General features: G+C 40.9%; 1 protein-coding gene across 7 annotated transcripts; it reads right to left on the bottom strand.

The window, feature by feature from the left end:
* Window positions 1–12,232: 12,232 nt before the first annotated feature.
* On the bottom strand, window positions 12,233–66,016 carry gmeb1 (glucocorticoid modulatory element binding protein 1). Of its 7 annotated transcripts, none has more exons than XM_060904786.1 (10): window positions 65,904–66,016; window positions 49,735–49,884; window positions 40,609–40,643; window positions 32,431–32,552; window positions 27,007–27,110; window positions 26,557–26,705; window positions 23,305–23,436; window positions 23,066–23,203; window positions 22,842–22,964; window positions 12,233–14,176 (listed from the first exon to the last, which is right to left on the bottom strand). In XM_060904786.1, the coding sequence occupies exons 2-10, from the start codon at window positions 49,863–49,865 to the stop codon at window positions 13,491–13,493; spliced, it is 1,620 nt and encodes a 539-aa protein (XP_060760769.1). In that variant the 5' UTR covers window positions 49,866–49,884; window positions 65,904–66,016; the 3' UTR covers window positions 12,233–13,490. The 7 variants fall into 7 exon arrangements, with proteins under 7 accessions (XP_060760769.1, XP_060760770.1, XP_060760772.1 ...); XM_060904787.1 differs by lacking the exon at window positions 65,904–66,016 and adding an exon at window positions 61,950–62,565; XM_060904789.1 differs by lacking the exon at window positions 65,904–66,016 and adding an exon at window positions 60,627–61,937.
* Window positions 66,017–72,089: the final 6,073 nt, after the last annotated feature.

Genomic DNA, 72,089 nt, shown 5'->3' with positions numbered 1-72,089 from the left:
TTTGTCACATGGACATGTTAACATATAGATAACATTCTTTGTGTTACATGTGATGATCCCCCTGATTCCAAAGGTTTTCCCAGTTCTAGGGTGCTTAAAAGTGTTTGTTTTCACTGAGTTGTGACAATGAGCACAATTTCCACAGGGATAATTCCCTTCTCTAATGGGAGTTAATAGAGTCTGTTTTGGAGGAGGTAAGATGGTAGCTCTGACCAATTTATTACGGAGGTTTGGTCCTCTTTTGTAGACAAAAAGAGGTGGATCCTGAAAAAATGCAAACAAGACTGGATCTGTGGTTAGAATATGCGTGTTTCATAATTGTTTTTTTGATAATGTGGGCCTGGGGAGTGTATGTAGTGATACAAGAGACTGAAGTGTCTTTCTTTTTTTACACTTTTTTTCAAAAGGTCAGCTCTGGACTTATGGCCCTTTTCCACTACCCTTTTTCGGCTCACTTCAGCTCACTTCAGCCCGACACGGCTCGCGTTTCGACTACCTCAGAGCAGCACGACTCAGCTCGCTTCAGCCCTACTCAGCACCCAAAACTCGCACGGTTTTGGAGTGGGGCTGAAGCGAGCCAAACCGAGCCGAGTGGGGCTAGGGGCGTGAGGAGACACTCCCCTGTGCACTGATTGGTGAGGAGGAATGTCCTCACACGCCCACACACGCCCCGCGAGCATGCTGGGATCTGTAAACACCGTAAACCCGGAAGAAGAAGAATTATGGATTACGAGAATTTCTGAAGCCTTATGCGCCTCGCCTCATCTATACGCTCTTGCCAGTATCTGTTGGCGTTGTCGGTGACAACAAGCCACAGCACCAAGACCAGCAACACTAACGACTCCATGTCCTCCATGTTTATTGTTTGCTATCCGGGTCATGAGACTACCGCTTAAAAGCTCACTGATGTCACTAACCCTAACCCACTTTCGCTAACTCCACCCAATGTGTCCATCCACTTCCAGCCAGCACGGTTCAGCGCGGTTATAGTCGAAATGCAACTCCAACAGCCCCGCTCAGCTCGACTCAGCCCAACTCAGCACGGCACGGCTCAGCCCAACTCAGCCGCGTTGGTAGTGGAAAAGCGGCATTAGAAAGAGCATTGTAATATGCTTCATCAACACACTTACCGTAGCAGTATAACCTCGTTCTAGAAACCGCTGTTTCATTTCTACTGCCTTCTCTATAAAATCTTTGTTAGAGTGTCAGAGTCTTCTTAATCTATAGAATTGGCTTTTAGGTAAGCCATTCTTTAAAGCTCTAGGATGAGTTTTTTTTCAGAGGAAACTAGGAAGAGGAGAAAAAAAGACGAGCGGTGATTAGCACCACAGAGCTCAGAGCACATCCTGCACTCTGGACAGGATAAAGCTCAACAGACAAAAGCGACAATCTGCCTTCCTCCTCTTCCCTCCAGTTCTCTCTACCTTTTTACAATCAGGGTACAAAGTTTGTGTCACAGGAGCCCAAAATTCAAATTGATTCAAACTGGTTCTTGTACCAGTTTTTAAGTGAAGGACGAGTTAAAGAACAGATTTCAGGTAATTTTTTGACTTGTGCATGGTAGTTTTGTCTTAATCTGCTTAAGATAAAGAAGATTAAGTGTAGCTTTAAGCAGGGCTGGGAGAAACAAATGAAGTGATTCTCAGAGAGGACTTTTTTTTTTTTTTGACAATTCAGAATCCACTACTTCCATAGTGCTTTTAAATATAAGGCTGTAAGCTTTGTGTTAGTTGTCTCTAATATTTATGTCCCAATATCTTGACCACATTTTAGGATGAAAATAATCATTTTAGATATGTTATTTTATATTGAAAAATTAGCTGTCTCGGAGAGGACATTTTTTTTGACACTAATTTGATCAAAATAGTCTGAAAACTTACTGGCATTCAACATTAAAACTTAACTATGTTTCCAATGATATGGAACCAAATATGTGTTTTATGGTATAAAGAATGATTTAAGTGCATCCCTTTTGGAGCTACCTGTGGTCAAAAAAGCACTTTTTCTAAATGACACGAGTAATTTTGCTAAATATGACATATATTGCCATACATTCACCAAAAATAACGTCATCACCAAAATTTTTTTTGCATGGTAAATAGAGCGATCACAGGGCTACAATAAACAACCAAGTTTATTTAGTCAAGCCTTTTGATATTGAAGATAATAAGTGTTAAATGTGATTTTTAGCTTGAGTATCCTAATTGTAAAACAACCCATAATCTAAAGCAGTCCCTTCCCATTTTCTCGGTCATAGAACATCCAAGGCAAAGTCAGACCAAACATTAAAACTTGACCATGGCTGCCATTACCGGGCAGAATGTCTCAATCACAGGGTCCTACTCCAGAAGGCCTGTCTAAAACTGCTGTCTTCAGCATGACCCGCTGACTTCAAAATAGTGCAACTGTGGTCTCCTTCAGGCAACATTCTCAAGCTATCTGTCCCTGCAACGAGGTGATACAAAAATAGATGTAGACAATACATAATCCATGACTTAGAAGGGTGCATCTAAACTGCCCCTTACAAGTAGAAGATACTGGATTGATTTCCCTGAAGCTGTCAACTGATCTTGGACTAAAATAATCTTGTGACTTTTCTGTGAAAAAAAAAAGATAGATAGATAGATAGATAGATGCGACACGGTGGTGTAGTGATTAGCACTGTCGCCTCACAGCAAGAAGGTCTGGGTTCGAGCCCCGTGGCCGGCGAGGGCCTTTCTGTGTGGAGTTTGCATGTTCTCCCCGTGTCCGCGTGGGTTTCCTCCGGGTGCTCCGGTTTCCCCCACAGTCCAAAGACATGCAGGTTAGGTTAACTGGTGACTCTAAATTGACCATAGGTGTGAATGTGAGTGTGAATGGTTGTCCGTGTCTATGTGTCAGCCCTGTGATGACCTGGCGACTTGTCCAGGGTGTACCCCGCCTTTTGCCCGTTGTCAGCTGGGATAGGCTCCAGCTTGCCTGCGACCCTGTAGAACAGGATAAAGCAGCTAGAGATGATGAGATGAGATAGATAGATAGATAGATAGATAGATAGATAGATAGATAGATAGATAGATAAAGGCATTTTGTACCATACAATATTTCTCCATTCGTTTCCACTGAGAATGGTACATTTTTTCTGTTAAAAACTTTGTTAATGTTCTCAGTCAGAAAGTGAATCAGGGCAGCCAAGGCCAATGCAAGTTAAAGACAAAAGTGAGAAGCACAGATCATGAGCAGTCATTAAAAATATCTGCATCCTAAACCCTGCAATCACTCTAGACTCCATAGTAAAGACATACAGTAGGTTAAGAATAGCATTCTCCCTCAAAATAAGTTAAAGGAAATGCTAACATATTCTGGGTTCTGGGTTCAAATCTGCCAGTCAACTGGGACCTTTCCCTGAGGAATCTGCATGTTCTCCCCGTGCCTCAGTGGGTTTCCTCCCACAGTCCAAAGACATCCCGATTAGGTAAACTGGCAACTCTAAATTGCCCACAAGTGTGAATGGGTGTTAGAGCCCTGTAATAGATTGGCAACCTGTCCAGGGTGTATCCCATCCTCTCGCCCCAAGTCAGCTAAGGCTACGTTTACATTATGTCGAATCAGCGGATCATCAGATTAATGTTCTTAAAACGATTCGCGTTTACACTAAAATCGTTAGCCGTGCACACAGCAATACCAATACACGGATACGCTCGGCTCCGCAGGCATCCTGCGCTCCAAATCACTCCGCCCTGAACAGCGAGTGCCCTCTGGAGGGTGCGCACTCCGGCCCTGCACAGCTCACAGAGCGCGCGAGTGAAGTGCACAAGCCACGATTCAGGACTGAGCCGCTGTGTGTGTGATCCCAGCGCATATCACTTACTACTTGCAAGTGGAAGGATGGCAAGCCTAAAGACAATCATAACTACACAATGGGCAGTATTTGCATCAGTATTTGCAGTATTTTCATACTTTTATACTCTTTAATGAAAGGTGATACAAGGCGGAAGTCCGCGCCGTTTTTCAACAGTCGCGTCACATGACCAACGCCAGCGAATCAGGAAGGTGGATGTCACAGTGACGTTGTCCAATGAGACGCCAGCTAGAGCTCAGCACAGCGTATTCGCATATTCTCAATGTTTACACAGCACCGGAGCTGACACGATCTGGATTGAATACGTGGACGCTGGCGGATTCCCGTTTCCTGGCTTTTCCAGGTGGTTTAATGTAAACGGACAGTGCATCCGCGAAGAAAACGAGACAGATACGGTCTAATGTAAACGTAGCCTAAGATTGGTTCCAGCTCACCCATGGGTCTCGAGTTACAGAATTATATTCCAACAGGGATTATTTACATACAAATGGGAGTGTAACTGCACCCAATAAACATCTAAAGATAACAAGCTTTCATTCCAATCACTTCGAAACACAGTCTTTCTCTCCATATTTGACTGAAACTCCTTCTAAAACGTGATGCACATGGTTGACAGTGGTGGAGCCAGGAATTAATGACAGGATGGGTGGATGCCAAACAGTAAAAGCATAACACAAATTAGAAGTAGAACAAGGCTGTGATGGTCAGGTGTTCACATATGTAGGTTTTGGCCATCTAGTGTGTCTATATGAAGAGCTGTGGTGGTATGCGTGTTATGAATACCATCCATGAGTAAACATTTGGAACTGGAAAATATTTAACTGGCATCCAAATCCAAAATCCATCCCCCAGCTATGCAACTGCTGGCTGAGTGGATATTATCATAAATCTGAATCTTCTGAAAAAAAAAATAAAAGTAGTCTGGTGGTCCTGGAATGCGCAGCTCTGAAGCTCATTAGAAGTTATTGCCAAAGGTGCTGTCTAATGACTAACTATTGAGCAACATTGCTAAGGAAACTAAGGAGTGCATGATTTGTTAAGAAAAATGGCAAACAGTGCACAGACTTGCTTATTCATTTGATAGACTTTTTTATCCAGTGTGAATTACAGTTTAGCTGAGCAGGTAGCTGAAAGGGCACAGTGGTGTAGTGGTTAGCACTGTCGCCTCACAGCAAGAAGGTTCTGGGTTCGAGCCCAGTGGCTGACGGGGGCCTTTCTGTGTGGAGTTTGCACGTTCTCCCCTTGTCTGCATGGGTTTCCTCTGGGTGCTCCGGTTTCATCCACAGTGCAAAGACATGCAGGTTAGGCTAACTGGTGGCTCTAAATTGACCAGAGGTGTGAATGTGAATGGTTGTTTATCTCTGTTACCCCTTTTCCACCAAATCAGTTCCAGGGCTGGTTCGGGGCCAGTGCTGGTGCTGGTTCACAACTCATTCAACTTGCGAGCCAGCTGAGAACCAGTTTGCTTTTCCATAGCTCATGGTGCTAAGGGGAGCCACATCATTATGTCGCTGTATACGTCAGTTATGTCGCTGTGTTTGCATAAACCTTGGCGCGAATATCAAAGCAACAACAACACGGAGAAGAAGAAGAAGCAACAACAACAATAATGGACGACTTCGCGTTTGTACAGCTGCTGCTTCTCGGCGCTTAAAAATGGCGACCTTTCGCGGTCTTGCGATTGTTGTTGGTCTTAACAACTCAGCGCCCCCCCGCTGATGTAAGCGGTTCTTTCTTCTGGCCCAGCAAAGAGTTGGTGCTAGCCTGGAACCAGTTTTTCTGGCCCCAGAGCCAGTTCTTTGTCAGTGGAAACAGAAAACCTGGTTCCAAACTAAACACTGGCCCTGAACCAGCCCTGGAACTGCTTTGGTGGAAAAGGGGCATATGTGTCAGCCCTGGGATGATCTGGCGACTTGTCCAGGGTGTACCATAGTCGGCTGGGATGGACTCTTAACTTGCCCGCAACCCCGTACAGGATAAGCAGTTGCAGATAATGGATGGAGGTAGATGAGGATTAAAGGTCTTGTTCAAGGACCCAACAGTAGCAGCTTGGCGGTACAGGGATTCAAACTTACAACCTTCCAGTCATTTGGGGGGAAAACCCTGCCAACTAAGCTATCACTGGTGGAGGTTAATGCAGGTCTACACAGCAAATTCCTCAGTGTTGAATTAACACCCAGAGTGTTTATGTTGGTCCAATTGGACCAATATAAGCACTCTGGGTGTTAATTCAACACTGGGGAAATTGCTGTGTACAATGGGAGCAAGGTGTTTAGGGATGAGCTACAGGGGTTATTGAGTAATCAGAATCAGAAGCACTTTATTGCCAGGTATGTTACACACACGAGGAATTTGACTCTGGTTCGACTTAGCTTTCATAGTACAGAAGTACGAGAGAGCAAAGTCCCGTGGCAGCCGTCTGCGGCGCCATCTTGGATGGAAATGCCCAATGTGGCATGCCCAAACCCTGTTGTACCCATGTAGAGCAAAGCAAAGCAAAGCAGTGAAGGTATTTCTTTGAGACAAAGTGTTACAATATTCATTGACTACCATGCCAAGCTCATGTGCTCTTTAACCCTGAGTGTACTGTGCTGCAAACATTGTTACACTAACATATGGTTAGTATGTACACTACCGTTCAAAAGTTTGGGGTCACTTTGAAATGTCCTTATTTTTGAAAGAAAAGCACTGTTCTTTTCAATGAAGATCACTTTAAACTAATCAGAAATACACTCTATACAGGCGGCACGGTGGTGTAGTGGTTAGCGCTGTCGCCTCACAGCAAGAAGGTCCGGGTTCGAGCCCTGTGGTCGGCGAGGGCCTTTCTGTGCGGAGTTTGCATGTTCTCCCCGTGTCCGCGTGGGTTTCCTCCGGGTGCTCCGGTTTCCCCCACAGTCCAAAGACATGCAGGTTAGGTTAACTGGTGACTCTAAATTGACTGTAGGTGTGAGTGTGAATGGTTGTCTGTGTCTATATGTCAGCCCTGTGATGACCTGGCGACTTGTCCAGGGTGTACCCCGCCTTTCGCCCATAGTCAGCTGGGATAGGCTCCAGCTTGCCTGTGACCCTGTAGAAGGATAAAGCGGCTAGAGATAATGAGATGAGATGAGACACTCTATACATTGCTAATGTGCTAAATGACTATTCTAGCTGCAAATGTCTGGTTTTTGGTGCAATATCTCCATAGGTGTATAGAGGCCCATTTCCAGCAACTATCACTCCAGTGTTCTAATGGTACAATGTGTTTGCTCATTGCCTCAGAAGGCTAATGGATGATTAGAAAACCCTTGTACAATCATGTTAGCACAGCTGAAAACAGTTTAGCTCTTTAGAGAAGCTATAAAACTGACCTTCCTTTGAGCAGATTGAGTTTCTGGAGCATCACGTTTGTGGGGTCGATTAAATGCTCAAAATGGCCAGAAAAATGTCTTGACTATATTTTCTATTCATTTTACAACTTATGGTGGTAAATAAAAGTGTGACTTTTCATGGAAAACACAAAATTGTCTGGGTGACCCCAAACTTTTGAACGGTAGTGTAGGTACAAAATTATTTACAGTAGCCCATCAATTACTATGCAGTAATCTTAATAGAAAGAGGCCACCACAAGACCACCCCAAACCAGATGTTATTTGTGTCCACGACTCTGAACATAGCTTTTACACTAACATGATAGTTGTCTGGCACTAGTACAAGTGTATTAGACACAGCAGCAATGCATAATAAGGTGGTTTAAAGAGGATTCATTCACGGGTGAAGAATAGATATGAAAAGCCCATGCAGCTTGCATCTGCTTTTTAACAAGCCATTTAAATTGCAGCAGTCTCATTTCACAGTCAATAAATCCATTCTTCTATCAAGAAAGTAAACTTTGTGTAATGGCGTTGTGTAATAGCATAAAATAGTATTTTTGTCCTGTTTTAAAACCTAACATAAAAGCCAATTTTAAGGGAAGAAAAAAGGCTAGAAGCATTTAAAACTTTTATCCTCAAGAGTATTCTTAACAAAACAATTCCCCTGTACTTTACAGACGACATTGCTCGTTCATTTGGTGATATTTTAAATCTCATCTCATCTCATTATCTCTAGCCGCTTTATCCTGTTCTACAGGGTCGCAGGCAAGCTGGAGCCTATCCCAGCTGACTACGGGCGAAAGGCGGGGTACACCCTGGACAAGTCGCCAGGTCATCACAGGGCTGACACATAGACACAGACAACCATTCACACTCACATTCACACCTACGGTCAATTTAGAGTCACCAGTTAACCTAACCTGCATGTCTTTGGACTGTGGGGGAAACCGGAGCACCTGGAGGAAACCCACGCGGACATGGGGAGAACATGCAAACTCCGCACAGAAAGGCCCTCGCCGGCCACGGGGCTCGAACCCGGACCTTCTTGCTGTGAGGCGACAGCGCTAACCACTACACCACCGTGCCGCCCCCAATAAAATATACCACCTATATATTATGTTCACCACATAATATATTAAAACTTATTATACATACGGGCCACTTTTTCCATGGAATAAAAACATCTATTCTATTCCCTTCTAGCAGGTTTATTGATAGCATGCAATATTGTTATCATATTGCTTATCCTTCATGTATTACACCACTCTCCCCAATGGAGAATGAGCATGCAATATTGTTATAGTATTGCACATTGTCAAGACAACATGATGTCACATGTCAGAGCTCATGCGAATATCCAATGACAAAACTTTTCTGCTGTGCATCGCACAATCATTTTTTTTGTCGGCTGGGAGAGAGAGAGAAGACAACGTTAATTCAGTGTTCACTTTAAGCACTAAATAAATAAACTGAAACTAAAGACGCACCGAACACCCAAAAGGCTACCAAAACTTCATTATATATTCTTCACGCATATTTACAAGAGAAAAACGTACCAACGGACATCAAAAAACTGGAAAAGAGACACGTCGGAGATGTAAAATTTCCACGCTAGTGAGTGACTGACAGTTTGTAAACAAACATGGCGGCGAGGTTTGCTTCATTAAAAGCCTTAGATTTAAAGAGACAGATGTGCTAACAACCGAAAGGCTACCAAAACTTCACTGGATATTCTTCACGCATATTTACAAGAGAAAAACAGACCAACGGACATCGAAAAACTGGAAAAGAGAGCAATAGAGAGAGAAATATTGTCAAAGTTCTGAGGAAAAGTGACAGAGACTTTTACAAGAGGACTTCACTCAGCAAAGCCCTTTTGTTTTGAACAACTGCAATGTAACAATTAACTACGACCAAAAGTAACTTTGAACTTGAACTGTCAACCTGGATATCGCCTGTATATAAGTTGGGTTGTTGTTCAGGCTTTTTGGACTTGTACCATTCTTATTGTTAGAACTTTGACTTTGTACAGTACATTGGATTGACAGAACATTGAATTGCATTCGATCAGAATCAGCATTTAATATTGGTAAGTTATAAAGTTTTACAAAAAGTTCTTAACTTTTTGTAAAATCTATAATTGTTCCATCGAATGTGTATGTATAATAATAATAATAATAATAATAATAATATTGGCTGGCTTTTTTCCGTGGTATATCAGATCTATTCCATTCAGCTAGTCATCTTCGACTTGTTCAATATCATGCTAGCTGAATGGAATATATCTGATATACCACTCAAAGCCAGCCAATATTATTTAGTTATTATACATATGGGCAACTTTTTCCATGGAATAAAAACATATATTCTATTCCCTTCTAACGGTTCTCATTCATTTGGTTTGATTGCATGCAATATTGTTAGCATATCGCTTATCTTACGTGTATTACGTCACTCTACCCAGTGGAGAAGTAGCGCTGAATATGGTTTACGATATTGCATGGTTGTCAAGACAACATGATGTCACACGTCAGAGATGTAAAACTTCCATGCTAGCAAGCGACTGACAATTTGTAAACAAACATGGCCGCCAGGTTTGCGTCGTTAAATACGGAAGATTTTGAGAGAGAAAGATGTGTTGTACACCCAAAAGGAATCTGTATGTATAATAATAATAATAATAATGGCTTTCTTTCATGGTCTATCAGATATATTCCATTCAGCTACTCGTCTTCGACTCGTTCATAATCATGCTAGCTGAATGGAATATATCCGATATACCACTCAATGCCAGCCAATTTTATTTAAACATGTTAGCTCTGTGATGGACAGGGTGTGTTCCTGCCTAGCGTTGGCTCTGGATCCATCGCAATCCTGCCCTGGATAATCCAGTTACTAAAGATAAATACATGAAGCATCTATTATGTGGTGCTAATCAGACCCTCTTCTGAAGACTGATGGCAGCAGTCTGCTAAATATGAGATTATTTTAGCCCAAAAACTCTTTGCCAAGAGGTTACTACTAAAAATAATGCAACAGAGACATTCAGGTACTGACTATTTATGGCATCACTTTTCTGAAGGCTAACAGGATCCTCCAGCAGTCATGCCGGTTGACAAAAAAAAAAAGTGGCATCAAAGCTTAAACACAGTGGGAGCTTAAAAAGGCAGGGTGCTGTTAATGGAGAATGGTGCAGGGACAGGAATATTAAGGTCTTTCTGCAATTTATGAATGTTTTCACAGACTAAGAACAGACTCAAGATGGGGTTCAAGCACTCCCTGCTGGCCAAAGTATGCATGTTGTTGTGCTTGTGCACGTTAAGACTAAATACAAACACTGCAAAAAATAAAAATCTTAGGAAGTTTATTTGTCTATTTTCAAGTCAAAACATCTAGCCACCCTTATTATAAGACATAATTGCCCAACAAGCAAAACCTCATTTAGCTAGAAAGGCTAGTTTTTAGACAGTCCATCTTGAAAATTTTGTATAGACAAAATGTCTTGAAAAAGTCTTATTTGGAGCACCTTTGAAAATAAAACAAGTTGTTTTTTTTAAAACAAGTAAGTACATTTTGGACATTTGTCAAATGCGGTTCATCTTGTTTCAAGAAAAAAAAAGTATGCTTGTTTTGGGAATAAATGAACTTTACTGAAATCTTTGAATCTTTCATTACAATTCAACTCCACCTTACAGATCCTAAGTTTACTGCGACTGTTTTCTCAGTCATTCAGAGTGAGCTCCTTCTAGATGCTGTACAGACTCTAGACCAGACAAGTGCCTTCAAAAAGGCTATGAGTGAGTGGAGGGCGTTTTAGTGAGGTGTTTTTGGAATGCTGTGAGTTAAGTTTGTGCCTGATCTTGTAAACCCCTCGTACACATGAATAGTCAGTGCCCCCAAAATGCTTTGGCGTTGTGTAAGCACTGTAAGTCAAAATGCGTAGACTTTTTTTTTTTTTGGTGCCTGAGGTCCTGGGGAAGTGGAATCTTAAGAGATGTTTTAATGTTTGAATGTTGAAATGGGAAAAAAAAAAATAAACTTGTTGCAATGCTACACGTGTCGTCAACTTGATTCAAGATAGTCTCTGGTCTCATATCTAGAGTATTTTACTAATTACAGGTCACAAAAGGAGAATCTTTTAAGCTAGCAATGCTTAGTTGTAGAATTTAACAATTCTAATATTAGTACATTTATCTTAAATTCAGTTTTTACTGCTAAGACTTTGTCATGAATTTAAGTGAAATACCCTTAAAATGAAATAAATAAAAATGACTTGAATGGCTAAATGTAAGAAGTACGATCTTGTTATAAGAACTATTTTGAGTTAATCAGATCTCGCATAATAAGTTCCCCAATCTTATTTTGGAATTATTTCGTCTAAAAACAGGTTAGATTTTTCATCTTACTTTAAGAAATCTTACCAAGTCAAATTTGACTCGTTCCATTGGCAGATTTTTTTCACCTGATTCAAGCAAATATGCTTTGTTTTAATCTTTTATTTCTTATTTTTGAAAGGCCATTTTTTGCAGTGAACCGAGTTGTTATTTTAACCAGGACGTCTTTATTGGTTTGTGTCCAAGGGTATAGAATTGTTACAAATTATATCTCTGTTAGCAGCGAAACGAATTTCCTGTGCGACAAGAAAACAATGCAGCTATAGTGAGAACAGGATCAGATGGTTCGGAGCAGGTCTAGGTCTTACCTTCCAGAAAAGTACCCCATTCCTCTTATTTGTACTGAGTAATGGTTTGAAGATGTTAGAAGGTTTCTACATGGGCTCTCTATATAACCACCATAGTAATCTTACTACTCTGGTTTTCACTCCTCTGAGAAATTACTTGTACATCAACATCCTAAATCAAAAAGTGGCAAGTTCATGCATAGCAAAAATAATTATATATATTTTTTTTAATTCATTCACGATGCTACAAAGATTATGACTAATGCTTCCCCTGTCGTTTTTTAATCTTTTAGACGAATCTTCAGGCATTAGTGTTTGCATAATATTTGGATCTGAAGAGATTATACATTAATGCAAGACTGACAAACAAGGACTGTTTATTCAAGAGACAAAAATCTGAGCAAACAGGAAGACTCTTGCGACCCTTTCCCCTTGACGATCAATTTAGTGAAACATTAGTTGCCTATTTCTGTGCCACCAGAAGGTTAAGATTACGGATTTAATCAGTGTAATCCATTTATTAATTCGGCTTTCATCCAAAACCAGGGATTCAGTGATGAACTACTAAGCCCATTTCACACCATCGAGCCTTCCATATTATCACCATGGAAAATATACAAGGTATTTTGTTTCCAGCAAAGGATTCACTCCATCACATCTAAAAATATATCTATTTTAACACATTTCTTCATATTGCACTATTGCTGATATAAACAGTCACATTCTCAAATAAAAACACTTTCTTAAATAGTGCACACAGTCAATTAAAATAGTCTTGCAAGGCAGGAAAAAAAAAAAAAGTATCGAGCATACACAACTTACCACATACTAAAAATATAATTGATCAGCCAAGTCACGTCTGGTGTCTGAAATGCTTTACTGTTTCAGGGCTAAAACTAATGATCTGTCTCACCAAAAATAAAGTCCATATCCCAAATCTTCCTATACTTGCTTCAAACAACAGTGCGTAATGTTATACAAAAGCATTTGTAAAATAGCAGAGATATTCAAGCATAATTTTTTTTCACATTTAATTGTAAAGTAGAATTATATTATCCATCATTCATATAACTTCTATAATTTAGGTACATATCTACATTTAATTAATTTTAGGTGAACAGGAACAGTTTTATTATTATTATTATTATTATTATTATTATTCAATTGATTTTTTGCCAAACCATCACTTGAAGACTTGCGGTTGCAAGTTTGCATCAATGTCAGTTGTTGTTCCAGTCCAAGATACCAGTACACCAAGGTATCCAGAGCACAGTCTTGTTTCTTAATTACAGTCATCTCTCTTGGTTTTGGGTAACATAGTTGAACACCGGTGATGTAAATGCTGAACATTTTGGCACCGTACTAAAGAAAGTGTCCGATATAATATTGATCCATACAATACAATAAAATAAAATAAAATAAAGTACTCATTTCTACAAAGGCATATCAAAATGCACATGCATTCTCTAAAGTTCATAAAGGAATACTGAATTTGCTCATACAAAAAGCAGTGACACACCTTTCAACTTGGCCATGCTGACCTCTTTTAGGAAAGTAGTACAAAAAAAAAAAGGAAGAATAAGTGCAAATGTCTCAGGGTTCCTTGTGTGTCCATGGATCATTCAGATTTGCCTTCAACCTGCATTTGCTCCTCATCTTCTACCACTAAAATCTGTAGGTTGTGAATCTGCCCATTGGTTTCCAAATGCAGCTCTTCCATTTCAACTTTCATCTCTTTCTCTCCCACCACTATTCCACTCCCATCCTCCCCTCCTCCGTCCATCCTTCTCCGCTCTTCCTCGTCCTTGGCGGCTCCCTCGGTTTCTGCTCCCATCTGCAAGTTGATTTCAATCGCCTGACTCTCGTCATCCTGCACCAACACCGTGTTTGCCATTTCCACTGTGCCTGCTGCTCCCAGTTCCATCGTGCTCACTGTTCCCACCGCACCAAGCTCCATAGTGCCCAGCTGTGCAGGCTCCTGTGCAGCCATTGTGCCCACCAAAGTTAGGGTCTCTGCCTTGCCATCATGCTGTGGCACGTGAGTCAAGAGAGTCACCGCGCCGGGCGGTTGTGCCAGGCCAGGCAAGGTAATGGGTTGGCATACAGAGGACAGGGTGATGGGGGAGATGAGTGTATACTGGGGTGAGTGGAGTGTCAGTGGCTGGAGCACTGTGGCGGAGGCTGGCCGATGTAGGCGAGGCCGTTTAGGAGCGCGCTTTGGTGGAGGAGGGGTGGATGAAGACGACGAGACCAACCAGCTCTGAGCTTGCTGCTTCTTCTGCTCTTCCAGCTGCTGTTCCAGACCTAACACACAAAACACAGACAGCTGTAATATTCAGCTTCAGGAAACATTTTACTCTGGTCAGAATCATGGTGGATCTGGAGCTTATCACAAGGGCATAAGGCAGGAACATACACCTCGGATGGGATGCCTAAATTGTGAAATCCATCTTACATCCATGTCTACAATTGGTTCCCAGAGCTAATTTCTCAAAGCCCCGGGCCCACTATGGAACCAATGCTTTACGCAGAAGTCCACACCATTTAGAAATTCCCTTCATAGTTTGTGCTGTAGGCAATGCTGCCACATACACCCTTGGAGTAGATCCAAACAGAGGTGTTACTAGCAGCTTCTGTAAAAGCTCTAAAAAGCTCCTTGTTAGTGCAAAATAAGGAGTTGATGCCCAGTGAGAAACCGTTCCACTTGCTTGTATATAACTGGCACACAGACAAGGCAGGCATGTGTCTAATTCCTTGCAAACATGCCAATGTGCTGGAGTCACTCTCAGGGATCAGACCTATAATTTCAGAGTGTGAGGTACAGTGGTGCTTGAAAGTTTGTGAACCCTTTAGAATTTTCTATATTTCTGCATAAATATGACCTAAAACGTCATCACATTTTCACACAAGTCCTAAAAGTAGATAAAGAGAACCCAGTTAAACAAATGAGACAAAAATATTATACTTGGTCATTTATTTATTGAGGAAAATGATCCAATATTACATATCTGTGAGTGGCAAAAGTATGTGAACCTCTAGGATTAGCAGTTAATTTGAAAGTGAAATCAGAGTCAGGTGTCTTCAATCAATGGGATGACAATCAGGTGTGAGTGAGCACCCTGTTTTATTTAAAGAACAGGGATCTATCAAAGTCTGATCTTCACAACACGTGTTTGTGGAAGTGCATCATGGCACAAACAAAGGAGATTTCTGAGGACCTCAGAAAAAGTGTTGTTGATGCTCATCAGGCTGAAAAAGGTTACAAAACCATCTCTAAAGAGTTTGGACTCCACCAATCCACAGTCAGACAGATTGTGTACAAATGGAGGAAATTCAAGACCATTGTTACCCTCCCCAGGAGTGGTCGACCAATAAAGATCACTCCAAGAGCAAGGCGTGTAATAGTCGGCGAGGTCACAAAGGACCCCAGGGTAACTTCTAAGCAACTGAAGGCCTCTCTCACATTGGCTAATGTTAAATGTTCATGAGTCCACCATCAGGAGAACACTGAACAACAATGGTGTGCATGGCAGGGTTGCAAGGAGAAAGCCACTGCTCTCCAAAAAGAACATTGCTGCTCGTCTGCAGTTTGCTAAAGATCATGTGGACAAGCCAGAAGGCTATTGGAAAAATGTTTTGTGGATGGATGAGACCAAAATAGAACTTTTTGGTTTAAATGAGAAGCGTTATGTTTGGAGAAAGGAAAACACTGCATTCCAGCATAAGAACCTTATCCCATCTGTGAAACATGGTGGTGGTAGTATCATGGTTTGGGCCTGTTTTGGTGCATCTGGGCCAGGACGGCTTGCCATCATTGATGGAACAATGAATTCTGAATTATACCAGTGAATTCTAAAGGAAAATGTCAGGACATCTGTCCATGAACTGAATCTCAAGAGAAGGTGGGTCATGCAGCAAGACAACGACCCTAAGCACACAAGTCGTTCTACCAAAGAATGGTTAAAGAAGAATAAAGTGAATGTTTTGGAATGGCCAAGTCAAAGTCCTGACCTTAATCCAATCGAAATGTTGTGGAAGGACCTGAAGCGAGCAGTTCATGTGAGGAAACCCACCAACATCCCAGAGTTGAAGCTGTTCTGTACGGAGGAAGGGGCTTAAATTCCTCCAAGCCGGTGTGCAGGACTGATCAACAGTTACCACAAACACTTAGTTGCAGTTATTGCTGCACAAGAGGGTCACACCAGATACTGAAAGCAAAGGTTCACATATTTTTGCCACTCACAGATATGTAATATTGGATTATTTTCCTCAAAAAATAAATGACCAAGTATAATATTTTTGTCTCATTTGTTTAACTGGGTTCTCTTTATCTACTTTTAGGACTTGTGTGAAAATGTGATGTTTTAGGTCATATTTATGCAGAAATATAGAAAATTCCAAAGGGTTCACAAACTTTCAAGCACCACCGTATGCTGTCTCTGCGACACCAGATTCTGGTCTGATGCACAATAAGCATCAAGGGCCCATCAATGGCCTCAATAACAGTTTGGCCGATAATTTGTTCTGCTAAAATGGGGCTACTAACAATACCCCTTATTTTAGATTTGTCCAGTCATGTGTAAACTCCTCCTGGCCAAGAGCCCTTTAGTGGGCCTGTTAAGCATAACAATTGTGCACAAAATGAAAAAAGCATGAAACTTTCAGGGTTTGTTCTTGAAGGCATAAGCTTTAATTTGAGACGTGGAGGCATTCTCAGTTTGACCTCTGGGGTCAGCTAGAGGTCACTGACCTCCATGATATCACATTTCTATGCATGAAATTAGAAAAGGCTGTATCTTAACATCTAAATGTGATGTAAATGTAAAATAAATGTGTTTTTCCATGTGCCTGGACATGAAAAAAATCACATATAATACTGATATTCCTCTTAGGTGTAACTTCAGGGGTCAGGTAGAGGTCATTGACCTTTGAAATTTGAAGTTTCTATGCATGAAATTCTAGACGGGTGTATCTTAGGATCTAAATGTGATAGAAATGTGAAGTTAATGTGTATTTCCTTGTTTCTGACCATGAGAAACCCATTTTTGATACTGATATTACTCTTACAGGTCATCTCTGGGGTCAGCTAGAGGTCACTGACCTCCAGCATAATGCATTTCTATGCATAAAATTAGAAACGGGTGTACCTCAGGTTCTAAATGTGATAGAAATGTAAACTAAATTTGTATTTCTACGATTCTGTACATGAGAAACCCATTTTCGGCACGGTGGTGTAGTGGTTAGCGCTGTCGCCTCACAGCAAGAAGGTCCTGGGTTCGAGCCCCGGGGCCGGCGAGGGCCTTTCTGTGTGGAGTTTGCATGTTCTCCCCGTGTCCGCGTGGGTTTCCTCCGGGTGCTCCGGTTTCCCCCACAGTCCAAAGACATGCAGGTTAGGTTAACTGGTGACTCTAAATTGACCGTAGGTGTGAATGTGAGTGTGAATGGTTGTCTGTGTCTATGTGTCAGCCCTGTGATGACCTGGCGACTTGTCCAGGGTGTACCCCGCCTTTCGCCCGTAGTCAGCTGGGATAGGCTCCAGCTTGCCTGCAACCCTGTAGAAGGATAAAGCGGCTAGAGATAATGAGAGAGAGAATTCCATATGAATATGAACATGACAGAAATATACTTCAACTTGTCAGAAATTATAAACTTTAACTAATCAAAAACTTGAACTACAATCAAAACTCTAAATGCAGTGTAAACAGTTGAACAGGTTCCATAAAGAACATTTTAAAATCACTATAGTATCTACATTTATTCTAAGGGCCTTGACCTTTGGGGATTACAATGTTGGCCTACAAATTGTAACTACAGAACACTGGAAAACAGAACACTGAAAACAGAAACACTGAAAACAGAACACTGGAAAACCACACCCCTTGCCCCACTCTGAACCGCGGGAAAATAATGGGCTACACACAAAACATGAACATGAAAATTCCGTTGAATCTCTGCCTCTGCTAGACTGACATATAGTTATTCCTGTGAATTTAGAATTGCCCTATCAATGTCCAACATTAAAATGACTGAAAATTAAACTACAATATACTGTATTCTTCAACTCTAGTGCAAATGAGAGCAAATGCTCCAAAACATTACTCACTTTGAAATTATCAATGGAAATGGGGCAACTGTGTTCAGCTTCTGACATAGTTTGTGACCACTGGAGATGTTTTACTTATCAGAAATGAGTTGTGTCATGTCCAGAAACATGGAATCATATATTTACTTTACATTTACAGTATTTCACATTTTAATCCAAAGATAGATTGTTTTTAATTTCATGCTTAGAAATGCATTATCGTGGAGGTCAGTGACCTCTAGCTGACCTCAGAGGTGACTTATAAAAATGATATCAGTATTAGAAATTAGTTTATCATGGCCAGAAACATGGAAATACACATTTAGTTTACATTTCTATCACATTTAGAACCTAAGATACACCCGTTTCTAATTTCGTGCATAGATGTGCATTATGCTGGAGGTCAGTGACCTCTAGCTGACCCCAGAGATGACCTGTAAGAGTAATACCAGTATTAAAAATGGGTTTCTCATGGTCAGAAACAAGGAAATACACATTAATTTCACATTTCAATCACATTTAGATCCTAAGATACACCCGTCTAGAATGTCATGCATAGAAACTTCAAATTTCAAAGGTCAATGACCTCTACCTGACCCCTGAAGTTACCCCTAAGAGGAATATCAGTATTATATATGATTTTTTCATGCCCAGTAACATGGAAAAACACATTTATTTTATATTTACATCACATTTAGGTGTTAAAATACAGCCTTTTTTAATTTCATGCATAGAAATGTGCCATCATGGAGGTCAATGACCTCTAGCTGACCCCAGAGGTCAAACTGAGAATGCCTCCACGTCTCAAATTAAAGCTTATGCCTTCAAGAACAAACTCTGAAAGTTTCATGCTTTTTTCATTTTGTGCACAATTCTTCTGATAATAAGAGCTTAACAGCCCCACTACTTGTCTTTTTACAATGGACTCAATTTTGATATTATTGGCCTCCAATGTTTTACTCACAAAGAGGTAAACCAGCCCATTCTCAACTGCAACTATTTTCTTATCCGGTGCAGACATTCACCAGTACTTCTGGTTAAAAGTCTAAAAGTATGACCAAATAATATCCAAGTCATACTAAATGTTTTTCGAAAATGGTTTTTAGTTATACCATCGAACACTCACCTTGTGGCTCCATCCAATTTGTTGTGTTCTTAGTAAAGGGTAACTCCATAGAGCTCCATTCAGAGATATACCAGAAGACCTCCGGTTATATTTTTATGTGGACTGTCATGTCATTTTTTTATATTTATTGAGGATGCCAACGTCACAGAGTGATTTACAGAAGGGTCCTCGAAATAATAAATAAAGAAATTAAATATAAACTATAAAAGTAATACAAAATAAAATATGAAAAACACAATTTAATAAAGTGGCTTACATCAACCCATGAATAATGAGTGGGGGGGGATCTATGACTAAAGCACAATAGACTAAGAAGAACAGATTAAATTTCAAGAGTTAATGAATATCACACTACTAATTTTACTAGAAAACTATTCCTAAGACCTTTTTTAAATTTACTTAGTGATGTCTCTTCCCTTCTTCTCTTCTAATTTGTTCCAGTCATTTACAGCAAAATTTGTAGATGTCCACATGCCCCACTTTGCATTAACTGCTGTTTTTCGAATATTACTGTTGAATCCAGTGTGATAGTTGTGATAATCCTGATTAAAATTAATATTACACTTGTGAGCGAACAGCTGATTTAGGCATTTGTAAATGAAAATAACTCGATGGTTGGCATGTCTTCGGCTAAGCGGTACCCACTTAACATTTTTAAGGCCTCCGTTCCTGACGAAGGAAAAGGTAAATATAAGATTATACGTGCTGCTTTATTGTAGAGAACCTGAAGTCGTGCCATAAGAGTACAATTCCCCCAATCACTCCATATGTCGTCAGCGTAGTCGAAAATAGATAAAATATAGCTGTTGAAAAACAATATCCGGGCCTCGAAAGACAAACAGGCTTTAATTCGCCTGAGAAGACCCAACTTCTTATTTATCTTGGAACTTATATAATCGATATGATCTTCCCAGCTTAAGTTAGTATTAATAACCACACCTAAATAGCGAAATGAGGTTACAGCTTCTAGAACATTATTGCCAACGGAGATAGAAACAGAACCCGCTTTACTTAAGCGCTGGCTGCTACCTATTAGAATGAACTTAGATTTCTTAATGCTAAGAGTAAGGTGATTCGACTCAAGCCAAGAACAAACTCTAGAAAGATGAGAATTTAACATAGATTCAATGTTGTGCAGAGACTTAGAAGATATATATAAAACTGTGTCATCTGCATAAAGAGTTACATTGCAATGTTCCAGAACGTCAGGCAAGTCATTGATGTAGATGATGAATAACAGTGGACCCAATATAAAACCTTGGGGAACTCTAGTAGGTATGTTAGTAAGGTCAGAATGGACATTGCCACAGACAGTAGTTTGACTTCGACTAGAAAGGTATGACTGCAACCAGGAATAGGCAGTCAACCACGCCCAACTGCTTAAGCTTCGACGGCAAGATCGAATGATTAACAGTATCGAAGGCTTTTGTAAGATCCAGAAATACAACACCAGTGAGCTTGCCATCATCCACAGAAGTAAGAATATCATCTGTAAATTTAGTGAAGGCTGAAACTGTTGACGAATTAAATCTAAATCCAAACTGGTTAGGAGAAAGCAGATTATTGCCAGAAAGATAGTTATATAGTTGAGAATGTACTGCTTTTTCAAAGACTTTACTAATGGTTGATAGGATAGATATTGGCCTGTAGTTAGACGGATCTTGCTTGGCACCTTTCTTGAAAAAAGTTGTAACTCTTGCTTGCTTCCATACTGATGGGAACCTTCCAGTCCTGACAGAGATATTGAAAATGGAGGCCAGAGAAGGCGTGATGATGTCCACAGCATCTTTCAGCATGCGTGCACTTATCTTGTCTAATCCCACTGCCTTATTGGGTTTAAGCTGTTTAATCAACTTTTCAATACAGTCGCATGAAATTTGTTGAAAAGAAAAGGAAGTGCTGGGAGTTTTCACGTTGTCCAAGTTCAGCTTTCCAGAAGATATTTTCTCGGCCAGCTTTGAGCCAATATTGACAAAAAAAATTATTAAAAGCCGATGCAGTCGATGAAAGACTTGAACGAACGATACCATCAACAGTTATACTGGTTACGCTGCTAGATGATTTTCCAGATGGAATAGTCTCTCTAATTGGTTTCCACAGATCTCGGGAGTTACCATTACAAGTCACGAATCAAATTGCAATAGTACTCAGATTTAGCCTTCTTAATAGCACAATGCACTTTGTTCCTAAGCAAACGGTAACGCCTCCAGTGGTGATTAGATTTATTCCCTTTCACCTTCCCAAGATGAAAGTCACGGTCCTTCATCAGAGTAGCAATTTCAGAAGTCATCCATAGCGTGGAAGTGCCTTTAATACGACGGGTTTTAATTGGTGCATGCTTGTTAGCAACATCCAAGAATAACTTGTTCCAGATCAAGATGCAATCGTCGATATTTGCTAAATTATGAAATGCAACATCCCATGGAACATCTTCAAGGTCTTTCCTGAACGACTTTATATCATATGATTTAAAGCAGCGGTATTCAATGGTCTTAGGAGGTACTTTTTTCAGACCACTCTTAATTACACAGTATACCGTGGCGTGATTACTCAAACCTAAATCCTCAGTCCCACAATCAACGATTTTATGCTTGATGTTAGTAAAAATCAAATCAATCAATGATTCAGAGTTTTCAGTAGTACGTGTTGGAGAGGTGATGACTTGGTCGAGGTCAAAGGCATTGGTTCCCTTGAACTTGCGTTTAATTCCAGAACTTGTATTTCCCTTCGGTTTAGAGAAATCAACATTAAAATCTCCGAGCACAACTTTATCAAAATTGGGGTCAATTCCAGATAACGATTTTTGAAAGTTCTCAATGAAGCCATTAATGGGTTGATTCGGTGGTCGACAGATACAGCCAATGATGAGCGGTTTACAGTTTGTTCTGTTTATTTGAATCCATAAGGACTCCGTGTCATTTTGGAGGTTTTCCATTTGAACGAAGTTCAGTCCATCACGGCAGTAAATGCAAACTCTGCCACCATTTTTATCCATTCGGTCTTGTCTGATCCAGCAGTAATCAGGCAAATTTACCTCGCTATCTTGAACATCACTTTTTAACCAAGTCTCAGAAAAAGTTATGACATCAAAGACTTTGGGGGTTCTAGTAAGCAGTCTTAGTTCATCCATTTTACTGAGTAAACTATGGACATTCAAGTGAGCAATTGAAAGTCCTCTTGCCTTACATTTGAAAATAGGAGCCTTGTTGCCTCCATTTCCCTTAAATCCTTAAGTAGAGAGTGCAGGGCCAGGGTTAGATTCTACAACCCCGATTCCCAAAAAGTTGGGACAAAGTACAAATTGTAAATAAAAACGGAATGCAATAATTTACAAATCTCAAAAACTGATATTGTATTCACAATAGAACATAGACAACATATCAAATGTCGAAAGTGAGACATTTTGAAATTTCATGCCAAATATTGGCTCATTTGAAATTTCATGACAGCAACACAGCTCAAAAAAGTTGGGACAGGGGCAATAAGAGGCTGGAAAAGTTAAAGGTACAAAAAAAGGAACAGCTGGAGGACCAAATTGCAACTCATTAGGTCAATTGGCAATAGGTCATTAACATGACTGGGTATAAAAAGAGCATCTTGGAGTGGCAGCGGCTCTCAGAAGTAAAGATGGGAAGAGGATCACCAATCCCCCTAATTCTGCGCCGACAAATAGTGGAGCAATATCAGAAAGGAGTTCGACAGTGTAAAATTGCAAAGAGTTTGAACATATCGGTCGAAAGAACATTTCGGTCGTTACTCACTGGTTAGTGTTTTGAGGACCTGTTTCTGTCCCAGGTCAGTCATTTGCCGCCGAACAGCCAGGATTCGTTTGATGGAGCCCAGCAGGCCAAACACTTGAGTGAGGTTACTCAGAACTGCCACTTCTGCACAAGAGAAACACCACACCGCCCTTATACACAGGATCAAACAATCGATGAGACAGCTTGATACAGAGTGCTGAGAATGATTAGTCCAACTGGCTCACCGACATCTTGTAGGTTGGCCTGATCAGAGCGAAGCTGTACCCCTCTCAACATCTCCAGCAGCTCTGTACGGATGTTACTGACCACTTCACCCATGAGACCGACGTCCGCTATGCCTTTCCAGAAGCTCAGTGTCTCCTCTGATCGATCAAGAATGCACCCACGCAATCATAATACTTTATCATTCGATGCTTTAGAAATGTTTCGTAAAAAAGCAATAAAATTGTAGCCTGGATCTCACCTGATATCTCGACCACTTCCTTTTTCTTTGGAACATCTACATTAGCAGTACACCAATCCAAAGAGCTTGTCGCTTCCACTGACTTCTCTTCTATCATGACAACTTCTGCTCCATTACCCACAGCAATCTGCCCTGGAAAGCAGACACAGGAAAAAATAATGTATATTTTTCCAAAAATTTGGGTTTAGATTAAAGAATCTGTTACTTGCAACTTTCTAGAGCAGGGCTTTTCAAAGTGTGGGGCGCGCCTCCCCTAGGGGGCGCCAGAGTCCTTCAGGGGGTGCGCAACATGAGGAAAAATAAACCAGAATAAGTTACTATTGCGGACATTTAGCGAACTTCAGCTAGCCTTTGCCAGAGACAAAATGGATCGATTTTTAGTACCTAAAGCTACAGTGAGTGAAGAGACAGAGTCTGAGCCAAGAAAAAAAAAAAAAAAAGAAGTATGACCACGATTATTTAAAGTTTGGATTTTCATGGACTGGATCTGAAGATGCTCCACTGCCACAGTGTGTTGTCTGCCAAGAGGTGCTAGCTAACGATGCTATGAGATGTTTAAAATGAGTAAAACAAGATGTTTTAAAAAAGCACAGATGTTTAAAATGTGCAAAAAGAGGTTTTAAAAAAGCACAGATGTTTAAAATGTGTAAAAAAGATGTTTTAAAAAGCACAGATGTTTAAAATGTGTAAAAAAGATGTTTTAAAAAGCACAGATGTTTAAAATGTGTAAAAAAGAGGTTTTAAAAAAGCACAGATGTTTAAAATGTGTAAAAAAAGATGTTTTAAAAAAGTACAGATGTTTAAAATGTGTAAAAATATGTTTTAAAAAGCACAGATGTTTAAAATGTGTAAAAAAAGGTTTTAAAAAAGCACAGATGTTTAAAATGTGTAAAAAAGATGTTTTAAAAAGCACAGATGTTTAAAATGTGTAAAAAAAGAGGTTTTAAAAAAGCACAGATGTTTAAAATGTGTAAAAAAGATGTTTTAAAAAGCACAGATGTTTAAAATGTGTAAAAAAGAGGTTTTAAAAAAGCACAGATGTTTAAAATGTGTAAAAAAAGATGTTTTAAAAAAGTACAGATGTTTAAAATGTGTAAAAATATGTTTTAAAAAGCACAGATGTTTAAAATGTGTAAAAAAAGGTTTTAAAAAAGCACAGATGTTTAAAATGTGTAAAAAAGATGTTTTAAAAAGCACAGATGTTTAAAATGTGTAAAAAAAGGTTTTAAAAAAGCACAGATGTTTGAAATGTGTAAAAAAGATGTTTTAAAAAAGCACAGATGTTTAAAATGTGTAAAAAAAAGATGTTTTAAAAAGCACAGATGTTTAAAATGTGTAAAAAAGAGGTTTTAAAAAGCACACGTTTAAAATGTGTAAAAAAAGATGTCTTAAAAAAGCACAGATGTTTAAAATGTGTAAAAAAGAGGTTTTAAAAAAGCACAGATGTTTAAAATGTGTAAAAAAAGATGTTTTAAAAAGCACAGATGTTTAAAATGTGTAAAAAATGCGTTTTAAAAAAGCACAGATGTTTAAAATGTGTAAAAAAGAGGTTTTAAAAAGCACAGATGTTTAAAATGTGTAAAAAAAGATGTTTTAAAAAAGCACAGATGTTTAAAATGTGTAAAAAAAAGATGTTTTAAAAAGCACAGATGTTTAAAATGTGTAAAAAAGATGTTTTTAAAAAGCACAGATGTTTAAAATGTGTAAAAAAGATGTTTTTAAAAAAGCACAGATGTTTAAAATGTGTAAAAAAAATAGGTTTTAAAAAAGCACAGATGTTTAAAATGTGTAAAAAAGATGTTTTTAAAAAGCACAGATGTTTAAAATGTGTAAAAAAGATGTTTTAAAAAAGCACAGATGTTTAAAATGTGTAAAAAAAAAGATGTTTTAAAAAGCACAGATGTTTAAAATGTGTAAAAAAGATGTTTTTAAAAAAGCACAGATGTTTAAAATGTGTAAAAAAAGATGTTTTAAAAAGCACAGATGTTTAAAATGTGTAAAAAAAATAGGTTTTAAAAAAGCACAGATGTTTAAAATGTGTAAAAAAGATGTTTTAAAAAGCACAGATGTTTAAAATGTGTAAAAAAGAGGTTTTAAAAAAGCACAGATGTTTAAAATGTGTAAAAAAGATGTTTTAAAAAGCACAGATGTTTAAAATGTGTAAAAAAGATGTTTTAAAAAGTACAGATGTTTAAAATGTGTAAAAAAGAGGTTTTAAAAAAGCACAGATGTTTAAAATGTGTAAAAAAGATGTTTTAAAAAGCACAGATGTTTAAAATGTGTAAAAAAGAGGTTTTAAAAAAGCACAGGTGTTTAAAATGCGTAAAAAAAGATGTTTTAAAAAAGTACAGATGTTTAGAATGTGTAAAAATATGTTTTAAAAAGCACAGATGTTTAAAATGTGTAAAAAAAAGTTTTAAAAAAGCACAGATGTTTAAAATGTGTAAAAAAGATGTTTTAAAAAGCACAGATGTTTGAAATGTGTAAAAAAGATGTTTTAAAAAGCACAGATGTTTAAAATGTGTAAAAAAAGATGTTTTAAAAAGCACAGATGTTTAAAATGTGTAAAAAAGAGGTTTTAAAAAAGCACATGTTTAAAATGTGTAAAAAATGATGTTTTAAAAAGCACAGATATTTAAAATGTGTAAAAAAAGAGGTTTTAAAAAAGCACAGATGTTTAAAATGTGTAAAAAAAAAGGTGCTTTAAAAAGCACAGATGTTTAAAATGTGTAAAAAAAAAAGGTGCTTTAAAAAGCACAGATGTTTAAAATGTGTAAAAAAAGGTGTTAAAAGCACAGATGTTTAAAATGTGTAAAAAAAGAGGTTTTAAAAAAGCACAGATGTTTAAAATGTGTAAAAAAAAAGGTGCTTTAAAAAGCACAGATGTTTAAAATGTGTAAAAAAAGGTGTTAAAAGCACAGATGTTTAAAATGTGTAAAAAAGAGGTTTTAAAAAAGCACAGATGTTTAAAATGTGTAAGATGTTTTAAAAAGCACAGATGTTTAAAATGTGTAAAAAAGAGGTTTTAAATAAGCACAGATGTTTAAAATGTGTAAAAGAAAAAATTTAAATATGTACAACAACGATTTTTTTTTAAAATACGAACGGAACATTAAGTATAGCAACAACAAAAATTGTAAGTGGGGGGCTGACTCTCCCACACTTTGAAAACCCCTGTTCTAGAACATCTGGAAAGTTTAACAGTCTGTCCTCCTAGAGATTATGATGTGTAACTGCATGCAAATGTCTCACCCTGAGATGATGAAGGAGTACTGAGTACACTGCTGTCAGGAGGGAAGCGCGTGTTGTTGATCAGGAGGTCGAATTTGGTACTGCGGCAAGTGTTGGTACACAGTGTGCTATGCTGATAGAAATCTAACTGACCCGAGTCCATCATTTTCCTAGAGAAAGGGAGAGGGAGCATAAAAATCCCCAAGAGCTCCGGCACCAGCAACCATATTTTCCCTGTTCTGATGTTTGAGGTGAACTTTAATTCAAGTTCTTGGCTGTATTTGCATGACTGTTTGCATTGTGCTGCTGCAACATGATTGGTTGATTGGATAACTGCATGAATGAGCAGGTACAGGTGTTCCCATTAATGTATAATGGTGCATTTTAATTAAATATTTGAAAGGTACTTTATGGACATCTCATTAGATCAGAATTATTTCTTTTTTAAAAAAAAACCTTTTTCTTCTGTACCTGAGCATGACACCCCCCATTCTGATGGCCCGTTTCCAGTCCTTGAGAGTAGCTTTGCCAGACATATGAACAAACTGCTTAGGGCTGATTAACTCGTCCTCATACTGGGAAGAGAGAGAGAGAGAATGACCCTAACCCATAACTACATCATCGCTTGTTTACCGCAATGCATTATGGGCGATACCCGGGGTCAGCTCCACCGACTTTCACCTTTGTTAAATACGGGTTGTTTTACAATCAGGGTACAAAGTTTGTGTCACAGGGGTCCAAAATTCAAATTTAAAAAAAACTATCAAATCTGCACTTTTGGAAATTAATACACATATTATTATTATTATTATTATTATTATGGGGTTTTTTTTAGTTTAGGTATTAGTTTTCACATTTTTGCTGTGCTTCCCCATGATATTCAGTTATACAGTATTGTCAAATTATTTTTATTTTGTTATTTTTTAATTGTGTGTAGCTATTTTTTGTCTGTGATAAGGGACCACAATGGAAACAAGTTTTTATGCTTTTTTTGTGTCATCCCTGCCACATCTGTACCGTTTTTATTGTACGTTTATGGCCAAATAAACAAAACAAAAACAAAAAAACATATGAACATAGGCATGTGTAATAGTTTGTATTATAACAAGATTAAGTGTAGCTTTAAGCAGGGCTGGGAGAACCAAATGAAGTGATTCTCGGAGAGGACATTTTTTTTTTGACAATTCAGAATCCACTACTTCCATAGTGCTTTTAAGTATAAGGCTGTAAGCTTTGTGTTAGTCGTCTCTAATATTTATGTCCCAATATCTTGACCACATTTTAGGATGAAAATAATCTCATCTCATCTCATTATCTCTAGCCGCTTTATCCTTCTACAGGGTCGCAGGCAAGCTGGAGCCTATCCCAGCTGACTACGGGCGAAAGGCGGGGTACACCCTGGACAAGTCGCCAGGTCATCACAGGGCTGACACATAGGCCCACTTTACACGGGGACGGTCTGAAACAAAAACGCAGAAGTCCGTTTTCGTTCTCACTTTTTTCCGCGTCTACACGACCGTTTTCAAGGAGGAAATCTGCGTCTATACAGTGACGCATAAATGTGTGGAATTCAACTGGATGTTGTAATAGAGTGTGCCGAGCGGATGGAGTAGTCAGTCAGAATGATGAGCAAAACAAGGAAAATTCTTGTACAAAAATAGTTTTTTTTTTATTCTTAAGCCGGCAGTTAACACAAACAGGACAAACCAAAAAAAAAAAAAAACACTGATGACAAAACAAAACAAAAATTCTGGGACAAAATGCCCACGCAAGCTAGGCTACTCTGGCATTACTCACACAGAGCTCAAGTCATACGTCCTCTCCCTGCCGAGGCCATCTCCCGAATGAACAGTGCAGCGCATATTTAAAAGACTACGTCACAGTCTTAACACAATTAAAATCAATCAACACATCTAGACAGATTTTAACAGTTCTAAACATTTTCACTGCCTGCATTACACTCCTACAACAATGTGCACACCTTAAATATTACAACAAACACGTAAGATTTTTAGACCATTTCTCTCCGCTCTAATGAGCTGCTTTCCCGCGCATCGCGGAAGAAACCTTGAAAAGCGCTTTCAGACCTGCATTCTGGTTTGGTCCCGCACCCGGAAGACTACAGCAGGTAAATGGCTACAAACATTTCTGGCTGATGTTAGATAAACTCTAGCAGAAAAGGATTCAGATGTTAAACGTGCGCACTTAATGAATCTTTACACGCTATTGTTTATAGTGAAAACTAATAAATGCTTGCGCTGTTTAAACCTGTCGCGTCTTTTACTATGAACACATGTACCAAACATTTCAGGTTTACATATCTAAAAGTTGTAACAAATGTACCCGTAACAAAACATACTTGTAAAGCCCCCATTACCAAACCCACAACAGACATACAACACAGATTGTATTTGGAATGTCTTTGCAACTGTGGTTTAGTCCACCATTGAAACATGACCAGCGGGAGGAACCGCTGTTTAGTGACAGACGCATTGCGCTCTGTCACAGATGTGCATGCCAGGCGGCTAGGTGGTGCTGTGAAAGATCTCCGCTATGTCTGCACGCATGCGCAACGTCTTCCGTCTTGTCTGATCTGCACCGCGAATGACTACTCTGGCTATGGTAAGTAAGAAAGTAAGTAAAAAAGTAAGAGCATACTATACCTGCCTCTGTTCATTAACGGTATATGTGCAGATTCGGTATAGATGTTCGAAGGACTCCTGGACGTTTATTAAAGCTGCCAGAGCAGCTTGAAGGTCCGTTGGATCGATGTAATCAGACGTGCTCTTACTTTTTTACTTACTTTCTTACTTCCCGGGCTGGCATGTACAGTATGACATATGTATGACGTAAACGCGTACCCGACGTGAGCAGATCCGAGCAGGGTTTCGCGTATTGGGTAGTTTAGACGGATATGCAACGGGGGCTGTTTTTAACTTATCCACTCTGGAAGGCGTTTTCAATTTTTTCCGTTTTTCAGCCTCGGAAACGCCGTCCCCGTGTAGACGAAAGGCACTTCCGATAAAATATTTAGTCGTTTTTACCCGACAGCGTCCTCGTGTAAACGGGCCCATAGACACAGACAACCATTCACACTCACATTCACACCTACGGTCAATTTAGAGTCACCAGTTAACCTAACCTGCATGTCTTTGGACTGTGGGGGAAACCGGAGCACCCGGAGGAAACCCACACGGACACGGGGAGAACATGCAAACTCCGCACAGAAAGGCCCTCGCCGGCCACGGGGCTCGAACCCAGACCTTCTTGCTGTGAGGCAACAGCGCTAACCACTACACCACCGTGCCGCCTGATGAAAATAATCATTTTAGATATGTTATTTTATATTGAAAAATTAGCTGTCTCGGAGAGGACATTTTTTTTGACACAATTCCATACTAATTTGATCAAAATAGTCTGAAAACTTACTGGCATTCAACATTAAAACTTAACTATACTTCCAATGATATGGAACCAAATATGTGTTTTATGGTATAAAGAATGATTTAAATGCATCCCTTTTGGAGCTACCTGTGGTCAAAAAAGCACTTTTTCTAAATGACACGAGTACTTTTGCTAAATATGACATATATTGCCATACATTCACCAAAAATAACGTCATCACCAAATTTTTTTTTTGCATGGTAAATCGAGCGATCACAGGGCTACAATAAACAACCAAGTTTATTTAGTCAAGCCTTTTGATATTGAAGATAATAAGTTTTAAATGTGATTTTTAGCTTGCGTACCCTGATTGTAAAACAACCCATACTGAATTGTTCTAACTGGCTTTAACCATGCGGCCTAAAGTGAATTGCTGTGTCCCTTACTGTGTCTCCACAACAAAGAGAACACCTAATTTGAGCTTTTATCAGCTGCCAGTCGAGAAGAAGAGAAGAAAGAAATGGATAAGTTTAATCCACAACGAAAGCCTATGAACTGAATCGAAATGGACGAGTGTTTGTAGCTTACATTTCTCTGGTGGGAAAAAGACGTACTTAAACTGTGACCCAGCAATATTTCCACTGTCTGCGGAACGGCCTTCGGTTATCGAAGATAACAACAATCGACACTGTTCATCGTCTGAAACTAGCGATATTCCAAAGCCTGTAAAACACCAAAGCGTTCTTCGGCCTTTGCCTCTCGACGTACCGAAGCTCTCGGCAGCCTGTCGGACCGATAAAACTCCCAAACCACCAAGGGTTCTCTTTCAGGTATGTATAACGTTCAGTGTACCTCACTAGCGGCGTTTATTGAAGTAAATGCATTTATACTGAACATGACACGGCAGATCAGCGGGTTTCCAAAGGTTTTTTTTTTTTTTGGTAATTTTTCCTGATATCAAGTTTTATTTCACTAATCAGTCACTCATTTATTTATAAATGTTTTGATGCTGTTCATCTGGGCTCGTGATCATGAAGCAATCTTAGACTTAAGTCAAAAGTTGATTTTTCATAATAGTTTCCTTGATTGGGTCTGTCACTTTCATTGTGCTGGATCAAGATTAAGTACAAGGCGAAGATTTCATTAGAACAAAGCTTCTTAGAAAATGGTAAGGAATAACTGAAGATTAAAAGAAACAAATTTAGACTTAAGTCTAAGATTGCTTCATGATCCCAGGGCATGTAGTCCAGGGGTGTGTTATAAAATAAAAAAAAACGCTTCTTACCTTCTCACCAAGCTTGATTTGGATTCAGATTTTCTTGCTGTAAACCCTCGACATGTTATCCACCTCTTTAAATCACCAATCTCATTGTCTTCCATGACAGAGCACAGCAAAATCGCTCCTCTCACATCGCTCTCGCGTAAAATTAATCTGATATCCGCTATATCGCTCAACTACCGACCCCGGCTAGCCCCCATAATGCATTGCGGTAAACAAGTGATGACGTAGTTATGCTTGGGGGCTATTGTAAAGTCATAGCACAATATACCGGTAGTTTCCAATTGCTTTCTCTTTAAGAGATTACACTTGAAAAAATGGCATTATTTTTCTCATAACAGAGCTGACAGGAGAATGAGTCACAGTGTTGTTTAAAGTGCATATCACGGGTAAATTCAGGAGCAAGATGAATGTAATTCTCCTATTTTATATTAAACTTTGGTCGAATATCGGTCACATTTTGTGCAATTTTTTTACCTTGCGCATTACCAGAAAAATTCAGTTGAAATCAAGCCGTTTGAGGCGAATTGGTCCGCCTCTGAAAAAACTTGGCATTTGGATTTCCTGGGAAACATCGATTTTCGTGACGTCGCGTGCGGGACGCCTCCTTCTGAATCCTACGTCAGCGCTGGTTTGTTTATGAGAAAACGACCTGGTGGTTTTCTGCAAATTTCTTCAACATTATCACGTAATTATTAAAATGGTTAACAGATGTATTGTAGGAGGGTGTAGCAACACCAATCTTGATGGGATTAGTACTCATCGTTTCCCAAAAGACCGGACAATGAGAGAGAAATGGGAGCGCTTGGTCTACACAGGCTGTGCACTGAAACCGTGCAAAGCTCTCGCAGCCTGCTGGCGCTTCCGCAGGTGACGTCACGAATCTGGCTCCAGACTCCCTTGGGATTTTTCCAGACGCGTTTTGTTATTTTATTTTTTTCTGCTGTAGACAGATGGCCTTGTGCAAAATTACCCTTCTGGATGAGTGTGTAAAGGGACATACTTTCATATAAAAAAAAAAAAAAAAACGAATTTGGTCCAGGATATGCACTTTAAGGAAAATGGATTTGGTTTCTGAATGTAGGTGGGAATGTAACTCATCATTTCATAAGACTCTCAAGCAAGGTCACTTCTTATTAATTCCTAATGAAGCATTCTACAAATATATGCACGTTATAAATGGCTGATAACGAGCATGTCACAATGTCTAAAAGTCAATTAAGGTCACTCACCTTGACACATTTGACATTAATTCCTGGGCAAACAAATTTCTTGAACAGAAGAACAGCTTTGCTCTCGCCACAGGTGATGGGGTATCCCAGCTCGACATCCTCTCCTGCTGCCAAAACTTCATCTCACAAAGCAAACAGAAACACCATTACTGCTGTGTTGAAAAACCTCAGCCAAAACTAAAATTAAAATGAACACACTTTTTTGTTTCAATTGTTGCGTAAATTGGAAAGACAAGCTTTAAATTACCATATAGTGTGAAAGATCAGCATCGCTTTAGCTACGACTAGAGCAGCGGCTACAATTATCGACACCTTTTCAGATTTACCAATAAACAATTTTACAAAGCTGAGTTTCAGTTACAACAGTTATTATTGGTTAATTAAAATCAACCGGAAGACCCGCCTCGCCCTTTGATCTTGTCGTCTGATGACGCAGCTCGTTACCCGAGATGGAATTTTTTTAGCGCGATCAGCAATTTGAGGAAAACCCGGACGTCATCTTCGCAGGTAAGCATGGTGGAAAGATCATGGACATGGTTTTACTGATCAAATTCACCGATAGTTCATGATCTCCTCATTGAAACCTACTTTGTTTCTTACTCTTTCATTTGACAGTCGCCATTTTGTATCTAAACGCGTGTTTGAGAGTCACGTGAGGTGTCGATAATAGTGATCACTTTCACCGGTGTCCACCATTCAGGGCTCGACATTAACAGTAGCCCGATTGCCCGGGGCAACCATTCAATAGATTCGGGCAACCAGACTCTCACAAATGCTTGCCCGATCGGGCAACTACCCAAATATGTGACCCCTCACCGAATCCAGGGACACATGTCGGCTGAAACGAATCCGAGATAATCGCAAAAGAAGCATTTTTTTTCGAAATTTGTGATTTTTGTTTTTTTCCATCATGTGCAAGTTGAGATCTTGAAGAATGCAATCAGTATTTCAGATAATAGATTGTTTTGTTGGAAAAGCATACATTTTTTGTTGCAAATTGTCTCGTTTTTGTCAGGACTGTAGCCTGCTGGGGGGTGTGGGTAAATTACCATATGGGCCATTCACATGATGATTTAAGTCTTTTGTTTTTTTTTCTTCCGCGAATCAGCTGTATGATACGGGCTGAGCGCATGGCTACTTAACTGCATACAGGTGTGTGATTTCACTATGGAATGAGTTACTAAACAGAGCACAGAGGATCTGACATACAGTACATCGGAGATAACCATTTCTAGCAAAAAAAAACGCAACCTCGTTTTCCAGATTGAATGGAATACTTGAATGATCGGATGATACACGGACCGTTCTAGGATTACATTCCATCGGAGGCATTGGTGTGTGCAAGGCGCTGTTTCTCTTTCTGATGGGGTAAGTTTATTAATCTAAGGCTGTGTGGTTATTTTTGCATGTAACGGAGAGTGTTATGGTTTGGTTAAGCCTAGGTCACAACCGGACAAACGATTTTTTGGCCGTGTGATTTTTGACGTTTCCCAAATCGCTGGGGTTTTTTTTGTTCACGGAGAAAGACGCGCGTTGGCCGTAAGTTTGTCTTGCAACCTGAAAAAAACGTAAGCGCCCGTAGAGTTTGTTTGACATGACAAAGAACCTCTGCGGCTGGTCTGCAGCTCGAAAATCAGTACATCACATGCGCGCTCTCGTGCTTTTCACACGCGCGCTCTCGTGCGTTTCATGTGCACTCTCCGTGTGTTTCTTGCGTTTTTTGCGTGTAGACCGGCTGTAGGAGCACGTACGGCCGTTTGTGACCGAGGCTTTACATGAAACTAGTTTTGTGTTAGTTGTGTCATCATCGTGCTATCTTTCTTTCTTACGGTGTGAGTAATTTTTCAACCACAAAACGTTAAAGTATACTTTAGGACTTATTTTTGTACTTCATAATTGTGTTGGGCATACTTTGCATGGAAGGAAAATTGACGTGGTGAACTTTGTTTACATGAAAGTAGTATCGTGCTAGCTAGTAGGGGGTTGGGCTTTCCTTAATGTCATGCAAATGAGCACCATTATGTGCCCGCCCTACACCCAGAGTAGCTGAGATGGAAAACTTTGAGGGCGATTTTCTCCCTTTTCTGTTTTAAGAAGTATACACTTTCAAAAGGCCACACATTCTTCAAATATTGTCAGATCTCCACATGGAAGGCATCATTGGAAAGCTTAGAAACTGTACTTTCTGAATCTGTCAATAACTCAAAATGCCCCCGGGCCGACATGTGTCCCTGGATTCTGTGATCTGCCACATATGCCAATTTACGTGAAAAACGATGTTTATTCATTCATATTATGATGAAATTCCATCACGATTTGCGATTGTTTGACTTGGAAACACCGCGTCCATGTTATCGTTACGGGATGTTCAACAACTAGTGGAATTCACATTTGCACATCGCGGGCTCACAATGCAGTTTCCCACTGCTAATAATTATCACGTAGTGCATATTCAGTGTTCTATTCAGACCCTCCAGGATTTCGCGATGTCACGATTTGCAACTTCAACGCAAATTCAACCAATCCCCGCGAATTCAGGGCGGTGTTGCAATTATATCCAATCACTGCAACTTTCCCGCAAATTTGACCAATTGTTGGCATCGTCTTGAGGTGACGTCGACAAACTACCTTCCGCCTTACTTCCGTGTATACGTTCGAGAGAAGCAGCATGTGCGCAGTGTTGCCAGATTGGGCGGTTTTTGAACATATTTTGGGCTGGAAAACGTCAGCAGTATCTGGCAACATTGCATGATGCGCGAGTCAGTGTTTCTGTAGGCTTAAATTCTGTTACTGAAAGTGTGTTATGTTTACAGTGAAGGACTGTGTGCACTTTACATTATTTTTTTACTTAATACAAGAAATTAATGGATGCCAACATTTTTGCCAAAATGGTATTTTATTTTCCATTGTTTAGGCAGCTTCAGCATCATACTGTGAGATTCTGTTCAAATTGTTTTTTTCTTCTTCTATGAAGCCTGAGCCATTTATTTTATTAGTTTATAATTATTGTTTAATTTAGTCTTCAGGAGAGACTGCCTGCACACAGTACTAGTATTAATAGTTTTTTTTCTTACATGAAAGCTGAGGCATTTATATTATATTTGAAGGTAACTTCATGTTGTGCTGTGAGGTTCTCTGCACTTTAACTTTTGAACCAACAGGTGCATTTGGATAAGTAAAGCCTATTTTTCTGCATTTTTGTAGTCCTGCTAATCTTTTATATTGGTAAAGTTGTTTATAGGACCATTTCTCAGTGTCTTTGTTTTTTTTAATCAATAGTTTTTCAGTAATAACTTAATATTTAACATATCACTCAATTTTAATCACAAAAAGAGAAAATCGCAACCATTTCTCGCAACTTTCACTTCCTCCCGCAATGTAGTCACAACAAAAACCTAAAAAACACCGCAACTTTCATCACAATTTTTTGGAAAACCCCCCCGCAACATCAGACATTTTAGCCCGCAACAATCACAAAAAAGGCCCGCGGAATCCTGGGGGGACTGAATATTGGTATGTCCTTCACTACATGACTAATTACCACATTACTCGCACGGGCCGCTAGTGTCAATGCTTGTTGATACAGACAGCGTCTGAGAAGGTTGAATAATAAATTAAAAAAAAAATAATATGTAATATTTGGGCAACCATGTTCTGAGTTCGGGCAACCAGATTTCTACAAATGGTTGCCCGAATGGGCAACCATGTCTCAAAGTTAACGTAGAGCCCTGCCATTATCGACACCCTGTGGAATTAAGGGACATTTACAACTGTTATGGATCGAGCTTTGTGTAACATTGTTGAAGTAGATGAAGTACTTTAAAAAAATAAAAGCGCCGTGATTTAAAATGATTTTTTTCTAATTCATAACAAAATGGAATGTTTATAGAGTATTTGGAATCCGATTGCAATAAACAGAATTAGACCAGAATTAAAGGTCATAGGCAAGGGTCGGAGGTGGAACATAGAATATCAACTTTATTTTCTAGAAGAACGACCCAAAAAGCGAATTCAATCTTCCTGGTGTCTAATTTGCACCCTAAAATTTAATAAAACAGTTAAAACATACTGGTTTGCGCAAGTTCCGAAGGTTTGTTTACATCTCGCTTACGCGCACTTTTACCGCCAGGGGGCAGTCGTCGTGACGTCATTCAAGGCAAAAAGACTAGCAGCAGTTCTGTTTACACTTGCAAACCGAGCACACGTGTACGGACTTTGGTCGTGAGAGGTTGTGTAAAACTTCTTCCTGAACCGGTCCCGTTGCTACAGTTCACTGAACAACAATAAGGCATGGTTTTTCTTTGGAAATTCCCGAACGCACGTCTGCGCGCAAGCCGAACGGCAATGCAAATAAACTGAAGTGGACTCAACTCAAGCGATTTGTTTGCCTTGAATGATGTCACGCGCTGAGTGGTCACGAAAATCGCTGAGCAGAAATTTGCCGCGATCCGCGCTAACTTATTTTAATTCTTACTTATTAACAATGCTTCTTGGGACCAGAAGAAAATTACAGAGGGTTTTTTTAACATATAAAGCTTCAAATATGCATAAAATTGAAAACCTTTAAAATTCCTAGCATATAAAAAAATTACATGCTTGAAATATTCAGATTTTTCTATTTCATTCAGAAAAATATATACTTTTTGCAGTTTGTTGTCAATATCGACAACATATTAGAATATCAGTAGACATTTTAGATTTTGGTTTGAGGAATGACATGCGACCTTTGACCAGGATTTTCATGTGGTGTCAATTGCCTGTTGACATTTATTGGTAAACTACAAAACTAGAAATTAATACAAACAACAATTAACAAAATGTGATCTACGAAAATATTTAGAAAGTGGAACAAAAGCACAGACATTTATATAAATATATCAAAGATATTTTGTACGAAATATAAAAGTCTATGTAAAACAAATTTTAAATAAAAACTACATTTTGTTAACTTAATACCACATACCAATTTTTTTTTTTTTATAATCAATCCCCTGGATGTCGATAATTGTGGAACAGTGTCACATGGTCTGATACGCTAGGTAATCAGGAATCAACTCATTTTTCCAGTGGAAGTTTGAGTAATTATTCATGCACACTTTACGCATTCAAGGTCTTTTCTACAACCCCGATTCCAAAAAAGTTGGGATAAAGTACAAATTGTAAATAAAAACGGAATGCAATAATTTACAAATCTCAAAAACTGATATTGTATTCACAATAGAACATAGACAACATATCAAATATCGAAAGTGAGACATTTTGAAATTTCATGCCAAATATTGGCTCATTTGAAATTTCATGACAGCAACACATCTCAAAAAAGTTGGGACAGGGGCAATAAGAGGCTGGAAAAGTTAAAGGTTCAAAAAAGGAACAGCTGGAGGACCAAATTGCAACTCATTAGGTCAGTTGGCAATAGGTCATTAACATGACTGGGTATAAAAAGAGCATCTTGGAGCGGCAGCGGCTCTCAGAAGTAAAGATGGGAAGAGGATCACCAATCCCCCTAATTCTGCGCCAACAAATAGTGGAGCAATATCAGAAAGGAGTTCGACAGTGTAAAACTGCAAAGAGTTTGAACATATCATCATCTACAGTGCATAATATCATCAAAAGATTCAGAGAATTTGGAAGAATCTCTGTGCGTAAGGGTCAAGGCCGGAAAACCATACTGGGTGCCCGTGATCTTCGGGCCCTTAGACGGCACTGCATCACATACAGGCATGCTTCTGTATTGGAAATCACAAAATGGGCTCAGGAATATTTCCAGAGAACATTATCTGTGAACACAATTCACCGTGCCATCCGCCGTTGCCAGCTAAAACTCTATAGTCCAAAAAAGAAGCCGTATCTAAACATGATCCAGAAGCGCAGACGTCTTCTCTGGGCCAAGGCTCATTTAAAATGGACTGTGGCAAAGTGGAAAACTGTTCTGTGGTCAGACGAATCAAAATGTGAAGTTCTTTATGGAAATCAGGGACGCCGTGTCATTCGGACTAAAGAGGAGAAGGACGACCCAAGTTGTTATCAGCGCTCAGTTCAGAAGCCTGCATCTCTGATGGTATGGGGTTGCATTAGTGCGTGTGGCATGGGCAGCTTACACATCTGGAAAGACACCATCAGTGCTGAAAGGTATATCCAGGTTCTAGAGCAACATATGCTCCCATCCAGACGACGTCTCTTTCAGGGTAGACCTTGCATTTTCCAACATGACAATGCCAAACCACATACGGCATCAATTACAGCATCATGGCTGCGTAGAAGAAGGGTCCGGGTACTGAACTGGCCAGCCTGCAGTCCAGATCTTTCACCCATAGAAAACATTTGGCGCATCATAAAACGGAAGATACGACAAAAAAGACCTAAGACAGTTGAGCAACTAGAATCCTACATTAGACAAGAATGGGTTAACATTCCTATCCCTAAACTTGAGCAACTTGCCTCCTCAGTCCCCAGACGTTTACAGACTGTTGTAAAGAGAAAAGGGGATGTCTCACAGTGGTAAACATGGCCTTGTCCCAACTTTTTTGAGATGTGTTGTTGTCATGAAATTTAAAATCACCTAATTTTTCTCTTTAAATGATACATTTTCTCAGTTTAAACATTTGATATGTCATCTATGTTCTATTCTGAATAAAATATGGAATTTTGAAACTTCCACATCATTGCATTCCGTTTTTATTTACAATTTGTACTTTGTCCCAACTTTTTTGGAATCGGGGTTGTACTTTTGCAACAGCCAAAAGATCATTAAAGTGTCGATAATTGTAGCTGCCGCTCTGCTAGTAACTCTCTGTATGACAGAAATTATTTGTAAACTGTTGAACTTTGATATTTCATGTACTCTCCTTTTCGGACAAATTTACACTTTAGGTGAGAAAGAAGAAAGTGCCCGTTTCTGGTCATTTTCAGCTGAAGATTTTTAGTGTCCAAAACTTGAAAGTGAGCACGTGAATTCTGAAATCATTACAAAACTAGAAAAGCACTCGGAGAGCACAGACCTCCGCCAAGAATCCTTTTAAAAATTCCGGGATCCAGACGGTGATCCGGATCACCGCCATCATTGGTGTCTCTCTCCCTTCTCTAATGGATATTTAGAACTCCCGCCTCACCCGCAAAGCCATCAGGATTGCAGGTGACCCCACCCACCCATCTCACAGCCTCTTCAGCCTGCTGCTGTCGGGGAGGAGACTGCGGAGTCTCCGGGCCAAAACCAGCAGGCTCAAGAACAGTTTCTTTCACCAGGCGGTCAGGAGGCTCAACTCCCTCCCTGTTCTGCCCCTCCTTCCCCCTCTGCCCCCTGCCACAGATCCTGCCCTTACACCCCCCCTTCAGCATCTGACATGCCATCCTCACAGTTTCCCCCCCCAAACACACACACACACACACATATACATATATATATATATATATATATATATATATATATATACACACACACACATACATCTCATCGTTCATTAACACACTGAACTCAGGTTCCGCACATCTCACTTTACCTCGCTCATTTGCACTATTCCGCACTACTTCATCTTACAGCTGCTAGTTTGTTTATTCTGCTTATTTCATGTTTACCTGCTATACCTCAAGTGCCCTTGACTGTTTGGTTATTTGTACCAATTTATGTGTGTGTGTGTGTGTGTGTGTGTGTGTGTGTGTGTGTGTGTGTGTGAGTGTTTAGTCTAGTTAATATCTAGAGTGTTTATACTGTTTATATTGTCTGAGTGTTTAGTCTGTCTTGTTCTTATCTAGTGTTTATACTGTTTATTTATACTGTTTATATTGTTTGAGTGTTTAGTCTATGTCTAGTTCCTATCTAGAGTGTTTATACTGTTTATATTGTTTGTTTTTTCAATTATTCTATTTTTATTTATTGCATTGCCTGTTTGCACCGTGGGTCAGAGAGGACTGATATTTCATCTGTGCTGTATGTCGAGCATGTATAGCATATTTGACAATAAAGTTGACTTGACTTGTGCCCAGTCACACCTCTGGAAAAAATTTCAGAGCAATCCGTTCATAACTTTTTCCGTAACGTTGCTAACAGACAAACCAACAAACAAACAAACCAACGCTACCGAAAACATAACCTCCTTGGCAGAGGTAACTAGTTCAGGTGTTACTATATCATTTAGCTGTAAGTTTATTATGTGGGAAAGCACAGTGTATATGAACTACCTGTTGTAACTGTCTCTTCTGCATTATCTTCATTCCTGTAGACAGACACACACACACACACACAACTGAATCAAGGCCTTAATTGATGTGTGAAAGACTTCCCTGACTTGTCAGCTACATTTACGAATAACCATGTAACTCTAGCACAAAACTAAAGCAGCAAATGTCAGGCACTAGCCATGCATTTGATTGTTCCTCTATACAGTACATCCAAAATATTACTGATGTATACGTCTGTCAACATCTGCCAACTGGCATACATGTAAAATAAATGTGTGGACTAAAGAGCAGTTTAAAGTGCATATTCTGGACCAATTTCATTTTTTTTTATATGAAAGTATGTCCCTTTACACACTCATCCAGAAGGGTAATTTTGCACAAGGCCATCTGTCTACAGCAGAAAAAAATAAAATAACAAAACGCGTCTGGAAAAATCCCAAGGGAGTCTGGAGTCAGATTCGTGACGTCACCTGCGGAAGCGCCAGCAGGCTGCGTGAGCTTTGCACGGTTTCAGTGCACAGCCTGTGTAGACCAAGCGCTCCCATTTCTCTCTCATTGTCCGGTCTTTTGGGAAACGATGAGTACTAATCCCATCAAGATTGGTGTTGCTACACCCTCCTACGCTACATCTGTTAACCATTTTAATAATTACGCGATAACGTTGAAGAAATTTGCAGAAAACCACCAGGTCGTTTTCTCATAAACAAACCAGCGCTGACGTAGGATTCAGAGGGAGGCGTCCCGCACGCGACGTCATGAAAAACAGTGTTTGCCGGGAAATTCAAATGCCGAGTTTTTTCAGAGGCGGACCAATATGGAATCAATTTTGTGCCAAAATGTTCATACAATACTTTTGAAATATCAAACAAAAATGACAAATCAAAATACAAAAAAAAAAAAAATTTTAAAAAGTACATTTTTTTTTAGACTGGCAAACAAATTATTCATGTAATCGTGCAAAATATCAGTCTATTACTCTTCAGAAACCTTTTATTTTTGTTCCGCGTTTTTCTCAGTTTTATTTGGCGTAATTTATTTTGGTTGCGATTCCAGCTTTCTCGTTTGCGCTCCCTAGACTTTTTGCTTGCATTTTTGGCACAAACTTCACGTGTGGGCGGGCTGTCCAGGAATGCATTCCCATTGGCTAACTTGTGTTTGACTGACAGCTACGCTCAGCCATTCCCTACTCGGATTCTGGCGGACTGTTTGACGAGTGACCGATCCATTGACGGTAAACAAGGATCGAGTGGACTTCAGTGGCATTATACTGGGTAGTGGAGTTAAGTCTAACATTTGACTTGCCACGAAACACCTGCATAATGTGCACTACTGCAACACATAACACATTTGTCCCGCACTTACACTTTGTTGAATTAATTCAATATCATAGTCGCCACTGAAGTCCACTCGATCCTTGTTTACCGTCAATGGATCGGTCACTCGTCAAACAGTCCGCCAGAATCCGAGTAGGGAATGGCTGAGCGTAGCTGTCAGTCAAACACAAGTTAGCCAATGGGAAGCATTCCTGGACAGCCCACCCACACGTGAAGTTTGGGCCAAAACTGCAAGCAAAAAGTCAGAGAGCGCAAACGAGAAAGCTGGAATCGCAACCAAAATAAATTACGCCAAACAAAACCGAGAAAGACGCGGAACAAAAATAAAAGGTTTCTGAAGAGTAATAGACTGATATTTTGCACGATTACACGAATAATTTGTTTGCCAGTCTAAAAAAATTGACTTTTTTTTTAATTTTGATTTATCGTTTTTGTTTGATATTTCAAAAAGTATTGTATGAACATTTTGGCACAAAATTGATTCCATAGACCAATTCACCTCAAATGGCTTGATTTCAATTGAATTTTTCTGGTATTGCGCAAGGTAAAAAAAAAATTGCAGAGAATGCAGAATGTTACAGATATTTGACCAAAGTTTAATATAAAATAAGAGAATTACATTGATCTTGCTCCTGAATTTACCCGTGATATGCACTTTAAAACCAGAATGGACAGAAAATAAAAGACAAAATCACTAGCCATTTGTCTGGCCGTGTCTCAATGTCAAGGTTGCATTTATTGGATATTACGTCATGTAAACCTGAAGGATTCTGTAAATGCAGCTCATGTTTTGGACCATATAAACCAGTGTATTCTTCCAACCATACAGCCCATGATTGTTTGGCTTTTGAGAAACATGGTGAAATTGCTGGGTTTCAGTCACGTGACTTTCCTTAGCGGTTTTACCTGAAGTGAAATAGCTGGTGGTCTAAACGGCTGCCGTAGGGCAAACAACTAGCGATAACTTAGAGTACGCTCGTAATCTAGAAGCCACTGCTGGCTTTAGATATATTCAGAAGATTGCTATGAGCAGTGGAATCGACCCGTACAGTCTGGGAAAGAAGGATTCGTCATATGATCTCGAAAACGACCCTTCAGCCGAGTTCCCCGACATCTCGAACTATCTGGTGTTGCAGACGTCCTTCTACACCGCAAAACAGATGAAAGCGTGGAAGAGTATGCAGGCTGACAACTTTTTTGTATGTGGCTGGGTAAAGGACCTCGGGATCAAGTCGCTGCTGAATGAATCCTGGATTGTTTTTGCCCGTACAAGTGTTTAAGCATTTCGTTCACGTCTTTACAACGAAGCGCTGCAAGTTGAAGTGTAAACAAACAGTTGGCTTGATTCTCACTTGTGTTAACTCTTATCTCTCAGCTAAATCAAAGATCATCAGAAACCCCTTTAAAGACCTGGATTTTAGTTAAAAAAGACGGAGAAGAAGTGATCGCGGCGCATTGTAACTGTACGGCTGGGGAAGAATTTTGTCGCGACCTTCATGCATATGGACTTTGTGAGGAGGAAACAAAGAAACAGCTGGAGAATCAGCTTTAGCGCTTCGTGACTAAAAAAAGGACCGTAAAATAATGACACATAGCAAGAAAAGTCCTTGGAAAACACTAAGGCCAGAGCTGAGTGGGAGATACAAACTTTTCACCAAGTGATCGCTGCAAACTCGAGCATGCTTCGACTCGGCTCCCTTCGATTTCACCGAGAGGTTCACTGAAAAGCCACCTTTCTCGACATCTTTTTGTGAAATCCTGTGTTTGTTCACCCTTTTTTATTAGTTCACGGGGAACCCTGAAGAAACTTGGCAGTTTCACAGTTTGCTCAATTCAAACAACTTAAAACAACGCAAGCGTAAGGCATTTTTCACACAAGCAATGAACCTTCTCCATATAAACGCTTTGTCAACTGAGCTTTGGTAAACCACCAGCTAAAGTTTTGAATAACTAATGAGGCGGATGTGACGTCACGTGAAACCCAGCAATGCTGGTGTAGGTACCTGGCCTATCATCTGCTGTGTATGCACTAACATGTAAATAGTGCACGTTATCATCATAAAATTGATTATATTTAGGCTCTGACAAGCGACTAAAATAAATGCCAATGTCAACATGCAAGATATACTAGTGCATCTCAAAAAATTAGAATATTGTGAAAAAGTTCAATATTTTCCATCAGTTATTTAAGAAAGTGAAAATGTTATATATTATAGACTCATTACACAAACTAAAATGTTTCAAGCATTTTTCTATTTTAATCAGTATGGCATACAGTACAAAAACATAAAAAAAAAACCCATCTCAAAATATTAGAATATTTCATTTCGAGTTTGAGTAAAACAGTATGAACACAGTGTATCTCTCGGTCTAGTTCAGTACACACAACCACAATCATGGGGAAGACTGCTGACTTGACTGTTGTCCAGAAGATGATCACTGACGCCCTCCACAAGGAGGGTAAGCCACAAAAGGTCATTGCTGAAAAGGGTGGCTGGAAAAGGTGCACAAGCAACAGGGATGGCCGCAGTCTTGAGAGGATTGTCAAGAAAAGTTGATTCAAGAACTTGGGAGAGCTTCACAAGGAGTGGACTGAGGCTGGTGTCAGTGTATCAAGACCCATCACGAACAGACATCTTCAAGAAAGGGGATACAACTTTCGCATTCCTAATATCAAGCTACTCCTGAGCCAGAGACAATGTCAGAAGTGTCTTATCTGGGCTAAGGAGAGAAAGAAATGGACTGTTGCTCAGTGGTCCAAAGTCCTCTTTTCAGATGAAAGTACATTTTGCATTTAATTTGGAAATCACGGTTCTAGAGTCGGGAGGAAGCGCGGAGAGGCACAGAATCCAAGGTGTTTGAAGCCCAGTGTGAAGTTTCCACAGTCTGTGATGATTTGGGGTGCCATGTCATCTGCTGGTGTTGGTCCACTGTATTTTATCAAGTCCAAAGTCAACACAGCCATCTACCAGGAGATTTTAGAGCACTTCATGCTTCCATCTGCTGACGAGCTTTTTGGAGATGCTGATTTCCTTTTCCAGCAGAACTTAACACCTACCCACAGTGCCAAAACTACTACCAAATGGTTTGCTGACCATGATATTACTGTGTTTGATTGGCCAGCCAACTTGCCTGACCTGAACCCCATAGAGAATCTATGGGGTATTGTCAAGAGGAAGATGAGAAACACCCGACCCAAAAATACAGATACGCTGAAGGCCACTATATCAAAGCAACCTGGGCTTCAATAACACCTCAGCAGTGCCACAGACTGATCACCTCCATGCCACACCGCATTGATACAGTAATTCATGGTAAAGGAGCCCCAACCAAGTATTGAGTGTATAAATGAATATATGGTACTTTTCAGAAGTTGGACATTTCTGCATTGTAAGTCCTTTTTTGATTGATCTTAGGGAATATTCTAATAATTTGAGATACTGGATTTCTGATTTTCATGAGCTATAAGCCATAATTATCAAAATTAAAACAAAAAAGGCTTTAAATATTTCACTTTACATGTAATGAATATAGAATATATGAAAGTTTACCTTTTTGAATTAAATTATGAAAAAAAGGAACTTTTTCATGGTATTCTAATTTTTTGAGATGCACTAGTATAATATATCTCCATCACTACGCCATGTACACTAGAGGTGGGCATCTGGACTGGGACCCACTGGGAGCAGGCAGGACTCGCCAAGGTTTCTGTGGGAGCCAACCGGATTGGTCAGAATTCCTTCAGGACTGGGTGGGAGGGGGATGTTGAGGAAAAAAAAAAGGCCCCTGCACAGCTCTAGTCTACGTTAATGAAAAGTACAGCAGAAAAAGGCACAATGTAGGGCTGCACGATATCAGAAAAATATGCGATATTCGATAACATGACTGAATATCTCGATATCGATATGTATCACGATAATTAAATATATACTGTTTTTCTTACCTCTACTCGCCGTTCTGCCCTGTATCTAGCATTTAAAAAAAAAACACCCAATGCATTGCTTCCATTCCAACATTATTTTTTATTGGAAGAACATGGCTACACCTGCAATGGTGTCCATCAGTCATCTTTAAATCTCTTAATTTTTGTGAGCACAGCAGAAAATGTCTTAAGTTGAAGTAAACAAAAAACTGAAAACTACATTACATTAACATAAAGCATTCAAAATGGCAATTTCAGCGGCTCCCGGGAGATGAAGGTGAGCGACACAGATTCACCATAAACTCTCACACAATCTGTTAATAACACATGCGGGTGAGAGAGCGGTAGTGTGTGTGTGAGAGTGAGAGGTAGTGTGTGTGTGTGAGAGAGAGCACGGTTTTATGTTTTTATGCTTCTGTACAGCAGTGTTTGTCCCAGTGAGCCGCCCCACCACTGTTTTACAGGTACATGTCTTGCAAAGTACCTGAGTTTGCAGTACGTCACCCCTCCTGAATCCAAAGTACTTCCAAATAGCAGACGTGCATTTTTTTTTTTTGGAAACCAGTTTCTCCTCACACAAGTTTGTCTCACCACACTTGCTACCGCCTTCCGCCATCACCACGAGGCTTCTACTTGTTTTGCAATAGGGGGCGGAGTTATCCCGCGGCGCTTGTTGACATTCAAATGTGATTGGACGGCACAGAAAAATGCACCTTTTATCGAAATTTAAGTAATTTTTGCGGTATGTGTATTGCAAACTATGATATCGCGATACTGATACTTTTTCGATATATTGTGCAGCCCTAGCACAATGTCAAAATACCCGCTTTTGCAGTTAACGACAAAAATAAACGTTTATTCGCTAACATTCTTAGTGACTCAAAAGTACTGCACATGTTGCACTGTTTCAATCGGTAATCAATATTACTACACCTACTTAGTCCTCTATGATTGTCTTCAGCTACATGCTTGACTTTGATGGGCATACTTGAGATGAGAGAATGGATAGAAGACACAAAAGTACTGGGGGTCATTTAAAAAATAATAATTTACAGTGGTGCTTGAAAGTTTGTGAACCCTTCAGAATTTTTTATATTTCTGCATAAATATGACCTAAAACATCAGATTTTCGTAAAAGTCGTAAACAAATGAGACAAAAATATTATACTTGGTCATTTATTTATTGAGGAAAATGATCTAATATTACATATCTGTGAGTGGCAAAAGTGTGTGAACCTTTGCTTTCAGTATCTGGTGTGACCCCCTTGTGCAGCAATAACTGCAACTAAATGTTTGCAGTAACTGTTGATCAGTCCTGCACACCGGCTTGGAGGAATTTTAGCCCATTCCTCTGTACAGAACAGCTTCAACTCTGGGATGTTGGTGGGTTTCCTCACATGAACTGCTCGCTTCAGGTCCTTCCACAACATTTCGATTGGATTAAGGTCAGGACTTTGACTTGGCCATTCCAAAACGTTAACTTTATTCTTCTTTAACCATTCTTTGGTAGAACGACTTGTGTGCTTAGAGTCGTTGTCTTGCTGCATGACCCACCTCACGGCTCGAAACTCGCGGTGGTCCGGTCGCCCGAGGCGACTTAATTTGTCATTTGGCGGGTAACTCCTGTCACTAGCCAGCCCGGCTGGCTAGTTGAAAATAAAAAAAAAAATACATATGAAGCGAAGATTCAGACACACCGTCAACTAAAGCCGCCACATATTAAGCGCGTGCCGTGTCTGTGTTAATCAATGTGTTTATCGGCAGGACGGAAAATACCGAAGAATTCCGAATCATATCGTGTACGAGTCAGGCTGTCGGTTTTTTCGCTACTGCGCATGCATATAGCGCATCTCGCTGAATATCGCGGTAATCATGTTATCAAATTCAATAGATGTGGTCACATTATCTCCCATTTAAACACGTGTTTTTGTTGTTTACATCTACATCTGCCAAAGCTACGTTGTGATGTGGAATTTTCTGAAAGGTGTACAGAAACCACCAGAGGCGGGGACAAAGTGACCTCGGTCTGAAGAGGAGAAAAAGGCTGCTGATAAAGCGTACGAGAAGGAGAAACGACAAAGGACTTATAAGCAAACGTGGGAGCAGGGTAGGCCTTGGCTGCGATACGATTTTTATGGAATAATTAATTTTTTCAAGTTGATTCCTAGTCAATATGAAGCTCCTAATGCTTTCTCTCTCATAAATGGCTAAATACAGAAAGCATGTTGGACATATTTTGGGTGCTATAGTCATGATAGTAAGTATATTTGTTTTCAATACTCATACACCAAGTTGACAAGTTTTCCAATATATTATTATTTGTTGATATTATATTATGGTGCTCTGTGTTGTTCTCATTTATGTATTTAACAACAGTATCAAAATACTCGGGTCTTGAAATAAATGCACATTAGTCATGAACAATGGTAACTACTCTCTGTGTTATTTTTGACAGAAGTAAAATTCATACATGAACAAATTTTGGCTAGTTGATTTTCTGTTTGGCGAGTTACTTTGGAAGGGAACTAGTCCGGCTGGCTGGTGAAAAAAATATATGAATTTCTAGGCCTGCACCTTCTCTTGAGATTCAGTTCATGGACAGATGGCCTGATATTTTCCTTTAGAATTCACTAGTATAATTCAGAATTCATTGTTCCATCAATGACGGCAAGCCGTCCTGGCCCAGATGCAACAAAACGGGCCCAAACCATGATACTACCACCACCATGTTTCACAGATGGGATAAGGTTCTTATGCTGGAATCCAGTGTTTTCCTTTCTCCAAACATAATGCTTCTCATTTAAACCAAAAAGTTCTATTTTGGTCTCATCCGTCCACAAAACATTTTTCCAATAGCCTTCTGGCTTGTCCATGTGATCTTTAGCAAACTGCAGATGAGCAGCAAATGTTCTTTTTGGAGAGCAGTGGCTTTCTCCTTGCAACCCTGCCATGCACACCATTGTTGTTCAGTGTTCTCCTGATGGTGGACTCATGAACATTAACATTAGCCAATGTGAGAGAGGCCTTCAGTTGCTTAGAAGTTACCCTGGGGTCCTTTGTGACCTCGCCGACTATTACACGCCTTGCTCTTGGAGTGATCTTTGTTGGTCGGCCACTCCTGGGGAGGGTAACAATGGTCTTGAATTTCCTCCATTTGTACACAATCTGTCTGACTGTGGATTGGTGGAGTCCAAACTCTTTAGAGATGGTTTTGTAACCTTTTCCAGCCTGATGAGCATCAACAACGCTTTTTCTGAGGTCCTCAGAAATCTCCTTTGTTCGTGCCATGATACACTTCCACAAACGTGTGTTGTGAAGATCAGACTTTGATAGATCCCTGTTCTTTAAATAAAACAGGGTGCCCACTCCCACCTGATTGTCATCCCATTGATTGAAAACACCCGACTCTAATTTCACCTTCAAATTAACTGCTAATCCTAGGTTCACATACTTTTGCCACTCACAGATATGTAACATTGGATCATTTTCCTCAATAAATAAATGACAGAGTATAATATTTTTGTCTAATTTGTTTAACTGGGTTCTCTTTATCTACTTTTAGGACTTGTGTGAAAATCTGATGATGTTTTAGGTCATATTTATGCAGAAATTCTAAAGGGTTCACAAACTTTCAAGCACCACTGTACTTACTGGTATTATTCTTGAGCCATCATTTATGGTAATATGTTGAAAATCTTTCAGTTTTTCATGAACACCTCCACTTGTCCTTGCCACTGTTACCTTTAACTTGGTGTATCTTCGTCCTAGTTTAACTGACGAGTGCATTAGGATTATATTTATGCAAGATTACTCTTCACAGGTCTGGCCACACAGACGATTTGAATAGATGTTTGGGAGCAAGTGACCCACCCAGATGTGATGGGCTGCAGCTGAAGGATGACTTGTGTCTTGTTTGCATCTCCTGCTGCAACCTCATCTTCATCAGTAGCCTTCATCACCACCATGTCTCCCATGGACACGGTCACCTCTGTCTCTGCCATGTCCTTCCGCTGGGCCACACTAGTGAGGAAGACAGAGACGTAATGCAAAATATTTCAAACATTACAGAAAAGCTTTCAAGTTTAAAGTCCATTGTTTTTGCTTTGTGAGACGAAGACAATGGGATACAATGGTTTGTCCCTGGGGCAGTACCCTCTAAGGTACTTGTATGTACCCTTTATATATTACTTGGGAACATATAAGTACTTTTTTGGCCCTAAAAACGTACACATAGTTACCTTGAGGTCCAATAATAAGCCCCAAGAGGTACATGAGTGTAGCTTGTACCTTGAGGGACAGAAATGGACTCCTCCTGTACCCCTGTTTCTGACAGTATACAGAGAGGGCAGCATGGTGGTGTCTCCAGTTGAATTTGGGTGTGGCGTTTCGCATTCTCCACATGTCTAAATGGGTTTCTTCTGGGTTCCCTGGTTTCTTCCCAAAACATTCTGATAAGTGTAAGCCTTTAATAAAGGTGAATGAGTAGGAGTGTGCGAAGGTGCCCTGAGATGGACTGGCGTCCAATCCTGGACATCCCACGCATTACCAGTGCTCAGAGCACTCAAATGATGATATGATCATGTTTACGAAAATATAACTTGTGCAGTTGGCTCTATTTGAAGTCAACCAGAATCACCACCATCTGGAATTTCGTTCTTTTCTCACTGCCCAAAGTTGCAAGGTAAGTTCCCACCATAAATACATATCAAGCGAAGTCTCATGTCTTGAGCTTGTTTATTTCTTGATTTGAACATAATCTGAGCATCCGCATGGCAATTCAGAAAGGCCTCCGTTCAATGGATCCAATGACACTTGAGGTTGTAGACACCACGATAATTTCGCTTGGGGGAAAATACTCACAATAATTTTGATTTATTTGGTCAACATCGAGGTACTTGGACATATCTTAAGATTCTCTAAAAAAAAAAATAATAATAATAATAATAAATAAATTAAAAGCCTACTAAATTGGCCCAACGGTGGAAAAAGTCTCCTGTTGTTCCGGATCTGGAGGTAGTTGGATAAAAGTATAAAATAAATTCAAGGTGCTAGGTAAATGTAAATCTTGAGTAAATGGTAAAGGTTTTACATCGCATTAGTCAGTTTTGTGTCACAACTTTTTCAGCCATTCTAATGTATTATTATAATTAACACAATGGACAGATTTTGAGACGAGACAAATTTATTTATATAGCGCATTTCATACACAGTGGCAGTTCAATGTGCTTTACAGACGTAAAGCCAAAACAGTAAACAATAGAAAATAATTTACATAAAATAAAGGGGGAAGAAGAGAGAAAAATACAAATAATATAAGAATTAAACAATAGTAGAAATAAAATAAAATGAAGTAAAAGTTCAGTAAAAAACAGCAGAATAAAATGGAATTAAAGCCGCAAGCGGCCTCGACGGGCCCTCGCGCCAGCGGCCAAGGGGGGCGGGGGCATGCGTCCCCGCGAAATAACTTCCACAGCTTCTTCGGCAAGAGACATAACTCCCACAATGGCGACAAAGCACAGAATTGGACACATGGTAACAATAGGGTCTCGCACTGTACGGTGCTGGGGGGGCGCTATAGAGGCCCTGAGGCCCGCCTGGATCTAGGCTTCTGATTCTCAGTAGCGGTGGCAGTCTAAGAAAAAGGAGCCAAATCTCGTGCGTTGTCGACCATGGCAAGCGCCCCAATAAGGGTCTTGTAAAGAGTTTGCTTGCCAAGGTTGACAAATCAGAAGCAGCAATATCATTTTTGCCATAACCAGCACCCCCAGGGGCGAAAGTGCACAAAATTTGGCGTATATGTCAGGTGAGCTATGAAGAGTTTGCGAATGAAGTGTGATGACAATTGAGTAAATAGAAGATGAGATATAGATTTTTGAAGAATAAATTTTTTGGTTTTTCCCATGTCAGGAGGTGGCGCTATGCTGTACATGAGCGATTATGAGTTGGAAAAATAAGTGTCTACAACAGCAACGTACTATCGCAAGGTAGTGGTGTGAAGGAAAAGCATTATGGAATTATTTACCAAAAACCCGTTTTGGAGCAATTGCGTCGGCCAAAAGCAGCGCCCCCCATGGACGAAAATTCCCAAAATGTGGTATACATGACATGGGAGGTAGTAAGAGGGTGGCCGTGAAGTTTGACCAAATTTGAGGAAAGATTGGATTTTTTGCCCAAAAATAGCGCCCCCAGTGGCGGAAGTGCACAAAATTTGGCGTATATGTCAGGTGAGCTATGAAGAGTTTGCGTATGAAGTTTGAAGACAATTGACTAAATAGAAGATGAGATATAGATTTTTGAAGAATAAATTTTGTGGTTTTTCCCATGTCAGTAGGTGGCGCTATGCTGTACATGAGCGATAATGAGTTGGAAAAATAAGTGTCAACAACAGCAACGTACTCTCACAAGGTAGTGGTGTGAAGGAAAAGCATTATGGAATTATTTACCAAAAACCCGTTTTGGAGCAATTGCGTCGGCCAAAAACAGCGCCCCCCATGGACGAAAACTTCCAAAATGTGGTATACATGACATGGGAGGTAGTAAGAGGCTGGCCGTGAAGTTTGACCAAATTTGAGGAAAGATTGGAATTTTTGCCCAAAAATAGCGCCCCCAGTGGCGAAATATAACAGAAATTGGGTAACATGTCAGAAGCCCAATGAGTGATGTGCGTGTGAAGTATGAGCAGTTTTGAGCAATCAGAAGATTTTTTATGAATTTTTAAGCATGTAAAATTTTGCATCGAAAATTGATTGACGTATAACTTCTGAACGGTTCATCCTACGTGAAACGTATTTAGTAACTTTTGTCAGCCATGTCTGTAGAAGATGTGTATCAATTTTGGTGACATTCCTAAGAACGGTCTAGGAGGAGTTGCGCCGTCTTCGTGGCCATGCATTTCGCACAAAAGTGAAATTACCTCACTTCCTGTTGGGCGTGGCTAATGCATTGGCATTACATTTTTGTCCGGCTTAGTGAGATACATATGCGTACCAAATGGCATGCCACTACTACAAACTATATGGCAACCAGGCACCTTAATGCGGGAGGCCAAAATCACAACGACTTAGGGGGCGCTATAGAGGCCCTGAGCCCCGGCCAAGTTTGGGCTTTTGGTTCTGAGTAGCGGTGGCAATTCTCGGAAGTGGTGCCAAATTTCGTGCGTTTTCACCCATGGCAAGCGCCCCGAAAATGGCCCAACAGCGGAGAAAAATAAAGAAGAAGAAGAAGACGGAAGAAGAAGAATTAAAGCCGCAAGCGGCCTCGACGGGCCCTCGCGCCAGCGGCCAAGGGGGGCGGGGGCATGCGTCCCCGCGAAATAACTTCCACAGCTTCTTCGGCAAGAGACATTACTCCCACAATGGTGACAAAGCACAGAATTGGACACATGGTAACAATAGGGTCTCGCACTGTACGGTGCTCGGGGGGCGCTATAGAGGCCCTGAGGCCCGCCTGGATCTGGGCTTCTGGTTCTCAGTAGCGGTGGCAGTCTAAGAAAAAGGAGCCAAATTTCGTGCGTTGTCGACCATGGCAAGCGCCCCAATAAAGGTCTTGTAAAGAGTTTGCTTGCCAAGTTTGACAAATCAGAAGCTGCAATATCATTTTTGCCATAACCAGCACCCCCAGGGGCAAAAGTGCACAAAATTTGGCGTATATGTCAGGTGAGCTATGAAGAGTTTGTGTATGAAGTTTGATGACAATTGAGTAAATAGAAGATGAGATATAGATTTTTGAAGAATGAAATTTTTGGTTTTTCCCATGTCAGTAGGTGGCGCTATGCTGTACATGAGCGATTATGAGTTGGAAAAATAAGTGTCTACAACAGCAACGTACTATCACAAGGTAGTGGTGTGAAGGAAAAGCATTATGGAATTATTTGCCAAAAACCCGTTTTGGAGCAATTGCGTCGGCCAAAAACAGCGCCCCCCATGGACGAAAATTCCCAAAATGTGGTATACATGACATGGGAGGTAGTAAGAGGGTGGCCGTGAAGTTTGACCAAATTTGAGGAAAGACTGGATTTTTTGCCCAAAAATAGCGCCCCCAGTGGCGAAAGTGCACAAAATTTGGCGTATATGTCAGGTGAGCTATGAAGAGTTTGCGTATGAAGTTTGATGACAATTGAGTAAATAGAAGATGAGATATAGATTTTTGAAGAATAAATTTTTTGGCTTTTCCCATGTCAGTAGGTGGCGCTATGCTGTACATGAGCGATTATGAGTTGGAAAAATAAGTGTCTACAACAGCAACGTACTATCACAAGGTAGTGGTGTGAAGGAAAAGCATTATGGAATTATTTACCAAAAACCCGCTTCGGAGCAATTGCGTCGGCCAAAAACAGCGCCCCCCATGGACGAAAATTTCCAAAATGTGGTATACATGACATGGGAGGTAATAAGAGGGTGGCCGTGAAGTTTGACCAAATTTGAGGAAAGATTGGAATTTTTGCCCAAAAATAGCGCCCCCAGTGGCGAAATATCACAGAAATTGGGTAACATGTCAGAAGCCCAATGAGAGATTTGCTTCTCAAGTATGAGCAGTTTTGACCAATCAGAAGATTTGTTATGAATTTTTAAGCATGTAAAATTTTGCATCGAAAATTGATTGACGTATCACTTCTGAACGGTTTATCCTACGTGAAACGTATTTAGTAACTTTTGTCAGCCATGTCTGTAGATGATGTGTATCAATTTTGGTGACATTCCTATGAACGGTCTAGGAGGAGTTGCGCCGTCTTCGTGGCCATGCATTTCGCACAAAAGTGAAATTACCTCACTTCCTGTTGGGCGTGGCTAATGCATTGGCATTACATTTTTGTCCGGCTTAGTGAGATACATATGCGTACCAAATAGCATGCCACTACTACAAACGACATGGCAACCAGGCACCTTAATGCGGGAGGCCAGAATCACAACGAGTTAGGGGGCGCTATAGAGGCCCTGAGGCCCGCCTGGATCTGGGCTTCTGGTTCTCAGTAGCGGTGGCAGTCTAAGAAAAAGGAGCCAAATTTCGTGCGTTGTCGACCATGGCAAGCGCCCCAATAAGGGTCTTGTAAAGAGTTTGCTTGCCAAGTTTGACAAATCAGAAGCTGCAATATCATTTCTGCCGTAACCAGCACCCCCAGGGGCGAAAGTGCACAAAATTTGGCGTACATGTCAGGTGAGCTATGAAGAGTTTGCGTATGAAGTTTGATGACAATTGAGTAAATAGAAGATGAGATATAGATTTTTGAAGAATAAATTTTTTGGTTTTTCCCATGTCAGTAGGTGGCGCTATGCTGTACATGAGCGATTATGAGTTGGAAAAATAAGTGTCAACAACAGCAACGCACAATCACAAGGTAGTGGTGTGAAGGAAAAGCATTATGGAATTATTGACCAAAAACCCGTTTTGGAGAAACTGCGTCGGCCAAAAACAGCGCCCCCCATGGACGAAAATTCCCAAAATGTGGTATACATGACATGGGAGGTAGTAAGAGGGTGGCCGTGAAGTTTGACCAAAATTGAGGAAAGATTGGATTTTTTGCCCAAAAATAGCGCCCCCAGTGGCGAAATGTCACAGAAATTGGGTAACATGTCAGAAGCCCAATGAGTGATTTGCGTGTGAAGTATGAGCAGTTTTGAGCAATTAGAAGATTTGTTATGAATTTTTAAGCATGTAAAATTTCGAAGTGAAAATTGATTGACGTATAACTTCTGAACGGTTGATCCTACGTGAAACGTATTTAGTAACTTTTGTCAGCCATGTCTGTAGATGATGTGTATCAATTTTGGTGACATTCCTATGAACGGTCTAGGAGGAGTTGCGCCCTCTTCGTGGCCATGCATTTCACACAAAAGTGAAATTACCTCACTTCCTGTTGGGCGTGGCTAATGCATTGGCATTACATTTTTGTCCGGCTTAGTGAGATACATATGCGTACCAAATGGCATGCCACTACTACAAACTATATGGCAACCAGGCACCTTAATGCGGGAGACCAAAATCACAACGACTTTGGGGGCGCTATAGAGGCCCTGAGCCCCGGCCAAGTTTGGGCTTTTGGTTCTGAGTAGCGGTGGCAATTCTCGGAACTGGTGCCAAATTTCGTGCGTTTTCGGCCATGGCAAGCACCCCGAAAATGGCCCAACAGCGGAGAAAAATAAAGAAGAAGAAGAAGAAGAAGAAGAAGACGGAAGAATAATAATAGTGAACTCTTACAAGAACAATAGGGCCTTCGCCCATAGGGCTCGGGCCCTAATAAAAGTTAAGTACAGTTTAAAACATGCAAAGACTGTAAAAGTTCAGTAAAGTTTAAAACATGTAAAGATGATGATATTTATCAGTTAGCAGAAAGCATCTGAGAACAGCTTGGTCTTTAGTCTAGATTTGAAGCTGCCAACAACAGGAGCATTTCTGATGTCCTCTGGGAGTTGGTTCCATAGCTGTACTGCAGAGTAGCTAAAAGCTGCTTCACCACACTTTTACCCTGTCCACACTACGGATTTTGTACCGATACGAAACTACTTTCGTACCGCAACACCTGTCCACACTAGCAACTATTGACCCATCCCATGTGACGTCACGACAAATGCGGCTGCCATTTTGGACATGAACTACCAGTAGTCTACCACAGCCAACAACGAGGAACGACGGCGAAGCATCGAATCGAAAGGAATATAGCCATCAAAGAAAGTTTTTACTTTCAGCAAGGCTTCCATCATGCCATTATACTGTTGTGCACCTGGATGTAATAACCGTCAACACACAAGGCAAGATTTATCATTTTATCGGATCCCGACAGATGCTGACCGACGGAGAAGATGGATAGCGGCCATTAATAGGAAAGATTGGCAGCCCTCGGCATACCAACGCTTGTGCAGTGACCACTTTGTTGGAGGTAAGACGAATAAAATTAGCCAGAAAAGGCATTACATTGCTGTTAACATTTTGTGGCGGCGAGTGTGTAACCAAATAGGCTAAAATAACCCATTGTAACCTCTTTGTTCTTCTGTAGTAGCTATTAGCTAACAACATTAGCTAACTATTCTTTTAAGTTCGTTTCTTAAGACACGTATTTTTAAGTATGTTACCTCGCTTGTTGACAGTTTCGGCGAACACTTCCGCCTTCTTCAAAACAGTCACCAGATGTTGAGTGGTGACGTGCCTTATCAGCTGATGTTACTCTATGGAGGCGTGAACGTCCCGCCCAATTTGACAGATAGTCCACGCCTCCTGCTGTCAGGTCGCTGCCCCAGGACTGCGCTCCAGGTGTGTGACAGCACGTACACTCCCTCATCCCGGTTCATCGTCCTCTGCGCCCGCTTACGTATCTCCACTGCCTCCAAAATCCAACGCTGATATCTATTCTCTTCAGCGCGAATGACTCTGGCCTCTTCCCAATTCATAATATGATTTTGTCGTTTGCAGTGGTCTGAAATGGCTGATTTTAAGTTTTCTTGGCTTGCTTTTTCTTTTTCGGATCTTGTGAGTCTTTTTGTTGTTTCTTTTTCACATTCTAATTGGTGTTCTTTCCTGCGAGTGTGGAAGCATCTGCCCGTTTCACCAATATAGACTTTATTGCATGAACGGCAAGGGATTTCATAGATGATATTGCATTTATTGTCCAGTTGTATTTTGTCTTTGGGGTGAACTAGCAGCTGTCGGAGGTTCTTGTATGGTTTGACCGGGGTGTTGATGTGGTATTTCCTCATGGATCGTTGGATGCGTTCTGTAACTCCTTTTATGTATGGTAATGTGACAAAGCCCCGGTTTGTTTTTTCTGTGTTTTTTCTTGTTTGTTTGTTTCTTTCCTTTTTTTGTGTCTGTGATTTTCCTTTTCGAATTGCCCACGGTGGATATTGGCAGTTTTTTAATGCCTGTTGGATGTGTTGTTCCTCCTCCTGTCTGTCTTTCTCCTCCGTGATGTTCTGTGTTCGGTCGTATAGTGTTCTGATTACTGACATTTTGTGTGCGATGGGATGTTCAGATGTCCAGAGAAGATATTGGTCGGTATGTGTAGGTTTTCTGTATGTTGTAATTCTGATGTTCCCTTCTTCTGTGTGGTGTATTTTTAGGTCCAGAAATGCTATTGTCTTGTCCGTTTCCTCTTCGTGTGTGAATTTTATGTTGCCTGTCTTGTCTATGGAGTTTAGATGATCCGTGAGTTGTTGTGTGTGACCTGTTTTGGTTATTTCAAGAATGTCATCAACGTATCTTTTCCAGAAGATAGGTTTGCAGTCATCCGGTTCTGTTTCTATGGCTCGGGTTTCCAGATCCTCCATAAAAAAGTTGCATAGAGTGGCAGATAGTGGGTCCCCCATTGCAAATCCCTCTTTTTGTCTGTAGATTGTACCTCTGTATTGGAAATATGTGGACGTGGAAATGAAATGTAATAGTTTTGTTATGTCCTGTGCTGTAAGTTTTGTACGTTTTTTCAGGGTTCTGTCTGCTTTTAACCGGTTTTCTACTATGTTGAGAGTGTTTGTGACCGGTGTTTTTGTAAAGAGGGATATGACATCATGTGATACAAAGATTTCATCCTTTTTTATCTTGATTTCCTTTAGTTCTTTCGCCAGTTGTTTTGAGTTTTTGCAGTGGTATTCCGTGAGTCCGAGGAGTGGTTTAATTATGTCTGCCAGCGTCTTGGAAAGGTTGTAAGTAACTGATCCTATACTGTCTACTATGGGTCTTAGTGGTGCTCCGGGTTTATGAATTTTCGGTGTGCCGTATATCCGGGGGGTGATGTCTGCTGTGGGGATGAAGTGGTTGTATGTTTGTTTATCAATTTTGTTGCCATCCATTAACGGTTTGAGTAATAGTTTTAGTCTTTTTTGAGTATTTCATATGTGTATGGGTCCGTGAGCATTTCATTCATTTGTTTTTCATATTGATTAGTGTCCATGATAACCGTGGTCCTCCCTTTATCAGCCGGTAGTATTGTTATTTTCTTGTTCTTTGCGAGTGTTCTGATGGCTTCCATTTCCTGTTTGGTTATGTTTCTGGGTGGCAGTTTAGCTGAGGTGAGGATGCCTGCTATTTCGTTCCTTAATGCGGCTTTCTGTCCTTGGTCCTGTATCATATTGCACGCTAATTCCGTAGCCAGTATGAATTCTTCATTTGGGATTTTATTTGGTGTGATGGCATAGTTTAGTCCCCGTGAGAGTATAGTGCGTTCTGCTGTTGTTAGTGTGTGTTTAGACAGGTTGCATATCCATTTTTCATTTATTTGTTTGTCCTTGCATTTATTTTGTTTCTTTTTGATAAGCCTATTTAGTTTTTTAATATGGCGTGTTTTTGTTTTTGAGAATTCTTGTTCTTGTATTGCATTTAGATGTTCTTCCATACTTTTTTCCATGTCACTGCTGAGTTTGAACCAGAGTTTGAAATCTTGTGTTCTTTGTGTTATTTCTGTATTTAAATTGTTGATTTTGTTTGTCGTGCATCTAATTCTTTCTCTTACCAGAGTCATTCGCGCTCTTTCGATGGTCCTTTCCGCGTTTTTTGTTGGTATTGGATTTTTTATGTAGAGGCTTGCTGGAATGACGCCTTCGTCCCGGCAGCGGAGATTGAAGCGGAGATGGTTTCTTTGTCGCGCCAGTTTTTTCTTTAGTTTTTCCAGGCAGCGTACCTCTTTGGCACAATATTCTCCATAACTTATTTTTAATATGTAGTGAAAATTCATTATGTCTGATAATTATAACTATTCTTTTAAGTTCGTTTCTTAAGACACGTATTTTTAAGTATGTTACCTCGCTTGTTGACAGTTTCGGCGAACACTTCCGCCTTCTTCAAAACAGTCACCAGATGTCGAGTGGTGACGTGCCTTATCAGCTGATGTTACTCTATGGAGGCGTGAACGTCCCGCCCAATTTGACAGGTAGTCCACGCCTCCTGCTGTCAGGTCGCTGCCCCAGGACTGCGCTCCAGGTGTGTGACAGCGCTGAAGAGAATAGATATCAGCGTTGGATTTTGGAGGCAGTGGAGATACATAAGCGGGTGCAGAGGACGATGAACCGGGATGAGGGAGCGTACGCGCTGTCACACACCTGGAGCGCAGTCCTGGGGCAGCGACCTGACAGCAGGAGGCGTGGACTACCTGTCAAATTGGGCGGGACGTTCACACCTCCATAGAGTAACATCAGCTGATAAGGCACGTCACCACTCGACATCTGGTGACTGTTTTGAAGAAGGCGGAAGTGTTCGCCGAAACTGTCAACAAGCGAGGTAACATACTTAAAAATACGTGTCTTAAGAAACGAACTTAAAAGAATAGTTATAATTATCAGACATAATGAATTTTCACTAGACATTAGCCAACGTTGTGTTCCTTTGCTGTTGGTAGACTGTAGGACAGATCAGAGGTAATGTCCTACAAATAAGTGTTCAAAACAGCCCATGGTTTCAGCTGCTCGGCAGAGAGAGCGCACGCGTGATGAACCTGTAATATGAACGTACAAAAGCCAACATTACTTGATGTAACTGTACTCTCATAGTGCTCACCGATCCACGAGTGTAACGTTTTAACAGTCGTCCAAATGACTGAACGTAACATTGCTACAGTAACATACTAGCTACTATGTTGTTGACATTAGCTAGTGCTAACAGCTAGCTGCTAGTACACTGCTACAACACAGACACCGACCCTAATAATACGGTTCTTGGTCATTGCCTGGTAACAGCAAATTTATAACGGGCCATGTCTCAACAGACTAAGAAGTTATTTCAATGACATTTAATAACATTTTGTTTATCCTGAGGACCAAAAGTAAATGAAAATGTGAACAAACCTTAGCTGTAATAAGATGGCGACCACCGGCTCCAGGGACGACCCGCTGATGTAGGCATGTTACCCAGCCTGACACAAAATATTTGTAGGCATCCAAACCCTTATACGCTTTCAGATCAATACCTGTGTATGGCGATGGGTTTTTAACGACATAGGTATACAGATCATGTGGGCCGAAGTCAGGTAAAGACGAGGGCTTCGTGTACTTCCGTACGTCAGTGAACAATCCTGGTGGAAGCAGATAAACGTCGTTCTCTAAGCCTGCTAACCTCAATTTTTGCAAATACCTCTCCCTCTGCTCGCCCTGTAAATGCCCTACGTCGCTGGATAGTGAAGGTGTTTTCTGCATCTCGCTCCTTTTTCTTTTATGTTTTTCGTTTATCGTCTTCCTCGCATTCAAACCGATTCGAACCGAAGTCCAATTCATGTCCAAAATGGCGGTCGCGTTTACGAAGGTCACGTGAGTGGGAAGGGTCAATACCGGTACTGTAGCGGTATAACTGTATCGGTACGAAACCCACAAATGTATGGGTTTCGTACCGGTACAGTATCGGTACTGTAGCGCTTCGCTGTAGTGCGGACAGATGAAGCGGTTCTGTATCGATACAAATATAATGCGCAAGCGCAATGAACCATTCCTACGTCTTCCAGGTTATTCATACAATACAATACGCACGCGCTTTCCAGCTGTAAATAAAACGTCAAAATGGCTCAAAACGACCGTGGAGCTACATGGAGCAAAGAAAGGGGGGAGAAAGGGAGGGAGGGGGAAAGAGGGAGGAAGAAAGGAGGAAGAGGGGAAAAGGGAGAGAAAGAGAAGGGAAGAGGGAGAAAGTGAGGGGGGAGAAAGGGAGATTCGTTTTCTTTGTTTCTTTCTCAACTGCCTCGCGCGTTTTATACAATTCGACTGAATAAATGACCACCAGAAATACAGACTGTACATTGACAACAAAAAGCACACACATGTTGTTTCATCCGCCATATTCTCGGAAGGAAGTTACTCGGTAACCACGGAAACATTTCGCGCACGCGCATTTCAACTACCGTGAAAGAAAACCGCAAACATTTCTCGCTAGTGTGGACAGATGCACTAAACTGTACCGGTATACTTTGTATCGATACAGTTATACCACTTTCGTACCAGTATAAGTGTGAACACAGCATTTGTTTTAACAACAGGTTTTACCAGTAAATTTTGCTGCTGCGATCTGGTAGATCTGATTGGGTTAGGCCGCTGCAACATATCAGAGAGGTAATTGGGCCCTGTACTATTTAGAGATTTATACACCAGCAGCAATGCTTTAAAGTCAATTCTGTAGCTTACTGGAAGCCAGTGAAGGGACCTTAGAATTGGAGTAAAATTGGAGTTCAGATCTTCCATCCATCCATTATCTGTAACCGCTTATCCTGTGCAGGGTTGCAGGCAAGCTGGAGCCTATCCCAGGTGACTATGAGCAAGAGGCCGGGTACACCCAGGCCAAGTCGCCAGATCATCGCAGGGCTGACACACAGAGACAAACGACCATTCACACACCTTCAAATTAACACCTACGGTCAATTTAGAGCCACCAATTAGCCTAACCTGCATGTCTTTGGACTGTGCAGATTTGATGATCTCAAAATCAGCAGGTTTTGAGTAAGGATTCAGTTCTAACAAACAAGGTACCGTTTTACAGCCTTTCTTTTGAGAAAGGGTTTTTTAAGGAAACAAGAGTCTCTAAACCAGAGCAAACCCATGGAGAACATCCAAACAGAAAGGCCTCCATCAGCCACTGGGCTCAAACCCAGAACCTTCTTGCTATGAAGCAACAGTGCGAACCACTACACCACCATTTTGATTTGATGATTCTGAGATTTTTAAAATGCTTTAACTCTGGTTCTAAGGATTCAGTTCTACAACCCCGATTCCAAAAAAGTTGGGACAAAGTACAAAAATTGTAAAAAAAAAAAAAATGGAATGCAATAATTTACAAATCTCAAAAACTGATATTGTATTCAGAATAGAACATAGACAACATATCAAATGTCGAAAGTGAGACATTTTGAAATTTCATGCCAAATATTGGCTCATTGAAATTTCATGACAGCAACACATCTCAAAAAAGTTGGGACAGGGGCAATAAGACGCTGGAAAAGTTAAAGGTACAAAAAAGGAACAGCTGGAGAACCAAATTGCAACTCATTAGGTCAGTTGGCAATAGGTCATTAACATGACTGGGTATAAAAAGAGCATCTTGGAGTGGCAGCGGCTCTCAGAAGTAAAGATGGGAAGAGGATCACCAATCCCCCTAATTCTGCACCGACAAATAGTGGAGCAATATCAGAAAGGAGTTTGACAGTGTAAAATTGCAAAGAGTTTGAACATATCATCATCTACAGTGCATAATATCATCAAAAGATTCAGAGAATCTGGAAGAATCTCTGTGCGTAAGGGTCAAGGTCGGAAAACCATACTGGGTGTCCGTGATCTTCGGGCCCTTAGACGGCACTGCATCATATACAGGCATGCTTCTGTATTGGAAATCACAAAATAGGCTCAGGAATATTTCCAGAGAACATTATCTGTGAACACAATTCACCGTGCCATCCGCCGTTGCCAGCTAAAACTCTATAGTTCAAAGAAGAAGCCGTATCTAAACATGATCCAGAAGCGCAGACGTCTTTTCTGGACCAAGGCTCATTTAAAATGGACTGTGGCAAAGTGGAAAACTGTTCTGTGGTCAGACGAATCAAAATTTGAAGTTCTTTATGGAAATCAGGGACGCCGTGTCATTCGGACTAAAGAGGAGAAGGACGACACAAGTTGTTATCAGCACTCAGTTCAGAAGCCTGCATCTCTGATGGTATGGGGTTGCATTAGTGCGTGTGGCATGGGCAGCTTACACATCTGGAAAGACACCATCAATGCTGAAAGGTATATCCAGGTTCTAGAGCAACATATGCTCCCATCCAGACGATGTCTCTTTCAGGGAAGACCTTGCATTTTCCAACATGACAATGCCAAACCACATACTGCATCAATTACAGCATCATGGCTGCGTAGAAGAAGGGTCCGGGTACTGAACTGGCCAGCCTGCAGTCCAGATCTTTCACCCATAGAAAACATTTGGCGCATCATAAAACGGAAGATACGACAAAAAAGACCTAAGACAGTTGAGCAACTAGAATCCTACATTAGACAAGAATGGGTTAACATTCCTCTCCCTAAACTTGAGCAACTTGTCTCCTCAGTCCCCAGATGTTTACAGACTGTTGTAAAGAGAAAAGGGGATATCTCACATGCCCCTTTTCCACCAAAGCAGTTCCAGGGCTGGTTCGGGGCCAGTGCTTAGTTTGGAATCGGGTTTTCTGTTTCCACTGACAAAGAACTGGCTCTGGGGCCAGAAAAACCGGTTCCAGGCTAGCACCAACTCTCTGCTGGGCCAGAGGAAAGAACCGCTTACGTCAGAGGGGGGGGGCGGAGTTGTTAAGACCAACAACAATAACAAGACCACGAAAGATCGCCATTTTTAAGCAACGAGAAGCAGCAGCTGTACAAACGCGAAGTCATCCATCTCATCTCATCATCTGTAGCCGTTTTATCCTGTTCTACAGGGTCGCAGGCAAGCTGGAGCCTATCCCAGCTGACTTGTTGTTGCTGCTGCTTCCGTGTTGTTTTTGCTTCGATATTCGCACCAAGGTCTATGCAAACATGCATATGCAAATATGCTTTTCATATCTGCGACTTTTATTATTGTGTCTGAGTCGCAGTTTAGCTTCCGATGCTAGCTGGCTCCTTCAGTTCTGTTAGCAAGATTACATTCGCTTGCTAATGTGCTTGCTTGGCTGGCTAGTCCGTGTTAGCATGCTAAGCTAAAAGGAGCGATTTCGGAGTAGATAAGCGACGTAACTGACGTATACAGCGACATAATGACGTATACAATGACGTAACTGACATATACAGCGACGTAATGACATGTCTTCCCTTAGCACCGCGAGCTATGGAAAAGCAAACTGGTTCTCAGCTGGCTCGCAAGTTGAACGAGCTGTGAACCAGCACCAGCACTGGCCCCGAACCAGCCCTGGAACTGATTTGGTGGAAAAGGGGTAACAGTGGAAAACATGGCCTTGTCCCAACTTTTTTGAGATGTGTTGTTGTCATGAAATTTAAAATCACCTCATTTTTCTCTTTAAATGATACATTTTCTCAGTTTAAACATTTGATATGTCATCTATGTTCTATTCTGAATAAAATATGGAATTTTGAAACTTCCACATCATTGCATTCCATTTTTATTTACAATTTGTACTTTGTCCCAACTTTTTTGCAATCGGGGTTGTAACAAATGAGGTACCATTTCTTTTGAGAAAGGGATTTTTAAGGAAACAAGAGTCTCTAAACCAGAGCAAACCCATGGAGAACATCCAAACAGAAAGGCCTCGATCAGCCACTGGGCTCGAACCCAGAACCTTCTTGCTGTGAAGTAACAATGCTAACCACTACACCACCATTTTGATTTGATAATCCTGACATCTTTAAAATGCTTTAACTCCGGTTCTAACAAACGAGGTTCCATTTTACAGCCTTTCTTTTGACAAAAGGGTTTGAAAAGAAACAAGAGTCTCTAAATATATCCCAAATACCCAATAAAGCAAAAGCTTAATATTATATGACCTTTAAAAATGGAAAATGATGACTGGGTTAGTGTTCTCACAAACAACTGAGCTTAAATAAGACCTATTTTTCAAGCTTTTCGTATCTGCGACTTTTATTATTGTGTCTGAGTCGCAGTTTAGCTTCCGATGCTAGCTGGCTCCTTCAGTTCTGTTAGCAAGATTACATTCGCTTGCTAATGTGCTTGCTTGGCTGGCTAGTCCGTGTTAGCATGCTAAGCTAAAAGGAGCGATTTCGGAGTGGATAAGGGCTGAAAGGAGGAAAGGAAAAGAAAAGAAAAGCAGGAAGAGAAAGGGAAAGCCTGCGTTAGCCAGCTGTGGGAATGAACCAGGCTGAACGTCGGATCACGCATTTACGTTGCGTGTCGCCGCTTGTTTCTGAACGCGTACGTTACGTTCGACTTTTTTTTTTTTTTTTCTACGCCTCGAAATGACGTGTCCCCGTGCGGCGGCACGCACACTCCGCCAGCACGGCCACGCCGCTCCGCCATGCCGGGGGCTGCAGAGCCGAGGCCGGGGCGAGCTCCAGCTCCACACAGCGCCCTGTTTACAGCCGCTCCAGCCTTATGTGCTTTTAATATACCGAAATCTGATTTATTATTATTGTTATTATTGTATGGCTTACCGTTCACACCAACGTCGGATGCATCCTTTTTTTCTTTTTTTCTTTCCCTGAAAACCTTCTGAGCATGCGCAGTTATGTTATGTTATGTTATGTCAGGTTCAGACTTCCTGCTAGCAGCTGAGACTCTGTCCTGACTCTCCAGGCTTTTGACAGGTTTTCAAAAAAAAAAAAACCTCTCATCTCAGTGTTTATAAAGTGTCCTGACTCAATGTTGTGCACACCACAGCTGCAGTCAAAAGTTTCCTGTGCAGGAAAAGTGAGGTGAGTAACACTACGTTCACACTGCAGGCTGAAGTGACTCAAATCCGATTTTTTCGCCCATATGTGACCTGTATCCGATCTTTTATTGACAATATGAACGACACAGATCCGATTTTTTCAAATCCGACCCAGGCCGTTTGGATATGTGGTCCTAATTCCGATTCCTATCCGATCTTTTCATATGCGACTTCAGTCTGAACCGCCAGGTCGCGAATATTCATCCGACTTACACGTCATCAGCAAGCCACAAACGTCACTATTCTGCGCTGAAGTAGGCGGCGGGTCTCTCAAAAAAAAGTTACAACAAGAAAACCCTTGCCCTCTTCCTTCTCAACCTCCTCCTTAACATCAGGCTATTGTGCATGTCCTGGCTCCGTCGCAACAACAACTGCATCATCGCCAGGTACTCCATGCTGGCTACTGTCATACACAGGAAACTTTAGGTTACTTCTGTAAACACTGGCCATGCTCACTGCATGTGACGTCGTCGTATCCTGCAATGCGCATGCGGAACACTTTTAGGTCGCTTTTCGTTCATACTGAGGATCACATACAAGTCGCATATATTTGTTAATGTGAACGACCTCACAAAAAAAATCGGATTTCACAAAAAAATCGGAATTGAGCATTAAGCCTTGCAGTGTGAACGTAGTGAAAGTGAGTGCAGGCAGGGTGGAGCAGTTAGAGAAGGGTTTCAGGAGTCATTTGTGATAGGAAAGTCCCAGCAGAAGTGAAAGATAAGATGGTAGCGAGACCGGCTGTGATGTATGGGATGTTAGTAATTACCAGTCATACATACCACCTGGGGAGGCACGGTGGTGTAGTGGTTAGCGCTGTTGCCTCACAGCAAGAAGGTCCGGGTTCGAGCCCCGTGGCCGGCGAGGGCCTTTCTGTGCGGAGTTTGCATGTTCTCCTCATGTCTGCGTGGGTTTCCTCCGGGTGCTCCGGTTTCCCCCACAGTCCAAAGTAGGGATGGGAATTGATAAGATTTTTACGATTTCGATTCTCATTTGAAAAAAGAGGAGAACAAACAGGTCGATTAGCATCAACTTTGTTTAGTTTAGGAGTAACACAGATTCACCAGTCCGAAACATGTCGAAAACGTGACATTCATTTAAAAGTATCGCATGCTGTGTGCGCAAATGTTTTTTTTGCATATTACTCGTGTTCCCTCCTGACGATGTAATATCTACTTTGCAATGGCTGCAGGTCGCCCGGTTGTCATCTTTCCTTGAAAAATGCAGCCAAACTTTTGAGCATTTAAACCGCTTGGTTGCCATGTTTACTGCTTACTGCATGTCGCTACGCACGTTGAGGCGACAGCGCTAACCACTACACCACTGTGCGCCCCAAGAACAATGTAATTCTCCTATTTTATATTAAACTTTGGTCAAATATGTGTCACATTTTGCATTTTGTGCATTTTTTTTTTTTACCTTGCGCAATACCAGAAAAATTCAGTTGAAATCAAGCCATTTGAGGCGAATTGGTCCGCCTCTGAAAAAACTTGCCATTTGGATTTCCCAGCAAACATTGATTTGCGTGACGTCGCATGCGGGACGCCTCCTTCTGAACCCTACGTCAGCGCTGGTTTGTTTATGAGAAAACGACCTGGTGGTTTTCTGCAAACTTCTTCAACGTTATCGCGTAATTATTAAAATGGTTAACAGATGTATCGTAGGAGGGTGTAGCAACACCAATCTTGATGGGATTAGTACTCATCGTTTCCCACATTGTGCTCAGGTGAAGAAAAATTCCATATTTCAGTGCAAAATCGCTAGCTGCTAAACTTGGTCTACACAGGCTGTGCACTGAAACCGTGCAAGCTCGCGCAGCCTGCTGGCGCTTCCGCAGGTGACGTCACGAATCTGGCTCCAGACTCCCTTGGGATTTTTCCAGACGCATTTTGTTATTTTATTTTTTTCTGCTGTAGCCAGATGTGCAAAATTACCCTTCTGGATGAGTGTGTAAAGGGACATTCTTTCATATAAAAAAAAAAAAGAATTTGGTCCAGGATATGCACTTTAAGGTTTGTGATGGGAGGGACACATCATCACTATCACCACCACCATCATCATCACCACCACTTTTACACACCACAGCTGCAGTCAAAAGTTTGGGGTCATTTGAGGTGAGAAAGAGAGTGTAGGCAGGGTGGAGCAGTTGAAGAAGGGTTTCAGGAGTCATTTGTGATAGGAAAGTCCCAGCAAAAGTGAAAGGTAAGATGTATAAGACAGTAGTGAGACCAGCTGTGACGTATGGATTGGAGACTGTACCCTTAACGAAGAGACAGGAGGCAAAGTTGGAGGTGGCGGAGTTGAGGATGTTAAGGTTTACGATGGGAGGTTGGACAGGATAAGGAACGAGCACATCAGAGGGACAGCACATGTGGAGAGCTTGGGAATGAAGCTAGGAGAGAGATGAGACTGAGCACATCCTGAGAAGAGATGCAGAGCATGTTGGAAGGAGAATGTTGAGGATGGAGCTGCCAGGCACACGAAAATGAGGAGATACATGGATGTGGTGAGAGAGGACATGAAAGTGGCATGTGTGGTAAAGAAGGATGTGGAAGACAGGGAGCAATAGAGACGAAAGATCCGCTGTGGCGACCCCTAATCGGGAGCAGCCTGAAGAAGAAGATGATGCTGCAGTCAAAAGTTTATATACACTCATCATGAACATGAATGAATGTCATATGGGCTTTCAGTGATTTCTCTGAACTGTTCTTCTGTGGCAGAATGATTATCCAACATGTATCTTTAATTAAAATAAACCTATTTTTTGTCTGTTTTTGTTCAGTAATCAACACAGGGTCAACAATGTACACAGCACGAATATTTTACTTGGTTAAATGTCCCTTTGCAAGTGGGACACTTTTGTTAGCTATCAACATGCTTCTGGTGGAAATCTGGTTGGATATTTGACCGCTCTTCTTGCCAGAATGGGTAGAGTTCAATAAAATTAGTTGTTTTCCTGACACAGACCCTACTTCGGCGGCACGGTGGTGTAAATGGTTAGGACAGTCGCCTCACAGCAAGAAGGTTCTGTGTTCAAGCCCAGCGGCTGACGAGGGCCTTTCTGTGTGGAGTTTGCCTCTTCTCCGGGTGCTCCGGTTTCCCCCACAGTCCAAAGACATGCAGGTTAGGTTAACTGGTGACTCTAAATTGACCGTAGGTGTGAATGTGAGTGTGAATGGTTGTCTGTGTCTATGTGTCAGCCCTGTGATGACCTGGCGACTTGTCCAGGGTGTACCCCGCCTTTCACCCGTAGTCAGCTGGGATAGGCTCCAGCTCGCCTGCTGCGACCCTGTAGAACAGGATAAAGCGGCTAGAGATAATGAGATGAGAGATGAGATTCAACTATATTGGTGACATACAGTATTTATGGAATGGGTGGCACGGTGGTGTAGTGGTTAGCGCTGTCGCCTCACAGCAAGAAGGTCCTGGGTTTGAGCCCAGTGGCCAGCGGGGGCCTTTCTGTGTGGAGTTTGCATGTTCTCCCCATGTCTGTGTGGGTTTCCTCCAGGTGCTCCGGTTCCCCCCCGCAGTCCAATGATATGCAGGTTAGGTTAACTGGTGGCTATAAATTGACCGTAGGTGTGAATGTGAGTGTGAATGGTTGTTTGTCTCTACATGTCAGCCCTGTGATGACCTGCCAAATTGTCCAGGGTGTACCCCGCCTCTCACCCATACTCAGCTGGGATAGGCTCCAGCTTGCCCCTGACCCTGCACAGGATAAGCGGTTACAGATAATGGATGGAAGGATATTTATGGAATAAGAATAAAACAACCAATTGATGTTCACCAAGTGTGAGCTTTATTTTCAGCTCCAGCCATTCAATTACAATACATGACTATTCAGATGGGCGGCACGGTGGTGTAGTGGTTAGCGCTGTCGTCTCACAGCAAGAAGGTCCGGGTTTGAGCCCCGTGGCCGGCGAGGGCCTTTCTGTGTGGAGTTTGCATGTTCTCCCCGTGTCCGCGTGGGTTTCCTCCGGGTGCTCCGGTTTCCCCCACAGTCCAAAGACATGCAGGTTAGGTTAACTGGTGACTCTAAATTGAGCGTAGGTGTGAATGTGAGTGTGAATGGTTGTCTGTGTCTATGTGTCAGCCCTGTGATGACCTGGCGACTTGTCCAGGGTGTACCCCGCCTTTCGCCCGTAGTCAGCTGGGATAGGCTCCAGCTCGCCTGCGACCCTGTAGAAGGATAAAGCGGCTAGAGATAATGAGATGAGATGAGACTATTCAGATCTAACTCGGGGACCAGCATTACATATATGGTATTACGTAATACGTACCAGTATTACGTACATGGCCTCTTAACACGGATGGCACTTTACCGTGAACAGAGCACAAGGAAGAAGGTAAACTGGACTAATATGATCAGTGACGATCTCCACATTGAACTATTCGGGCAGCTACAGTATGCATTGGGCGCTTACGTGGACGGGGAGTGGAGTATGTCAGAATGTAGAACATTTGCATGATGGCACGCCATTGCCGTCATGTGGGGATAACTAGAGAAATTAAAGAAAAGACCACATTGTCAAGATTGACAAGTCTTTTTATTAGTGTAGCAGCAACTTTTACAGGCGTGTTGGCAATATTGTGGCCGTATCGGCCCAATACGCTGAAAAGGCCTAGTTAGAACCCTGATGTAAACCACGTCACTCTACCCAATGGAGAATGAGCGTTGAACATGGTTTACGGTATTGCATTGTTGCCAAGACAACATGACGTCACATGTCGGAGATGTAAAACTTCTGGCTAGTGAGCGACTGTGACAATTTGTAAACAAACATGGCTGCCAGGTTTGCTTTGTTAAATATGAAAGATTTTGAGAGAATTCTGAAAGAGAAAGACACGTTAAACACCCGAAAGGAATGTGTATGTATATTAGCGGAGCCCCATAGGCATAAAGTGTGGATACATAAAGAAACCCATCGAGTTGTTTTCTGATGGTTCCGGTCCTGTGTGTGCCTGCCACCATACCAGTGTTAGTAATTACCAGTCATACATACCGCCTGGGGCGGCATGGTGGTGTAGTGGTTAGCACTGTCGCTTCACAGCAAGAAGGTTCTGGGTTTGAGCCCAGTGGCCGGTGAGGGCCTTTCTGTGCGGAGTTTGCATGTTCTCCCCGTGTCCGCGTGGGTTTCCTCCGGGTGCTCCGGTTTCCCCCACAGTCCAAAGACATGCAGGTTAGGTTAACTGGTGACTCTAAATTGACCGTAGGTGTGAGTGTGAATGGTTGTCTGTGTCTATGTGTCAGCCCTGTGATGACCTGGCGACTTGTCCAGGGTGTACCCCACCTCTCGCCCGTAGTCAGCTGGGATAGGCTCCAGCTTGCCTGCGACCCTGTAGAAGGATAAAGCGGCTAGAAATAATGAGATGAGATGAGGCTGGCTATGATATAAGAAAATTCTACAACCCAGAAACAGACGGGAGCTCCACTTTTAGGCAGCGCCTAAATCTATATATTCATAATATTGGCTGGCTTTATATCATGGTATATCAGATATATTCCATTCAGCTACTCGTCTTCAACTGGTTCAATATCATGCTAGCTGAATGGAATATATCTGATATACCATGAAAAAAAGCCAGACAATATTATTTAATTATGTCACTCAGATCTGTGATGTATTTTGTATGAAAAAATGTGAGTTTTTCAACATGAGAAGATAAACTTCATCTCTTCAAGCCAACATGTGATTTTCTTTTTATTGTATCAACACATTCACAAACAAAAAGTGCCCAAATTTATCAAAACAATTCATTGATTTCCTCACGAGTGACATAGAGAGTGTTATGTCACGGTTTTGGTTCTCCATATATTATTTACCAGTTGGGAGGTCAGTATCGTGAAATACCGTGACCGAGGTCTTGAAAATACTGACCGAGGCCTCTGGGCCTCGGTCACTATTTT

This window comes from Neoarius graeffei, chromosome 22 (genome assembly GCF_027579695.1).
Source record: "Neoarius graeffei isolate fNeoGra1 chromosome 22, fNeoGra1.pri, whole genome shotgun sequence".
Lineage (NCBI taxonomy): Eukaryota > Metazoa > Chordata > Actinopteri > Siluriformes > Ariidae > Neoarius > Neoarius graeffei.
This window is presented reverse-complemented; position numbering and strand designations above follow the sequence as displayed.

What these genes read in the sequence shown, in the direction of transcription:
- gmeb1 (XM_060904783.1), bottom strand. Translation starts at nt 50,311, where the DNA reads ATGTTTTGGGAAGAAACCAGGGAACCCAGAAGAAACCCATTTAGACAT. An exon ending in AGAAGAGACAGTTACAACAG is followed by an intron (nt 32,553 to 40,608) that starts GTAGTTCATATA and finishes TTGCTTTGTGAG; the next exon opens with ATGAAGTTTTGGCAGCAGGA. An exon ending in GGAAGTGGTCGAGATATCAG is followed by an intron (nt 23,204 to 23,304) that starts GTGAGATCCAGG and finishes TTGATCGATCAG; the next exon opens with AGGAGACACTGAGCTTCTGG.